General features: G+C 36.4%; 4 protein-coding genes across 6 annotated transcripts; 2 read left to right on the forward strand and 2 right to left on the reverse strand.

Moving 5' to 3' along the window:
* Nucleotides 1-4,788: 4,788 nt before the first annotated feature.
* Nucleotides 4,789-15,769, forward strand: MS3_00003984 (uncharacterized protein). Of its 2 annotated transcripts, XM_051211862.1 has the most exons (8): nt 4,789-5,138; nt 5,572-5,765; nt 5,808-5,850; nt 5,890-6,004; nt 6,042-6,340; nt 7,605-7,721; nt 9,079-9,152; nt 15,545-15,769. In XM_051211862.1, the coding sequence occupies exons 5-8, from the start codon at nt 6,309-6,311 to the stop codon at nt 15,712-15,714; spliced, it is 393 nt and encodes a 130-aa protein (XP_051071972.1). In that variant the 5' UTR covers nt 4,789-5,138; nt 5,572-5,765; nt 5,808-5,850; nt 5,890-6,004; nt 6,042-6,308; the 3' UTR covers nt 15,715-15,769. The 2 variants fall into 2 exon arrangements, with proteins under 2 accessions (XP_051071972.1, XP_051071973.1); XM_051211861.1 differs by lacking the exons at nt 5,572-5,765; nt 5,808-5,850; nt 5,890-6,004; nt 6,042-6,340 and having other exon boundaries at nt 4,803-5,138.
* A 2,901-nt stretch (nt 15,770-18,670) lies between these two features.
* MS3_00003985 (uncharacterized protein) lies at nt 18,671-25,641 on the reverse strand. Its single transcript, XM_051211863.1, has 3 exons — nt 24,793-25,641; nt 19,075-24,758; nt 18,671-18,888 (listed from the first exon to the last, which is right to left on the reverse strand). The coding sequence occupies exons 1-2, from the start codon at nt 25,283-25,285 to the stop codon at nt 24,418-24,420; spliced, it is 834 nt and encodes a 277-aa protein (XP_051071974.1). The 5' UTR covers nt 25,286-25,641; the 3' UTR covers nt 18,671-18,888; nt 19,075-24,417.
* Nucleotides 25,642-30,907: 5,266 nt separating this feature from the next.
* VPS33B (Vacuolar protein sorting-associated protein 33B) lies at nt 30,908-59,729 on the reverse strand. 2 transcript variants are annotated; one of them, XM_051211864.1, is made up of 12 exons: nt 59,663-59,729; nt 57,998-58,133; nt 57,818-57,960; nt 56,830-56,947; nt 50,824-51,063; nt 48,852-49,113; nt 47,244-47,321; nt 45,235-45,320; nt 42,582-43,111; nt 36,462-36,812; nt 34,317-34,591; nt 30,908-31,923 (listed from the first exon to the last, which is right to left on the reverse strand). In XM_051211864.1, exons 2-12 carry the CDS (start codon nt 58,061-58,063, stop codon nt 31,616-31,618), a joined length of 2,457 nt encoding a protein of 818 aa, XP_051071975.1. In that variant the 5' UTR covers nt 58,064-58,133; nt 59,663-59,729; the 3' UTR covers nt 30,908-31,615. The 2 variants fall into 2 exon arrangements, with proteins under 2 accessions (XP_051071975.1, XP_051071976.1); XM_051211865.1 differs by lacking the exon at nt 30,908-31,923 and having other exon boundaries at nt 32,182-34,591; nt 47,244-51,063; nt 57,818-57,967.
* An 11,397-nt stretch (nt 59,730-71,126) lies between these two features.
* MGST1 (Microsomal glutathione S-transferase 1) lies at nt 71,127-71,803 on the forward strand (the record flags this gene model as incomplete). Its single annotated transcript, XM_012943549.3, has 3 exons — nt 71,127-71,234; nt 71,282-71,328; nt 71,370-71,803. 3 exons carry the CDS (start codon nt 71,127-71,129, stop codon nt 71,617-71,619), a joined length of 405 nt encoding a protein of 134 aa, XP_012799003.1. The 3' UTR covers nt 71,620-71,803.
* Nucleotides 71,804-72,089: the final 286 nt, after the last annotated feature.

Raw genomic sequence — 72,089 nt, forward strand, 5'->3', positions numbered from 1 at the left:
GATGAGAAAAACGGAACCCCACTTTAAGTTTATTAGATCTTGATTTGTGAGCCTTCTTGCTATGACCGCGGAGATTATTAGTGCTGGAGGGAGCAAAAAGTTAAGACATATTAACACCCAAATCATAATTAAAGATACGAAATGCCAGTATAAGGTCACCTCGTGTCCTACGATACGACAAGGGGAAAAGATTTAGGCGTTTTAAACGCTCATCGTAAGGGAGTCTAGAAAGACCCTTCACTAATTTCGTTCCCACACGCTGGACACGCTCAAGGTAGTTAGTATCCTTTACCAGACATGGGCTAGCTGCTTGGATACAGTACTCTAAGTGTGGTCTTACATAGGTGGGATATAAAATTCGAAACGTTTCCTCGTCAAAAGATTTGAACGCTCGGCGAAGTGACCATAACGCTCGAAAACCTTTGACAGCGGCTGCTTTGCAATGCGTAGTTGTTTTTAAATCATGACTTAATACTACTCCTAAGTCTTTATGCTCTTGAACGCATGGAAGAGGTTTACCCCCAATAGTATAACGATAACTATTACCGTGACCGATGTGCAGTAGTACACTCTTCCTAGCATTGATTTCTAAGCCCCACTCTCGAGCCCATCAAACTAAATCGTCTAAGTCAGCTTGAAGATCCAGATGATCAGCCGCACTTTTTATTGTTCTCCAGATTTTTACATCATCCGCAAACAATAATGTCGACGACCTAAGTAACAGCGATAACTCATTAACGTAGAGAAGAAAGAGCAGGGGGCCTAAGATGGTGCCTTGGGGTACACCACTTTTGACCGGCTTCCAATCGGATAGCGTTTCGTTAACCCTCACTCTCTGTCTGCGGTCACATAAGAAATTTCCTATCCACTCATGTACAGTACCTATTATTCCGAAGCTCGTGAGCTTCTGCATAAGACCTACGTGTGAAACCTTGTCAAACGCTTTGCTAAAATCTATGAATATCACATCGACAGACAGACCGTTATCTAGGGCTGCTGTCCAATCCTCTCTCGCAATAAGCAGGTTAGTCAAGCATGAACGCTTGTTACGAAATCCGTGTTGCTCAGGAGCTAACAGATTGTGTAAATCTATGTGGCTTAGCAACCTAACCCGAATTATCTTTTCGAGTAACTTAACGACTATGCTAGTTAGACTGACAGGCCGGTAGTTAGATACTATCTGTCTCTGACCGTCCTTGAATATAGGACTGACTATAGCGTCCTTCCAATCTCTAGGGAGTTGAGCGAGTGAAAGGGACATGTTGAAGAGTTTCGCGAGCGGTTTGGAAATAATGTCCGCAAGAGATGACAGCAACCGTGGATGTAACCCGTCAGGGCCCGGTGTCTTACCAGGTTTGAGGTTAGTTATCAACGGAAGGGCAGTTTCCTCAGTCACCTGTACAGATTCCATGGTTGGTATCTCGATGTCAGTGGGACAAGTATTTGTTACAATAAACGTAGAGAAGACTTCTCTAAAATAGTTTGAAAAAGTCTCAGCTTTTGCTCGATCTGATTCAGCTAGTAATTCTGAATTTTCGTCTAACAGTAACGGGTGAATACCATCACTACGTTTCGTCCGTCGTTTAACATACGAAAACAATCGTTTCGGACAAGTACGGCTGTCATATACTAACTGTCGTTCGTAAGTGATACGGGATTCGGCTATGGTTTTCTTACAGATATTGCGGAATTTCTGGTACTCACGCTTAAATGGTGCATGACCTGTCAACAAGAATAAGTCCCAGAAATGTTTCCTACGCTTTAACAGCTTCCGGGTTTCCTTATTAATCCATGGAGGGCAGTGTGATAGCTTGGGTGCTGACCATGGGATAAACGGCGACGTTACGGACTCGAATGTAGCCCTAAACTTCTTCCATTCATCTTCGATCAATCCATCCGCGTCGACCGACCAATCAGTCGAGATAGCACAGTTTCTGATAGCCGGAATATTGGCTATCCAGATATTGGGACGGGGTGGAGCAGATACGAATTGTATACCATGTGTCCTGAACTTAAAGTGGATTACAACGTGATCACTGTTAACTAGTGGGGGAAGGTGCTGAGTATCAAAAACATCCTCACAGTGGTGGGTGAGGGCGACGTCCAGCAGTGACGGATCATGATTGAAATCAATATGTGTCGGTTTTGTGATACATTGTACAAGTGCACACTGAATAACGGTAGATAAAAGGTCGCTATCGAAACCACTACCTGGAGCTGTAAGCTCTATCCAGTTGATATGCGGTGCGTTGAAGTCCCCAATGATGAGACAACATTCTGCCATACTCCAAGAACAGATGTGTCTTAGGATAAAGTCGTCAGCAAGACAAAACGGACTACGGTATATTCCCCCTATAGTCACTAACCCACTTCTAGATTTAATCTTACAACATGCAACTTCACATGTGACACTGATATGAGCCTCCGATATGGTTGATTGTATACGAAAGTGATCCCTAACGTATAATATTATACCTCCCCTTTGCGACCTGAAACTCTACCACTTCTAATACAGATATGGCCTGCAATGAACGGAGAACAGTCTATATCTACTGTGAACCAAGTTTCTGTAACAACGATTATATCGGGACATAATTCTTCCACCATCAGACTTAGCTCGGACGTTTTATTTCTAAGACTACGAGCGTTCGTGTAGCATACACTTAAGGTGTTTTGGCAATCAATCGTTCTACCCATACACGCCTCGGAAGCATTGGCTTCCAAGACCTGACTACCCGAAAACCCTTAATGGTAAGGTTATTTTCGCCATTTAACTTGCGAGTCCTCAACACCATAAGAGCATTCTTCCACTTGATTCGATCCTTAAGCGGCCAGTCTGATCGAATACGGATATTTGAGTAACGAGTTTTTGGTGCGTTTCAATAATATGTCTCTTTCTCCGAAACCCCCGAGAACCAGCTTCAGGATTCTTCTTGGTTGGGTCTCGCCTCCAACCCATTTACCAAGTCGTATTACTTTTGTAATATGTACCCCTGAAACCTCTTCAGGCAGTGCATTTCTTACCACAGACTCCACTAGCTGCAGGTCATGTGCCTGTCTTCTAGCAGAGTCGTTATCTTTCGACTCCTCTAGATTCCAAATAATTAAACTAGGAAGGGGTTTAGCTTCCTTTGAAACTGTGTTAACAGCTTTCGACCGTGACGATAGATCCTGTATATTAACTACTGGTATCTTACGATTAGCTTTTATTGTAACAGAGTCCTGTGAGTGACTCACAACAGTGTTAGACGAAGCTTTACTTTGGAGCTTTGGCGGATTGGTCTGAGAGTCCACCAAGGACTTATCAAGTAAACAGTCATTAGTTTTAGCTGTTATTCGATTTTTCTTCTCAGTCACGCCAGGATGGGTTTCACTCTTACCATCAGATTTTGGTAGTGCAGTTTGTGACTCACAATGAGAGTCCATCAGTGAGTTACTAACTACCTGTGTACTGCCTACAGATTTTTTCCTTTCGTTTTGTTTCCTACGTACCGTAGTCCATTTTTCATCCCTCAGGACATTGGGACTATTTGGAACGGTGATGGTTTTTATCCAGTTCGTCGGTTTCCACTAAAGATGCATTGTTATCAATGTCAGTAACAGGTGGTATTACTCCCTTTGTTAATGTTAAAGGAGATCTCACTTTTGCGTCGGTTAGAGTCGGTTGTTTGAGTCGTCGCGTAACAGCAGATACTACACTGACACAATCGTCACTGTCAGTGCCGGTGTTGTCAGCGCATGTGTCATCGTTTTTCTTGCAGGCCAAAGCCAATAGGCCCATAGCCTCCTTAATTAGCACCTTTTTATCCGTACAGCAGAACATACAAAGCCAATGCGAGTTAGGCTTCGAGCATCTTTTGTATTCCATCGGACTTAGGTGTGTACACATTTTGTGGTACCACTTTTTACAGTCATCACATTGCATCCCCTCCTCAACGGGGAACAAACAATTTGGTTGCCCACATTTATGAGTCTTACCAACCATTGTAATTAGATTTAAAAGGTTTAAAAACACAAAATGATCACAAAGTGAACACAGGTGTTAGTCAAGGACTTAAAAATGGTATTCGGGATAAAATTTAGCAAAAAATTTCAAACTTTAACCAAAGTACTTTTAGTTAAAGTAGACCAAGAATGCTTTTTGGTGCAATAAGTACCCAAAGCAAGTATAATCACAACAAGTAATTTTATCACGAAAGTGCAGGTGCAATGTGAAGCATGGGCGTCTAGTCATAAACCCATGTTGGGATGAGCTAATCAGGCTAGCCAAAAGTAAAGATGATAATAGCTGTATGTGGATGACTTTTCCATGGTTTTTGATAGCACAGGTGTCAAATTAATGGCATCCAAGTCGCTTGAATAATTTCTTCGTGACCATGGTGTTATGAGAGTTTTTAGATAGATCCTAGCCAGTTTACGACCATAAACCAACCAAAAGTCTGCACGTAAAATGGATAAAAACAGGTGGTACTAAATGTTAGGAAATGCTAAAACTAGCCTTGACGTTGAAAAGTGTTAAGAAACGAACAGCAGGCTGATGCAAAACCACAGCCAACTATTAACTTAGGTAAAACTCAAAGAAAAAAGTAATCTACCAGACATGAATCTCAAGAAATATTCTTTGGATCGAAAATGATACTGTTGTTGAGTAAGAACACAGCAAAAGATAGAGATGCAAATCACTTTCAGTTCGTGAAGCTTTCGTTTAACATCACTAGAATTTATGCATTTCTTCACGAATGTCGAATAAACTACCGTTTTTCTCCTAGATGACTTCATGTTCTTTCCAAACTTAAAGCGCACAAGGTCGTGTGAAGGAGAGCGCGATCCAGTTTGGAGGCCAATCACTTTTATTCCTTGTATCTCAGTCTTCCGGATCGTGTCAAACTTTCTTCCAGGATTTTGGCCAATTTCTCTGTCTGCTAGGATATGAGTTCACAGAAAGGTAACACTCAGCGCACACGACCTCAGAAATATAAGAATACTAAGGCTTTTAAAAACAACTTGCATGATACGTCTAAAGAAGTCAAACGTCTCAACAATCTAACGTTCGACTTTTTGTGTCCTAGATGTACAGGTGTTGTGCAATGGAGAGTCAAATACAAAAAGTATCATCAATTAGCAAACCCTAGAGTTTGGTAAGTTGGCTAACATTTTTATATATAAACGGTATATCGTTGCCTGATAACGCTGTTTATCAGAAGAAAAACTTCCAAAAAACCATCCTTTATATCATGTCTCAAATAACTCGTTAAGTTACCCTGTTCATTATTGGGTATCAGGAAATGTTTCGTAATTCGTATTTGTAAATATGCTTACATGCAAACCGATTTTTGAAATTGTAACTTCAAAAACCGTTTCCCTTATGATAAAAACACTAGTATTATTTATCATTTGCCTCAGTTATTTATTCTCACTCATATCCTCGTTCACCGTCAAGGTTCATTTATTACGTACAATTACTTCTTTTGAGTCTGAATACTTACTCTGCAGGTAATGATTTGCTTTTCGTATTTTTATCTTAAATCTGAGAAGAGTATTTTTCACTTTGTTGCAAATGCTTTTCTACAGAACTTTATTCAGCCAACTGTTAAAAACGTTCATCAGATAGGATGTATCTGATAAAATTAGAACAGCTCAAAGCTTAGAAAGCTCATGACTCATTCAGATAGAATATCACTAATCAAAGTACGATGAAGTTTACATCTTACATACTGTCTTGTTTAAATGGTTCTCCAAATTCATCAAATGGAAAGATTAAGCAGGTACAGTTTAATTATAAATAATCGGTTGCTTCGGTTTTTTAGTGGATTGATATCTAGTTCTAGTGCGAAAGTTTTGTTTATAGTAGTAAGGTCAGTTATTTTCCCTAACTAGTTTTATTTCCAGTTTTGATGTACTCTATGCAGTTAGATTCTCTCATATAAAATGGGATCTCTTAAGGCGTTATTTGGAATAGTTGGTGGTTCTTCAGATGAAAAATGCAGTTTTAAGTTACTTTCTGGTAAATTTGATTACTTTCATAGTAGCAACTTATTAAGTGCGTCTCTCAAAACACAGCATTCTTTTAGGTCATTGACCTGATAAGACTCGTCAGGATATTTGAGGCACTGCCAATGAACCTATGAGTCAGGAGTTTCCGAAAAATCATGCTGTCTTGAGAAGTGTATAGTGATGGTTTATGAAGAGGAATTTGAGAATTTATGAGGAAAGCCATTCAGAAAATTTACTGTGATTAATAGTGTGAAATTTGGTTTGACAATAAATTGTTTTGCACTGCTATAAGGCTTCATGAACAATAAAAGCAGATGGTGCCCTCAGATAAAAAATATGGATATAGGTAAGTGCCTGTAACTACGCTTATTTCTTAGCAGGGGATTTATTAATACACCGATAACCCACATACGAAACCTGTCAACATTTCTAGTGTTCCGTGCCTGTTGACCTCAGGTATACCAATAGTAGAAGACTAAGCGCATATGTATCGTATGTTTTGCATTTCGTATCAGTACAACTAAAGGGAATACGTGGATCCAAAGATAATGTTATCTATAATTGTGAAGAACCAAAGGAAAATACCCTAAAACTACCCCTGTTTGTGGGTATCGACAACAATATCAGCTACCTCATTTGATGAAAACTCATAATTTCTTGAACCAATTTACCCATTTATTGGATGTTCTACCTGACTCGGTGAATTATCAATAAACTAGCATTTTTTCTAGAGCATGTGCAAAACATTTCTGAATGCATTCGAGTACTTTGCCGCAGTTGTTTCACACCAGTTAGGTGATATGTAGGGGGCTGTTTTACTATTTGATACAATGACAGAAATCTTATCTACTTTGCAAATAAACTAAGTAATCGTGCCAAGATTTTGTCAGCAGGCGAATCACCGAAATTTATGTGATTGAAATATGAATGGACTGTTATTTCCGCTTCGCTACTGTTTTTGAATTGGACACTGACGACTGCCGAGAAATGCATACCAGTCATTTTTTGAGCTGTTACACAAGATGGGTGGCTCATTGATTACAACTTGGCTTTCGACTTTCAGGCTGCAAAGAAAATTCTAACCCTCTTATTTCGGTTCAGATAGTCGAATAGAATCACTGGCCCCTAAGCAAAGGATACAACTTGAAGTAAAGACCATAAAACTACATACTTAGTTACGCAACTACTTGCTGTATTTACCGTCTTCCTCAGTCTAAACCACCTTGTACATTCTAGGTTGGTAAAATAATATTTTGGCAATCGGTCAATTCATGATGATTGTGTTACTTTTGGGAGCGTTTCCACAAAACAACTGAATAGAAATAAGAGAACGAATTAGTTCTAACGAGGGTTAACCAATGTTACTTTATGTGATGGTATAGATTTTTGATGTGGATGATTGTCGTATTTTATAAAATTAAATTTTAACTACACCGAAACTAACTTCGCCAAACTTCTCTGTTTGAAACCTATTGTTTGGATTGTTAATAGTCTTATTGTTGTTTTCAATAATGTAATTGCTTGATTAAATAACTGAAGAAAGCCGTCTTTATTCACCAAAAATTGGGAATTAGTTTCACTGTATCGTTATTTCTTTTCTATCCTGATAGTGTGAAGTGTAACGGTAAGACTGTAAAGCAAGCCTACCATACAATCTGTACAGATTGTTCAAGTGCTTTGAAAATCTGCTCTAAGTGTGGAAAATCGGATGGATCGATTACCTTCGGGTAAGTAGTTCCCTTAATTAAGCATAGTATTTATGATCACTGGTGGTTGAAAGTGATATGAATGTCCTCTGTAAGGAACAGTTCACCAAAATAATACTCTTATTACGGTTAACAAGTCCTCCTTACAGCGCTAAGCATAAGGTATCAAAAAAAGTGGTAAAAATTAGAAATAACACTGACTGCTGAACACGCTCAGCATCTTTAAAGTATTCATTTACCATGATCATTTGCATGGGCCCTAATGTACTTGTATCTTGTTTTAAAAGACATGCAAAGAAAAAGTTTTTGACTATACTGAATAACTTATAATTGATACAAAAATGATAGGTAAATTCCAATTGTCTGCATACAACCATATTCGTTTTAGTTCGAAGGCTCAAAAATAACCTCAATAGCACCATCCAAGGTCACTAGTGACACAGCAGTTGCTTTTAAAATTCCGAGAAAGTACAGGAAAAGATTGCAGAAGTACACAAGTGATTTATAGGAATTGATAAATCTCGAAATTTAGTACTCACCAATGCCTCTTGACAAAATAAATTAAGTAGGGAGTTTTTCTTAATGTCAGCAAAGTATAAGAAGACTAGGAGAAATAATAAATAAAGCTAACAATAGTAAATGTAAGTCTTTATAAAAGAGCCGTCTGGCTCTAGGACCTCTATCTCTTTTGTATCCAGGTCTCGAACATAACATTTTGACAGTTAAGGGGGTCGACAGTCAGAATATTAAGAAGAAGCTATTGTTTCATGTATGCTGGAAACGTATTAATTTCAAAGCAATCATAACAGGAAGAACTTTGTACATACAATAAAATCATACACGCATTTTACATGTGCTTTTAGTGAGAGGTGGCAAGTCATGTTATGCAGAACGTTTTAACCGTTACTGATAATAATTTGATAATTTCATATTGTTTTGCTTGTTCAGTGTGCGGACTTGAATCGATGTGTCTGGTTGTACGTTGCTTATGATGGACTGGCTTACAGAACTTGATGTTTCATCGCAGCAAGCTTGTTTGACAAGGTCTTAGAACAGGAGAAGTGTAGTCTAGAAAAGTGCATCGAACACACCTTCAAAACTAAGCAATAAATTGTTATGTAAGACAGATTCAGCGTTATAACTATTTTTCGCACGTTGTTTTAGTTACTGTTGATATTAGTGTAAATTCGATGTTTGTGTCAGGAGACAATGTCTTCGATGTCGGCAATACTTTAGTTATTTCGTATATGTGGCATAACATTCCTTAAGAGAGATTTATTAAAAATTAATGAGCTGTTAGTATAACCAATCAGCAAGGAACGTCAATTACAATACGGCATAATCTGCAATAGGTAACTTATCCCTTTCCCTTTTTTAGTGCTACAGAAAATCAAGAAGATATTAACCAACAATTTATTGATGCTTTGAAAAATGTTCGTGAGAGAGAACGCCGTAAGTTATTTTTTAGATGTACCAGGACGTTCTTATTTGGGCGTTGGGTTTTATATGTGCTGCTCGTTACTAAATTCTTGCGAAAACGGTAATCGTAACAAAGCTTCCCAGTTAGTTCGTAAAAATGGGAAAACTGGAGCTAAAAAAATACCTATCACTATCGTATTACATTCCAGTCACCTTTTTAGTTTCCTACAACCTGCTTTTGGACCATGTGTTTTGTTTATAATAAAGTACAAGTAACAGATATTTATTCTCTAGAACCGGAAAAAGTGATTCCGGTGATTTTTGCGAACGATATACAATATCTTTACACTATATTCTCAAGAGTATCTAAACACGTGAATAGTCACTAGAACCATTTCCAAACAGCCTGAACGGAACATCGAAATAGGCTCCCAACTCTTATTGAAATCCGAAAAGCTATAGCTAGTCTGAGACAAGAAAGAGCAGCTGATCCAGATGAATTATCTCCAGAAGTCTTTAGGCATGGTGGTACAGTTTAAGCGATTAGGTTGACTAGTATTTCAGTTAAAATCTGGGAACTGGACGTAATCCCATCCAACTAGTTGCAATCACTGATCGTCCTAATGTATAAAAAAGGATCAAAATCATCTTGTGATAACCATAGAGGGATTAGCTTGACTAATATGGCATCTAAAATACTGGCCTCAATAATTATCGGACGTTTAACAAAGACTCATGAACTGTAAATACGCGAAAACCAGGTTGGCTTCAGACCTGGTAGTGGCTGCATCGACTACATATTCACTATTCGTCCGACAGTGATGGTTTTTCTTGACTTAAAAGCAGCGTTTGACTCTGTTGGCTGGAAGATTCTATGGCAGTCTGTCATTGGAAGACATACCTCAGAAGTAAATAAACCTCGTGAAGGCCCTTTACTCGAACACTACCAGTCGAGTCAGTGCTTATGGCGAAGTGTGTCATCTAATTTCGCAACCTCCAGCGGTATCTGGCAAGGCTTCTATTATTTCCATTTTCGGTCACTTTCATCATAGACCTACTGCTGGAAATAACGTTGTCGTCGACTGAATTTTCGGGAATTGATCTCCTACCAGAAGGTCCACTTATTGACTTAGGATACGCAGATGACGTAGTCCTGTTTGGTGAATACGCTGATAAAATGCAGAACCTTTTGATAGCATTGGGAAACAATGTCAGGGTGTTTAGGGTGCGTTTCTCCTCTTCTAAATGCAAATTCTTGCTTCAGGACTGGCCTGTGTCAACACCTGAACTAAGGATAGGGAGTGAAGTAGTCGAATGCGTCGACAACTTCACTTATCTTGGAAGTTTGATCAACCCTAATGGGTTGGTGTCTGACGAAGTTTCTATACGGACTCGAAAAAATCGTTTGGCTTTTGCCAACTTACGTCACCTATGGCGAAGGCGAGATATCCGTCTATCAATTAAGAGACGAGTATACTACGCAGCAGTCTGTTCTGTTTTACTTAGCAGCTGCGAAACAATGTCACTAAGGGTAAAGGATACTCGTAAGTTACTAGTAGTTCATTACATGTCTTGGAAATATTGCTTGCATCTGCTGGGATTACCAGGTAAGTAATGGTCAGGTTAGACTCAGGGTATTAGGGAATGATGGTAAGTCAGTTAGTTAGGTTGTAAATCATCATCGACTGAGATGATTGGGCCACGTGTTACGTATGCCTGAACACTGATTACCACGACGCGTGTTGGAGGTGGTAGGAAGGAAGTTAGGAGCGGCCAAACCAGATTTTATTTATTTTTTTATTTGAACACATATATATTGGCACAGGAGTGCGCTAAATATATATGCGCCACACAAAACAATGAGAATTTAAGAAGAAAAAGAAAAAAAGTGGGGAACGTACAAAAAAAAACAATAACGAAGAGATTGGTGTAAGGTAGTGTAATAATAATAGTAATAGTAGGGGAACAGAAGGGTACAATCAGAAGAAATCTTTCAGTTAAGGAAGATACAACCACGTTTTATGGAGAAAGTAAAAGAAGGTTACAGCATGATCGCCACTGGCTTCTATTCTGAGCCATATCTGATAACGTCTCTAGCCACTGTGTTGTACCATCTCTCGGACCCCAACCAGGGAGTCGTGAAGGACCGACAGAAGCCAGTCCTTTGCAACTTTCTTTCATACCACGACACCATGTCATGCACTGACCACCTCTCCGCTTCTTCCAACCAGTCCCAGAGTCGGCAAATAATGCACGACGTGGAATTCTCTGGGACGACATTCGGAGAACATGTCCAAGCCACCGAAGTCAGTGTTTCGAGATGGTGACATCGATTGCATTATCATCTCTGTGCCCGAACACACGATGCCGAACCTCTGCATTACTAACATGGTGTTGCCACTGGATGTCAGCAATCCTTCGGAGACAGCGATGATCGAACACAGAGAGTCGTCTAACGTCCTCAACTCGGAGAGACCAGGTTTCACAAGCATAGAGCAAAACTGCTCTCACCGACGCGTTGTAGATCCGACCTTTTACAGCCAGACTAACATCACGAAGGCGCCAAAGATGGCCCAGATTGGCATAAGCCGCTCTGGCTTTCACTATACGTGCATTGATCTCATCACTCACACCCCCACCAGCACTTATGCAGCTACCCAGATACACGAACTTCTCGACTACTATCTGCTCACCATCCAGGGTGAGCACAGGATTGGAATCCTGCCAGTCTTGTAGAAGTACTTTGCACTTCGAAGGTGCAAAGCACATACCATACCTACGGACACTGATTGCCAACTGATTAAGTGCGGATTGCATGCCTTGGGCATTATCGCAGTGACACAATACCATCCGCATACTCAAGGTCGAGAAGTCTTTCTCCAGGCAATAGATCCACACCACCATTACTTACATCCGTCAGAGCTGTTTTCAGAATGTCATCGATGGCAAAGTTGAAGAGGAATGGTGAGATTGGGCAACCCTGTCTAACCCCACTGCTCGAATGGAACAATGGAGAGGTGGTTGTATGCCCTCACTCTGCCTGAGGTGTTTGTATATAGGGCCTTTAGGATGTTAATAAACTTCTCAGGCACACCCTTCTTCAATAGACAATCCCAGAGAACAGTCCTGTCCAAAGAATCGAAAGCAGCCCTGATGTCAAGAAACATTACGATTGTTGGCCTTTGAAAAGTATGGCGGTGTTCTAACATTTGGCGGAGGGTGAACATATGATCAATACATCCTCGACCAGAACGAAACCCAGCCTGCTTCTCGCGAGTCAATCTTTCTCGGGTTTTGAACAACCTACGAAGTATGACGGAAGCCAATAGCTTGGACGCAATCGGAAGTAGACTTATCCCCCAATAGTTGTTACAGGAACGACGTGAACCCTTTCTAAAGATAGGGACAACTATCGACTCATTCCATGACGTTGGTACACTCTCTAACTCCCACACCTTTGTAAACAACGTCGTCAATTCCTTAGTCAGAAAGTCACCACCATCTTTAAAAAGAACCGGAGGTAAGTCATCTGGGCCGGGTGATTTGTAGTGCTTCAAGAGTTGGAGTTCCTTGCGAACTTCCGCCTCATTTGGTGGGTCAGTCGTCACCGGCCATGGAGTGCAGGACAGTCTGACCGATGTTGCCGGAGCAACAGGCCAGTTGAACTGCCCTTCAAAAAATTCTGCCCATCGTCCAAGACGTCGATGGATGTTAGTGATTGGCATCCCATCATCCTCGCAGATTGTTTCGCTCACACCAGACTTCTTGCTGCCAGTGGCTCGGATGAGTTGGAAGAGCTTACGGTAATTACCAGATGCAGCTGCTGCTTCCAGCTCATTAGCACGCTTCGACCACCAGGCTTCTCGGTCCTTACGCAAGCTTTGCCCAATTTTACTACGTAACAACCTTCGTTTGTGGTCAAACTCACGGTTACCCGGAGTAGACCGACGGGCTTCAATGAGTTGTAAGGAACCTGAAGAAACCCAGTGCTTATAAGCGGGACGTTTCGCGAACCCACAACTGACTGTACCCGCCATTTTCATGGCGTCATGCAATTGCAACCAATGCTCATCTATACTTTTCGGTGGAGTGGTAGCTAGCCTAGAAACTAGCTCGTTTCGATACTTACTAGCAACAGAAGTTGCAGCCAGTTTGCTAACATCAATCCGTTGGTGGCGGTCACTTCGTTGTCCACTGAAAAGTAAGGTAAGATTGGCGCAGACCAAGGCATGGTCAGAGTCCAGATAGGTACTCTAAAAGGAGCGGCAGTCTTGTACACAACCACGCCAGCGGTAGCTGATCACGATGTGACCAATCTGAGTCCAGGCTTGAGATGCAGAGGGAGGACGCCAGGTGGCACATCGGCGATGACTGTGCCGAAAGTTAGTGCTAGCCAGAAACAGGTTGTAGTCTGTGCACAGTTGCAGTAGACGGTCCCCGTTATCTGTCCTGCGACTAACAAGTCCCCATCGGCCACCTAAACGACTCTCTTCTGTGCCTAGACGTCCGACCTGAGCATTCAAGTCTCCGGCTAGTACTACAATATCTATCGAACGCACTTTCTGGAGAAGAACAGATAACTGGTGGTAAAACTCATCCTTGATTGCATCCGGGCTGCAATCTGTCGGGGCATAGGCGGAGATGACGAAAAGACATCGTTTCTCACGCCGATTTCTTCTCACTTTGATGGAACTCTCTAATCTAACAGCACATAACCGACTGTTAATGGGGATCCAATCGATTAGTGCTGCCTCAGCTCTAGCGCTTAGTGCGACACCAACGCCAGCAAGACCAGACGAAGATGCCACAGGGTCCCCGGATAAGCGCACGTAAAACAAGCTTTCTGAAGCGACAGATGGAGATCGAATTTGTAGTACTTCGCCAGAGTCTTGAATACGGGTCTCGGATAGACAACAAACATCAATATTAAGACTTTCCAAAGACATAGCCAGCCCTATCTGTTGTCCGACCTGCATGAATGTGCGAACGTTGAAGGCAGCCAGTTTGAATGGTGCACGTGGTTTCAGAAAAACTGCTTCAGTACTCATATTCAGTGGTAACATACAATTTTCAATCGGACAGTGACTCGAGAACGTTTAGATACAGTCGAATTTCCACCATAGACGAGCTGCTGTATAAGTCGAAAAAAAAGTATAGACAGAGTAGGAGTAAAAGAGGGTGAATAATGACGTAGCAAATAATAATAATAATGATAATAATAATAATAGCAATAATAATAATTGAATCATTTGAATGTTCGTCGAAGCAAGAGAATTAGTTTCCATGATCATAGACAGTTCAGTTCATTAGTTGCGTGTGGGCTACGATACTGACCGGGTGCCCAGACCGAAGCAGGTGGTTATCTTAGGGGGCCACTCCCCGAGCCTTTGACCTGAAGGTCTAACCCACAAGGCAGTGGAGCATCGTAAGGAGGTGCAGTCCCATGGTAGCCGCTGACCAACGATTGGTTCATACGCCATTTGTTCCCGCAGGATACTGGTGTCCATGTGCACCATAGATTTGGAATCCGGTTAAGGCGCCGGACATTCGCTTTTCGTCCTCTCATTTTCGTAAACAACACCCCCGTCACGAGAAGGCAGTGAGTAGGACTTCCCTGGCAGAGGCTGTATACGCGCGGCCGTGTGAGAGTATTTTGAGAGGGAGGACGAACCCACCCCGCTCTCGGCCATACCAGGGCATTTGGGGGCCAAACCAGAACGTGATATCAGTCCATAAAGTCACTAACTTCTGGTCTGAGCCATGTTGTTAGATGCAGAGTACTTGGTTTGGGTCCATGCGATTATCGTAATCAGTGGTTGGAGACTGGGTGATATAGCTCAGAATGGATCACTATGGCGCAAGTGTATACACTCTTCGTTTTCCCTTAAAACGTGAGATTAATGAGGTATGGGAACTTGGACCGATGCATATACGTGCGTCGTCCTACGCTGTAGATGACTGACTGACACTAGCAAATACATCTGCAACCATGTGGAAATCCCCGGATTAAAACTTCATCATGGAGCTGACGATAATTACTGGGTTTTGTGACTGACGTCATTTGTTACCTGCAACATAGTGGGTTTTTTAAGTAATCGAGGTAACATAAATTATTATACATTTCATTATGTGCAGATTATAACAACAATTATTGCAGTCTATATTTTCTATCTCTAGTATTTTAATTTGCCTGAAGATATTTTAGAAGCTCATCCAACCAATAAATCAGATCCACCACTTTAAAAATTTTAGGACAAATAATCCTACTTTTGGATAGGTGTGTCCCTCCCAACGAAATATGTCACAGATTTAATCTAATGACTGTTGAAATGCTTATCCGTCTGACGATTGTTCTTTACTAGTTACAGTATTTTCAACAGAATTAGGAGTAATTTATATTTTTGAAACATGTGAACTTTCTCTAGGTGCTCTTCTCCGTTTGACGCAGTCCAATAAAAAACCAATTGAGTCAGGTAATATTAACGCTGACGAAGAATTTCATCTAAACAGTCTGAATAAGTTAATTGTGAAGGAACTATCGGATATCAAATTTGATGAGGACAAATATGAATCAGATGATTATAAATACAGTTAGCGGGATTGCATTAAAATATACTTGTAAATTTCATAAAGCAGATTATTTCCAAACCATCTTTCTTTTTTTGAATGGTATTATAAGAAAACTGAGGTACTATACACATAGCTCACTTTATGTAACCAACAGATTTTATAAGTCTGTTATAAAATTGAAAACATTCGACTCAACAGTTTGGTGCCATCGTAGAAGGGTCTACCTAATGCGTGAAATACCTGAAGGCTATAAGTTGCGTTTAAAATATATCGTGCCTCTAGTTATAAATAATTGTCACTTGGCATTAGAACTGCCTTTTACTTGGCGCAGTAAACTGAGTATATGGACTAAGGAATACCCACCAAAAATCTATGGAAATTACGAATGCATTATACAAAAACATTTTTGACGTCACACTTTTCTTCCATAGCACCAAGCTGCGTGGTCAGCACAAGTGTAGACATGGTCTTTTCGGGATCAATAGCATCCACTCAGTTGAAAGTCAGTGCCCACAGTTATAACACTTCCAACATTTTATCCATTAGCTCGATTCTTGAGATCCAAACCTGTTTGCATTCTCCCTTAATAGTATTGACTTGTCATAGGAAAGATATTCATTCTCCAAGCTGTAGTTCTGTTGTGCAGTTTTCATTATTTCTGGACAATGTCAAAACAAGCTTTATGAGAAGTGACTTATTACAATCTTTTCACGAGGGGACTAACGGCTCGTGCCGTTGACATACTTGACAGCACAGTCTGCATTTTCCAGATGGTCCTTCCCTATGGTTTGATTATTGATTGTATAGCTCTTCATAATTTAATTGGTTTGGATTGGGTCTGTGTTAGGGTATTTACTGATTTCTAGAAATCTTCCGACTCCGAAAATAAAGAGCATTAGAAGGCATCACCACGTACCGCCAGTCTTTTCCACCATCTCAAGAGTTTAACTAGTCAACAGCATTCTCACAAAAAAACACTTATACACAGGTTACGTTTGCACTAGTATCAATTTCAACAAGAGTTGCGTATTTACCCGTGCCTAACATGCATATTTACGATTTTCTCTGCTGAAGAGAGAAATCTCGAGTTGTAGATCCTTTACGTTCTATGAAAGTGACAATATATTCGTATCTCTTAACAGTTGCTTTTGTGCAATTCACATAATCATATGATGATTATCTCCAGCCAGTGCTCTTCTTAAAAAACACCGTAGTTTGGAATCAATGAGACTAGATTTGCCAGGAACCTAGTTTCCTAGAGACTTAAAACCTCAGAGTGAGCCGGAAATAACCAAGCGGCGCCAATATCATTTGGATTTATGTTAGGTTCTTGCTGAGGTGAAAATGAACTCATTTGGTTCAACATAAGACTATATTCATCAGTTTGATCCCACCGGCAGTCGCCTAACAAAACTCAATGAAGAATGACTACTTCATAGCACTACGTGACAATACACAGGGTTTAAATGATTAAGGTTGTTTCAACTTTTGGATCATCACAGAGCTAAATACGAAATATTGTAATAAGTGATCAAGCAAGACGGGTATAAAGGTATGCAGTACGAACTTTCACTGTACAGAGTCATGTTAAAATAACTGCAAAATATTCAGTTAAAAAATGATGAGTAAAGACAAAGTATTTTCCCAAAGCGCGAACATACTGTGACGACGTATGTTCAGAGGAAACAACAAAGTGATAATTTGTTTAGTACGAGTCATAAAATAGTTTGATTATTCTTATTGTTTAGGAATGAAATATTATGTCGTACAATAAATATTACTGCAAGGAGTCGAAAATATGAATCGACCCCACAACCATACATCATTAAACTTGAGTTCAAAAAAATCACAGATTATCCGGAAGTCTGTACATGAAAAACAACTGTATACATAGAAGACTAAAAAGAGTTCCCTCGAGCACTACACGATTTACCTCACTGGGAAAGCATTAAAAGATTGAAAACATGTAGGCGCAGGAAATGACCAGTAAATTCAATGAAGTGTTTGGAAAGAATAATCGGCAATAAACAGTATATTAGTGTCAAGCATTTAGATTTCTGTAAAAAGGACCAGATAAGTCGATTTCGTTTTGTACAATTTTATGCTAAGGGGACAGTTCAGGAACAATGAAACTAATTTGACAAAATAAACTGAGACAACTCAATAGGTTGTGGAAACAGTGAATGTACAAGATGCGCTGTAAGCGCACGAAAACTACTATAGTTAACAAGACATGAGTTTAAGGCTTAATTGTGTGGTTGCAAAAGTAGTAATGTTAAATCCCTACTTTGAACTCATTGTATTTAGCAAGACAGAGGAAAAGACGAGATCTTGGAACGAGAACAGTAAGACTGGCTGAAAATTGGTGCTAGTATGGAAAACATGTCAGGACTGCTGCTGTGGTCGTCCTAAAGATACCACTGTACGTGCAGGAGTAGGCAATCTTAAGATAGGTATTGTTTGTTGACGACACAAAATGTAATCCGGCATAATATTACTTTGTTGAATTATCCTGCGACGTTGATCTCGCGTGCACATAATGATAGGTTGGTGGTTTGAGTTTCCGAATGAATTGGATAAATGTAGACGATCTAAAGTGGGATATTCATTAGTACGCCATATCATTTCACGATCTTCTTGTGCAGGATCAACGAACAATGCGGAACCCATACCTGGATCCGATAATATGAAACTACGATCGAATTCTTGTTTTATAAAACAATCTTCCTCTTCTACTTCACCTTCGTCATTATCGTCATCAATATCATCTTCATTAGGATTGACAAATGATTTGGAATGTTTTCGCCTGCCGGATGTATATTTTGGTACTATAATGTACGGGTCATTTCGCAATTCACATTTGGAGCCTGTGGATACAGATAAGGGTGTTTCATCAATCGTATATGGAGGTGGGGGCAATTCATGAGCAGTATATCGTGATGCAGAGGTTGGACGAGTATAACCTCGAGGAGCCTTTATATAAGTTGGTTTTGAGTTGGAAGAATTAGATGAGGTTACCATAAAAGGAGATGTACTTTTAACTTGTACATTATTTTCTCCGTCATTATCTGGAGTAGGATAGGGTTTATTCGAATCATTAACATTATCGGCAACCGAAGCCTGCTGAGAAATTGGCAGTTCATCAAGTTCAGAGAAGTAGCCGGGCGTTTGTGAAGTTGTTGAAGAGCTACGAGGACCTCTATTAAACACAAAAGACCATAAATAATGATAAAACAATAAGATTATTTTTTCGCATGTAACAACGCAATAACAGGGGTATCAAGCTAACTGGATATTAGAGTCAAGAAAGGTCGCCACATTTTCGATGTGCGCAAAAATAATATTTCGACATAATCAAGTTGATTTATGAGAAAAATAAACTTACCGGTATCTGACCTTGGCATGTGTCATAATATGAGACTTTAAATTTGTTGATTGAGCAAAGCGTTTATGACAGTTCTCAAAGGGGCATATGTAAGGACGATCACCAGTATGTATACGTACATGTGTACGTAAATTGAAATCCAATGAAAAACGCTTGCCACAACCCTGAAAATTTCAATTTACAACCAAAATAAGGAGATAAAGGTAATTTTATCACGAACACAAAATTTTATGCGATTATCATAAAAAATTTTTAGAAGGTAACTTGAGTAAAAAATACGGACAATTTACCTTTAGTCTTGTTTATCATAGTCTCACCTTGACCGATGTCGTAGAGACAATGCTCTTTTCACTTAGTGTAAAAGTATGAGACATTCAACTAAAGGTTTATTTTGTTGATGTTCGTTTGTCGATAGTTATAAGTGAAACAACAGTTAGTCACAACTTAGGACTTGGACGTATATTCGTCGGTTCAAATTGCCATACCCTATTAGAACAGAGAGATCACGTTATCAGGCTAGACTCCAGAATGGCAGAGGTAGTGGCAATAGAGAAGAATAGGTATCGAAGATACCACTCGAAAAAAAAACATAGATTAGTGAAACAAAAAAGTGATGATGAATTTAGAATCTCAGGATTTGGGTAAAGGCAAAGAATAGATGCACCTGAGCCACTGCAAATGATTTCCAACCACGTCATTAAAAGTCTGTAACCACCAGTTATGATAAAAACGCGGACCCCAATCAGGTAATCTGTATCCAATAGCATGGTTGAGTCTAGTTGTCAATGAGTGTCGGTGATATACTTTCTCATGAATTATTTAGTCGGACAGAAGCAGGTAGACCGCAGTATAAATGACAACTGACAAATATGAGTCACGACAGTCGAGAAACAATAATATACCAATATTTGCCGAATAAGTTACGCTTTGGTGAAAAGTGATATCACGGCACATTTATTTAATTCAGTAACCGGATGGCGATTAAAGCTCGTAGGTATAACACGATTTTCGTAACATTGAGGTGTGAAGTACTCTCATAGGATTGACGGTTTTCTTTGCACTCACTCTATGGTGATCTGTTGGAACGTGTTTAGTACTACCTCGATTTTAGTCTATCGGGTATACAACACTTTGGTGTGAATTTTGCTTTGGACAATGTGAAACTTTGAGTCTAAAAAGGTGAACGGATCTAACAACTCCGAGGTTGATCATTATTTCTGAAGAACTTCCCGCTCTTGTTGGGAACATTACTGAGGTTTTGTAACCCGTTTAATAAGAACACTGAAATGTTTTTTTTGCCACAGCTTTCTGTTTTCTATTTATTTCCAATAGTTATTTAGTTGTGTGATGGCTTATTGTTCTAAGTATAGCTTGTTTCAAATAAATATTGCCTTGAGAGAATCCAAAAACTACCTTTATGATACCAAAACTCACCTCAAAGTTGCATTGGAAAGGCTTTTCACCAGTATGAACTAGTTGATGTCTTTTTAATTTGCTAGATTCAACAAATGCTTTTCCGCACTCAGCACAAACATGTACCCGTGGACCGTGTGTATGCAAATGCTTGCGCATAGCAGAATTGTCACGAAAAAGCTTTCCACAACCTTTATGTGGGCACGGCACCGTACGAAGCATATTGCTAGAGTTCGAGGATCCGTACACAACAGGTGGATTAATGTCATTAGATCCAGAGGATTCCAAACATCCTGGAGCAGGGGCTATAGTGGGTAGTTGGTTGTTCTGACATGCCACTGTTTGATGTTTTGCATTTGGACTGAGAACTGTCAAAACTGATCCACTAGGTGCAAACGTATCATTTTTAATGACATTGGCAACATTAAATCGAGGACTTGCGACAAACAATGTCTCAGATTCATCCATACTAGGTCGGATAATCGATTGTGGTAAACGCTTGAAAGTTACACGAGAATGTCCTTGGAATGACTGTGAACCACCGAAACGATAAGCTGAAAAATAAAAGGTAGGGACGGGCCGCCAATATATATATATATATATATATATATATGAATATTCCTAGAACGGATATATGAGAATGAAATACAGAGTCAAGAATACTGAACTACTTTAATTCCATTGCGATTCGGTCTGAACAGCACAAATATTTACTTAGCCGTAGTCCATGGAAATAGTGTTAAAGCGCGCTAGTTTATAATGCTAAACTCCACAATAGCACACACATAGAATTATTAAGTTTCAAATCAAAGAAACCAAAACAAATGCAACATTAATGGCAGTGTGACTAAACGAACAGAATGTTGATCCAAAAGGATGAATGAAATGGAAGGATTTAAAGTAAATAGCAATAAAACTCGACATTTAAGAGTGAGTTTATTCATTTGTACACAAAATCCTGGCACAAGTGAGCACCAAAAATAAAATGGGTGACACAAATACAGGAGTAACATTGTGAAAAAGAGGAAAGATAGGGAATAAAAATGGTGTATAATAGGAGACGATTCAGTTAACAAAACAACCGTGACTTTCAGTTAAAGTGGTTCCTCTTATGAATGATGTAAGAAGAAACTAGGGTCGGACCATCAATGGCTTCTGTACTGTATCACGTTTGACAACATATTAAGCCACTGAGTTGGACCAGCTACGCAGTCATGGTTGAACAACAGATGCCAGTCCTATGTAGTTTTTTATACATGGTACTACATCGTAAATTGACCACCTTTAGAACCCATCTTCAAAGTTGGTAAGTAATGCGCGATATGGAAGTTTCTAGGATGACATTGGTTGGTGGCGGATTTGCCTCAACTGTCATGTCACCACCAGCACTCTTATACAACTGCCCACATAGGCAAACTTCTCGACTACCTTTAATAGCTAACCACATAGTGCCTGCGCATGCTTTCGACATTATTTCAGAAGTCCTTTGCATTTAGATGGGATGTGCACCCCATATATATAGTTCCCAACTAAAAAATACGATTATATCGACTCTATTTAGGAAGTCTGGACTTCTGATAGATAGTCAGTGACCCTAAGGGTTGGTGCCATGTTCTGTTTCACTAACCGCCAATCTTCTAATCCGCTCAATCCACGTCTGGATAGGACTGAAACATACATCGACTGCCCTTACCAATGTAAGCTTACAGCCTGATAAACTGACTTATCATATTTACCTTGTACCCTATGTCCTACCGCAGCATTGCACACGCAGTTCTTCTACACTATGAGTAATGTTTTGAGGACACCTACGACCAAAGACTTGCTTTTCAAATGTCTTCTTTATCTATAGGTTATACTTAACAGAGTTAATTGTTAAGCGGCATACTTGACTATGCCACAAATGACGTAAGTTGAAGAAGCTTGTTGTGCCCTGATTTCATTAGATAGAAACCCACAAGCGTTGATGAGACTCCCAAGATAAGCAAATTGATCAACGCGCTTAAATACTTTACTACTAATCACTAGTTTAGGGATTGATATAGACCAGTTTAGGAGTAAAATTTTGCATGTATGAGGGGAACGCATCTCAAACATGATTCTAATGTGAGATCAGTCAAATACTGTCTCAAGGTCAAGAAATACTATTATTACAGGACGTTGCCAAGTGTCTCCGTTAAAAAACCTGACGAATGGTGAATATCTGGTCGACACATCCACGTCTAGGTTTATAATCAGTCTAGTTATACCGAGTTTGCTCTTCGTTAGTCCTAATTAAACGCTGGATGATTATTGAGGCTAATTTTTGAAACGATGTATATCAGTCTGGCTGACTTATGTGGGTATTACAAGATCTCCATGTTTTTTAGGGGGATGTGAAGCCCCTAAATACAACTTGGGGGATCAATACTCGTTACATTAATTTATATAGTATGAATTATACTTATGGACTTTTAATGGATTTCTCACCGATTGGCGTTCACCGATAATTAACCAGTTCCTGAACGATAATCACTATAACCGATACATAACTGTTTACTTAAGGTGTATTTTGAATTTCACTACTCTTGATCAACAAGGCTTCGATACAGATATTCACATTTTTACTCTACTTAGCGAAGAAGCGGAGAGGGGATTGGTAGTCTCGTTCACCATACTGAAGTTGTGAAATGCTAGCTTAGTGCACGACCATTTCAACTCTCATAATTTCGAACTATCAGCTAGACCATTTGGATAAAACTCCACCTAACTGACTCTAGTTAATATATTATCCGACTATTATTTTGAGAGATCGTCGGGCTTAACTCACTAGGTTATACTCGACTTTGGTACTTTTTATCGTCAGATTGATGAGTGGTCCAGACTGTCCGTTATATTGGACGTAGAGCCTGACAAAATATACGTAGCACACTAGCTCTTACAATGAGTGTTCCAGGAAGTCAAACGAACATTTACCTGAAAAATGAGATTATAAACACACGACATGGTTCAGATCACTAGTCAACCTCATTGACTGATGCAATGTTTTAGTTTGTCCACCTATAGTTTCCTTTCAACTTACTCTTACACCCGTCAGTACTGCATGTCAAGATAAGGGGTGGTTTGGGGTACGTAACACATCTTAATGGGCACAAACTAGTCATGAGGGATAGAAAGGAATCTTCATCAAGTACCTCTGTATTGCAAACCCAGTATATAAGAACGTGGACTTCTCAAGCACCAAAAAACGTAATTAGCAGCCTCTAATTCAACAAAGGCGTCTCCATGTGAGAGATAATCTACAAATTTAAAATAAACTCTCACTTTTAGGAGTACACAATGGTGACACTCAAAGTTGGAAGTGGGGATTACTGCCGAATGTTATTAAACGTAGTCGACTCAGGTGATGGTTTGCTGTATGATCTGGCTATAGAGGTGCTCCACAAAAGAAACTTTGGCAGATGATATGAACTTTGGCGCACCTATCGGATACTTAAACAAAGTCTTAACTAACGGAATTGAAAATCAGAAATAAGGCTAATCAAGTATTGGTATGTCCATATCCCGAAATCAGATGGTGCTAGAATTTTATCTGTGCATACAGGACAAAAAGTGAAATCAGACTTATTTTTCGGGCTTGTTGCTTGCGAGCTCCAGCTAAGTTAAAGGTGATTACGAAAGCTTATAATTTAAGACAACATTAGTCAGGCAATTCAAACATTGATAAGTGTAATCGCAGTTCTTGTCACATCAGCTTAGATAACCAGGGATAAAGTACTACTTGCATAAGCAAGACGTTAACATTTGTCTAGTCTCCGAAGTACAATAAGTGAACCGACACCGTTATATGAGCATTTTACATCGTCTAAGGATGAGTCATTCGGAAATCACGAGACCATAATTACAGATGCATAAAATCCTCAGTATACTAAGATTTCAGCGACAAATGTTTTAAAGGTTACCTACTACAACACTCACGAAAAACCTAAAGGAGTTAATAATTTCGCAACAAGTTTTATCTAGCGTAATGAATAGGAAGATGCGTAATAACGAGGGACGCCAAGATACATACACAAATCGACAAACAATTATTAAAATTTTACTTTGAGGAAGCAATCGAGTCCCAATTGTTCCACTGGCACCCAAAGGGAAATGGCGCCGATAACGTGGTTGTCCATGCAAGATATGAATTTGTTTGTGACCAGCAGATGAAGAGTACCGGCGATTAAACAAAAAGCTTTTCCCATTAAAACTTTCAACTGCGTTGCCATATACGACGTACGGCAGGTTTCCTGTATACAAATATTAAATATGTAGACTACTTACCCAAGTCAGTTTCAGGGTCAACTTTTATTGATTGATGGGTGTATGGAAGTTTAGAACGTGAGTACTTTATATTTTGCGCCCCATCGTCCGGATCCGAAGGCTCACGATTGTCTGGTTCCTGCTTAGTTAAGTTAATGTGTCGATTTTTCGTCTTTTTCCGCTTTAAATTGACACGTTCATTAGAAGAGTCGTTAGATTCATCCGCCGTAGCTATAGTGGAATCACATACAGGTACACTTTCCGGGCTGTTACTTGTATCATTTCCAATAACTTCTTCCCTTACACCGAGAAGGTCATTAGGATCCATTAAAAATAGGTCGCCGTAAGGATCACGACCAACAACACCAGGACATCCGTTGTCGAAGCCGATCTCAGTCAATTCACCCGATAGTGTTTCAGGTACAGAATCAAATACATCACTCTTCAGAAGACTCTCTTCGTCTTCAAAATACTCCTGCTTAACAGCCGAGTCATTCAATAAAACCTCAGACATCGCAATCCCTCAATACGAAAACTATCATAAGGAATCCGTCGAATCCAAAACGAACGCGGAGCTATCGGTCGTTGCACACGAGATGTTTAAAACAAAACCCCGTTTGAACCTAAATTACCTCTAACCACCTTCAAATTCTAAGCTACCTGCCTCAACAAGCGCACTTGTAGTTTCACATTTAACGAAACACTTCCACATCTGTAGTTTAAAATGGAATATTTATAATTTTCTCTCTGAAATATAAACCAAACGAATTCAAAGGGTTTTCATGCTTGTGTATTAGTGGATATACTCAAGATCGTCTCCTCAATTAGATAACCAGTTTTCAAATTCCGTTAACTTAAATTTGTTCTAAATATCTAACAACTTCAGTCCCTCATTCAATTACCTTTCCAGTTGATTTTTCTTTGACTACGCCATATTTAACTTGTTGGAGTCAAACTGTCTAAAGCTCGGACTATGAACAGTCAAACTACTCCAGTAGCTGTTTTAGGACTTCTGTCGGTCCCAAGCCTACACTGAGGAGGAGGGTTGGGCTTGGGGTCAGCAACCCCACCCCGTAGAAAACAACCTTGCTAAAAAAGCTAACCAGAATAAAGAAATTCAGCCATTTAAACTCTGTCTTCCGAGTTAAACGATCTTCAGTAGGAAGAATTATGACGCGTCGTGGTGAAAGCCAACGTTCTTCTGCATTCACTAGGCCGATGTCCCACATAACGATCAGAGCATCAAATAATATAGGTACATGGAATTTCCGGACAATGTAGGAGACCGGGGTGACCAATCAAGTAGCTGTTGAAATAAGGAGACACAACATCGTGGTAGTTGGATCCAGTGAAACCCACTGAACTCAAGCTGAACAGAAAATGATAAATTCTGGGGAAATGTTGCTGTACTCCAGTTACGAAGAGGAATATTCTCTATACACTCAGGTAGTTACTCTGATGCTGTTCAAACAAGCACAAAATACACTTATAGGATGCAAATCTCACGGATCCAGGATCATCAAAGCATCCTTTAAGATAAAGAAGAAGGGAATCATAATGAATGTTATCGAATGTTATGCACCCACCAATGTTAGGAACAACGACAATGAAGATAAGTTCTGTGAGAGGCTGTAATCAGTCATAACGTAGAAAGCACATCACCACTCTAATGAACGTTAAAGTCGGAATGGACAGCACCGGGTATATAGATATCATGGAACGATATAGGCTAGGCGAGAGAAAGGAAAATGGGGATAGATTTACAAATCTATGTGCACTCAACAAACTGGTTATACACTGGATATCGAACCAGCACACACAGACCTCCCTTTAGATGTCACTCCACCAACGATCGAAAAGATTAGGATAGCTACCAGACAAACCTCACAATGCACCAACTTAAGCACCAAAGTCAGACATATACGTTACTGCAAAGATGATGCATAAACTATTGGGGAAGACGTCGGAGGAAGAACAAGTACCTACAGAGAAGGAAAGGATACTTGAGCAATTGTGAGAACTACAGAAGCATCACAATACTATTGGTACCAGGAAAGGTTTTCAACAGTGTTGCTGTATCAAATGAAAGATTCGGTAGACACCCAACCTTGAACTCAACGGGTTGAATTCAGCAAGGATTGGTCGTACACAGACCAAAACACGACACTACAGATCATTGTTGAACAATCGACTGAATGGAACTCGTCACTGTACATCAACTTACTTGACTATGACAGGGAGTTTGACGGTGTGAATATAAGATCCTCATTGAAACTTCTTCGACACTATGGTGTCCTTGAGAAGATCATCAATATCATACGGAATTCATTCGATGGAATACACTTCAAAGTGGTGCATAAACTACTACTGACGGATGAATTCCAAGTGAGGATCAGAGCTAGACAAGGCTGTCCACACCCTTTTTTTCTTCTGGTGGTCGACTGAATTATCAAGACTTCGACATCTGACGGGAAGCACGGAATGCAATAGACAGCCTATATGCAACTAGATGATTCGGACTCGGCAGATGACCTGGCGCTTCTATCTCATGTGCACGAACAAATGCAGTTGACGACAACTGGTGTAGCAGCAGCCTCTGCACCAGGAGGCCTTAACATACACAAGTGAAAAAGCAAAATCCTCAAATGTAAGACGGAGAAGACCAACCCCATCACATGTAGCAGAAATAAGTTTTCAAAATCGATAGCTCTGTAAATCTTCGATATTTGATGCTGACTGCATTACTTTTACCTGATTTACCTGGCTGAAGGCGCTCGTTCATGCTTCCGCACTAGATCACGAGTGGATACCCTGTGCTCATCTTCTCCTACAACCGCTAACCAGCTAAGATCTGTCACTTTTTGATATATCGATATTCTATCAAATATATCTTCGAACGGCTTCACTTCTGACTTCTGGATTGACTGGGTTGGCACATTTCGATTATAAAAGGTGCTACTAGTTGAGATGTCAAACTTCGAATAATTGCGGCATCATTACACACCTGATGGAGAAACGCTGGAGGAGGTGTAAACTTTAACGTACCTAGACGGCAACATCGAAGAACCTTATGCTGAGAACTCTATGTTGTACCAACACATAATATTGAATAGAGCCATTAATAATAGTAAAAGCGTGGAGGACCTGATGCAAACGTTAAGATGAGGATTGGCAAGGAAAGGAAAGTATTCCTACAGATGAACAACGTATGGAACTCAAACACAACTGTGAACTAATATCAAAGTAGACTGTATAAACCCATTGAGACATTAAATAAGAAAAATTAGTTCAGTGAGGAGTTCCTTTCTTCAGTGGACTCGTTTTCAAAGCTGTAAAATTGCAAATATATACTTATTATACAGGATGATAATAATTTAAGGGTGACAGAGAACATTCTTCTTAGCAACATTGCGAATAGCATTCTCTAGCCTATCATTGTTTGCCAATAATCTTAAAGGTAAATTATTGCATCTGACCAACTCAGTGTGCATTTACCAATTTACCTACTTGTGTGGAGCTAGGTGTATGGGTCGTTCGATGCGTACTTCATTCAAAAGGACTCAAAAACATTATCCAGCGTGGCTAAAAAGAGGATAAAACGGCTCAATAAGAAGTTCAATAATCCAACACCTTGTGAGCACACGTCACACAATTAAGACAAACTCTGCGTTCACAGTCATCTACAAGGTAAGTAGACGTTTTTCAAAGACAATTGGAACGCATCTTCGTTGCATTGCTTAGGCGATAGCCATACATCTGAAAAAACCAGAATTGTGTGTCCAAAAGCGATTGATACAACCTCTTGTTTTACCATGGTCATAATGTCTTGTAATTTTTACTTCCTTTCTTCACACTCTTCTTCCTTTACAGGCATCTACTTCACCTTCTACCCCTAACGTGTTCATTTCTGTTTCTATGATCATCCTGATTAGGTTTAATCTCAATTTCAACACTTTATCTTATCACGCTAAGCCATCGTTTCCCAATGAGTATTTAAGCCATTAACAATCAAACGATTAAACTTTCCTTGTTGAAAAAAATTTTTAATACCTTTGTTTATTTTACCTCACCGTCAACTTATCTAACAGAAGTTTATTGTCAGTATTATTATAATTATTATCATCCTGTAAATTAAGTATATATTTGCGATTGTACACCTTTGAAAATGAATTCGCTGAAAATAGAACTCTTAGCCGAACTAATCTTTCTTATTAAATACCGAAGTCACAATCCCCAATACGAACATCAGGACAGTTTTACTGTACGGAGCTGAAACTTGGAGAACTACAAACAATTGTCTACGTAATATACTCAGTGTCCGTTGGCCGGATACCATCAGCAAAAGCCTACTAGGAGAGACGATAAACCAGGTTCCAGCTCAAGGGGAAATTAAGGAAAGGCGCTAGAAGTGGATAGGACATACTTTATGGAAATCATCAAACTGCACAGCTAGGCATGTTTTAACTTGAAATCGTGAAGGGAAACGGAAAAGAGGAAGACCGAAGAACATACTGAGTCGATAATTGGAAGCAGATATGAATGGCAACTAAAGACAATTGTCCAGGACAGAGTTGGATGGAGAATAGTGGTGAACAGTCTATTCTCCTTCACGACGGGTAACACGCAAAAGTGAATGAGTGAATCATTTACGAAATCAGACTAACATGATTATAAATTATTGCATGCATTTGATTAGTCTTTGGATCTTTACAGCCTTTCAGAAATAACTCTTCAATTTGATGTATTTACATATTAGTATATATCGTCACTGTCAACATACTTAAGAAAGTAATTACTTCCATTATGACTTCGGTTTGTATTTAATAAATTCATGTAAACTGTCAGCAATGAATAAAATAATCTCAATCAAAGAAATGTTTTCAGAACATTTGTAACTCTTTCAGTTGTAGTATCTTAACCGTAATTATGTATTCTTACTAATTTAATTGATAAAACTTTTATATTTGAAGGTAAAGATGCATTTGTCACTGCATTCATTTATCACTTTATATATCTCAACTGAACTTACAGCCCAAATTTCAAAGAGTAATTCACGAAACTGTAACTAAATCCGACTGAGACATTATTGAAACTTTGATTTCAGAAAAATATTTCTCAATAACCTCATATTATTTAAATGAGTATATAAATTCAGACTGTTAGTCCATCAGGCTTTTCATATAAGAGCTTAGTCGTAAATAGAACATCCATTGGCATTATATGATATTTAGCTCCGTGCAATATTATATTTTACTATTCCAAGATATATGATAAAATTGATGAATTGTCTTCAGTCGAAAACAGGATGTTCAATGTTGTCAAATATTCTTCACTTTGTATGTCGAACAAAGTAGGTTGATCATGCTCATCAATAAACTTAATCTTTTACATAAACTTGTACTTGATTAATGAGTTGCATGACAAAAGGGAGTTCATATCAAACAACCCTATCAGAAACAAACTTGGATGAAATATAAGTTGGAGATATTAACAAAGCAAGACTTTTGAAGTTATAAGTGATGTGAATAGACTGGGAAAATGTATGAAGTTCCTAATGTGATACTTGATCTTTGTAACTGGTATGACTTTTTGACAAAGTTAGTGTACTTCACCGCACATTTTAAAAGTAGATATCAATTTGCTTCATTCTTTTCTAGTACGGTATAATATTTTTGTGTTTATTGAATGGATTGCCTGAGACAGAATTCGATGGAGAATGCCGGTAGGCAGCCTATACACCTTCACGAGGGGTAACAGATGTAGGTAACTCATAAGTATCTGTTAACTCAACGCACAGCTATTTCGTCGACTGAAAATCAATTAGTTTGACTGATTGATGTAGTTGCTATCTTTAAGTCTGTGTTTAGTGATGAAGCTGGTGTTATTACTGTAAATATGCGTTATCAACTGAAACATATTATTACATATTGTGGGACGCGTGATCCACAATTAAAAGTTCAAATTCAGTCGATCTTGAGTGAATTTCATAGTAAGTTATGAGAAGATTTGCTGTATGAAACGTCCCCACGATTCATCAATATGAATGGGTTTCAGAATATCAAATGACTTTGAAATCAAGTCCTTATATATTCTTAGTAAGAAACCCTTGAATTAGTTGACATTACAAATAATCTGTTTTAATTTTCTTGTAATGATATGGTGACTTCGACCAACAAGCATTTTTATCATGACAATTCAACATCAGTTGTAATGAATTTATATCTAATAAAGTAAAGCTAAAAGTTAAAATCGAGAAATATCAGGCATTTCTAAACTCCACTTAAATCATTACAGAATCTGACGGGTTAGTGGAACTCATTTGAAGGAAGAACAGTATGTCATGAACATCTAAATGTGCAATTACTAACACATACGCTATAGAATCTAAACCTGATAAATTAACGAAAAAAAGGTGTTATCTGAATGAAATGAATAGAGTATTTAACAAGACTGCGTTACAGAAAAATATAATTTAGTGAAAGAATGAAAATTACTAAAAAGCAAAAATTATTTATGAAAAACCAAACAAAAATAGTATGGGAAATATTGTAAAAAGAAATAATAAAAATGCATTCATTGAATAACACTGATAACAGAAAGGAGTGAGCTTTTATTGTAGAAAAACGTTAGTTTTATACAAAATCGCATATTTAACAAAAAAAAAAATAGTTTTTATACAAGAAACCTATAGGACAAAAATATATTCCTTATTTGATTAGAACAAATAACAATAAAACTGAAAACGTTCAAGTTTAGGTAAACATAAAGAACCTGAGAGTGGAGATTCCGACATCAAAAATTTGAAGAGACAATTGAAAGAATGTCGGTCAAGAAATTTTAAAATCTATAGAGAGTTCACATTCATTACTGCTTTTCCAGCTTGCTGTAATAAGTCTCGTGATGTAAGAATACACGATGTAGCAATAAGCAGATTCCATCTTCTCCGTTTAGCAACAAATCTAAGAGCTGCAACTTCACCATATGTACAACCGCCAGGAAATGCTACGACAATAGGTTGATCAGTGCTTATGAGAGGTAAAGGATGTGGAGCTGGGGCATTTGGACGGTTCTTCTTAAAAAATATATCATGCTGATATCCTGCAGCTGTTAATGTTGGATCACAGAGATTAACGAGACCCAGATTTGAAGCAACTTATGGGATAAAAAGAGAAAATACTTTAACTTGATTTACAAAAATCTACTTATTTGCGGTCTCTAGAAAATAATAATATTTCAACAGTTGAAGGTTTGACTATGTATTAGAATAATAATAATATATAAAATAACGGGATTATAAATCCATTATTATGATTAGTGTGCAAAATACATGTATCATGGAATTAGAAAATCACGTATTGTAGAAGGTAATTAATGAGTAAACTAATTCAGTTTAAGAAATTGTATTCACTTAACGAGTATTTTTGCAATGATAATAATAAACCAACTAAACTAAAATAACTATGAGAAGTGAAAGTTTACGTTAATAGTTGTTTCACAGATATTTCAGTCGATTATCATATTATGTAAGTGAAGTAAAAACTTCAATACAGTAGAATTAGTCTCTGTGAAATAGTCTTTGAATTAAAAAGATTAATAGGTGTTTGATTTCTAGTTGAACCCTTTGTTATGAAATGAAATAGAGAAAATCGTAAGAAGAATGATGTGAAAATTTCGGGAAAAGTTATATATAATATGACGTATGCAACTTATGCTGACAGATATAAGTACTATGTAGCAGCAATCTGAAGTGGGATGCCTGGCAGCGGAAGATTGAATTGTAGAGAACAGGAATGTAAAACGAGAGCAATTGTAATAACAACAGAATTGAAAGAATCATGAAGAATGTAAAGGACAACTGAAGAAGGATGTGCAAATAACGTATTTAATGTATGGTTTTCATATTTCATGAAAGCACTTTGTAATGAGGTACTACTGAAAATTAAAAGAAACCTACTTGTATACTATTTTAACAAGTTATAAGTAACTTCACAATATACTCACTTATAAAACCAAATCAAGTAAAGAATCACTAGAGATTTAATAAACAGTTACATGCTGTTTTTATTTCATTTCAAATACATAAAAATTATAACTTCTTATAAAATAAGTAAACAGATGAAAAATGATTAAAATATTCTTTGTTTTTTCACAGATGAAGTTACGAGTCAAGTTAGATCACCACTGGAAACCTGGAAGCATTGGACGACCGTATTGTCCTAGTGAGCAACTGCAATTCTGTACACAGGATATGAACCCAGGACCTTCGGTTTCGTGGGCGTACACTTTACCTTTAGATCGCTGAGATCACATCTAACGGTGTTAATATCTAACTTCTATCGATTCATGATCTTGCACAACCCATTATCGACTAGTGAATTAAGCCGTAAAAATACTACGATTTCCATAAATACCCGTACTAATAATAATCTTCTTCTCAAAAGTGACTAGCTTCAAGATGGATTTCCTGGAATTCTAGAGAGAAACCGTGACCACTGAAGTCCAATCTGTATCGGGTGTGAGACAGTTATCCATCTCAAACAAGGGATGAAGGGTTATGCAAGATCATGGATTGATTGAAGTTAGACAATAACACCAATGGATGCCAGCTCAGTGGTCTAGAGGTGAAATGTTCGTTCAAGAAACCGATGTTCTGGGTCCGAGTCCTGCGTGCGGGATCGTGGGTGCGTACTGCTGAGGAGTCCTATACTACTAAAGACAATGGGATACAAATTAGTCTTTCTGTGTGGAGAGGGGGAGAGTAAAAAGCAATGGTTAGCATAGAATAATAATACTAACTTTATATTTATGTCAAGCTATCGTTAGCCATAAATAGTTAAATATAAAACCAATAGAAGCTAACTGATTGAACTGATGAAAGAATTTTAGTGTGATATACATGATATTGTATATCTCTATACAGAGTTTTCTAGTTGATAGTAATAGGCAATAGAACTGTTTATAAACGCAAGGCAAAAAATGTTTCATACAAATTCAATTTGCTTTATTGATCTGATTCAATACAATGATATAGTAAGAATGGATTTGTACTGATGATGATACATGAATTACTGACTAATGCAATTGTCACTTCATAAATCTTGTGCTACTGACTAGCAGAAATGTGAAATGACATCGTCTAACCTATGACTGTGAAGATTTATTGTTTAGTAAAAATAAAACTCTCAACATACATATTACATAAACATTGGTACAAGAGGGCACCAAATGCATATGGGTCACACAGTTATCATATATTTTTGTGAGGACTGTTACACTACCCGGGCGCCCAAACCGAAAATAACAATGAAAAATAATTGTAAAATTTATTTTGATTGCCCTAACCGCAAAATAAAGTGTTTCAATTAAATTATTCAAACTGCCATAACAGTACAAATCAAAGGTTGATGTAGAAAGTTTGTTTTTATTTTAGTTATCACTTGACAGTTTTAAAATATTGATTTCTAATCTAATTAGTTAAGAATATAAGGCTTACAAAATATCAAGGAACTTCCTCTTTGTAATTGACACTATAAGGAGAAACATACCTTCAGATGGAAGACCCATTCGTTTAAGTGCTTCGATTAATTGTGGCTGGGCAATTAGTTCAAAGTCTGAATGATTTTGCTCAGCAGAAGAAGAGTTTGATTTAACAGATTGAAATTTAGAATCTAGAAGACCAGCTGACCAAACAGACTCTAAAAGCCGAACAACTAAGGGACAATGCTGACCAGAATAAACATATGTAGGTGAAATAACCGTACGATCAACATGTCGATTGGCCTGATTCCAATTGCTCAACTGTAACAAATGATGTAGATAACTGAGAGGAAAAAAAGTATTAAAAAATATTTATTTGATTAAATTATGAATGTACCGTAGACTAATTTATTAAAAAGGGCAATAATACCTTGGTTTACTAATTAGATAGGAAGATTTGCAAAAATTTCATCGTATAGCCAAAATTAGTTACGTAATTTAGTTGCATAAACAGTAGTAAATTCAGAAGAAAAAAATCTTATGTATCAAGTGAGACTAAGTTGTGATTGGTTACTAAGTGAAGACATATATCCGGCTGTAATAAACACAAAGATCATTTTTATACATCATAAGGTTGATTTCTACACGGGTTTCACTGTGTTGGTTACTTGTAAATTGTGTTAATAAACTATTGTCTACTTTAATGTGGTTCTCAATAGTTGGTTGGATATTGAATTTCTGAGTCACGCATCTCGTAAAATACTGAAACCGATGGAGTTGCTGAGTTCTCTGAACTAATTAGTTTAATTGTTGGTCTAGTCCCTTGATCAGTATTATACCATATTATCTAGTGTCCTAGTGATAGGATCACAAGAGAAAACAATGGTTTATTCTGTTGCAAGCTCTTCACAATCTTCATCAAAATATTTCAGTTGATAATTTCCATGTGAAGGCTTGTATGCTTCCACAGAAGTGGGACACCATAATAATTAGCTACAGCAAAGTCATCTTACAAGTTTATTTAGATTTTGTTGTAAAGGTGATGTACATCTAAACAACACAAAAAGACTGAGTATTTAGTCTTTATAAAAACGATTACAGTATTGGTGTTTCCGATTGCCCTACGGTAAATGCTATTGCTTACGAACGATTGAAGATCTTTCTGATACGACGAAAAATATAGGTACAGACCGGTGGTCTGTCAAATAACAACACCTCAAAGTTAGTAATCCGTACGCTAATAGAGATAGAGAAGACAAGATTTACCAGATATATTCCGCACAGAAGTCAAAAATTGAACAGGAACAACTCTATTTTTACAGTAACAATCAATCACCCTGGGGCACAACAAAAATTGTAAATTAAAAGTGATAACAACCAAGTAGGTGACAACAAATGGTACAGCAGAAATGAACTAGGAAAATGTCATTAACACTATTCTTCAGACAAAGAACTAGGATGTAATAACTAAAAACCGGGTAACCTGATCTATTTTCAACAGACAGAAAAAAAAATTAAAACTTGAATAAGTTAAAATGAGAACATGAGAAAGCAGAAAATGTAAATAGTATGTAAACTATGGTAAGTGCAATAAAAAATAAATACATCTGTACTATGACTGACTTGTTAGAAAGGAAGGTCAGTCAAGATTGCTATTTAACCGAAATTGGTCTATGGTTTGAAGTATTTTAAAACTGAACAATTTGGACAAAACTCAGATTAGAATATCAGAACTGTTCTATACTTAAATTTGATGTTGTTATTTAGCTTTTAATGTCACATTGAGATAGGATAACATTAAAAATCTTTAGTTTAGTCAACTTATTATTAGATTTACTAGGATGAAAGTCAATTAGGAACCATTTACGGTTCTAAGCTCAATACAAAATGATGAACAACTGAATACGAAAAGCGTTTGTTCCCTTCCCTACACGCAAATGCTTAATGAGATAACCTTTTGGTTCAACTAAGCCAGAGATACTCACTGAGGACACTGGGTGATGGAAACGATACACTGCTAATTAACAGAAGTTGAAGAGTGTGAGGGGAATGTCCGAATAGTGACTGATCCCTCTAAAGTTGTCATGACTCATCATTTGTTTTCTGAGTGAGGACAGATGAATAACAATATCATATTACTACTTATTCATCAGATACGGCAAATATTGAACCAATCCAACCCATTTAGAGCATTGAAATTTAAAAAATCTTACTTGTAACGAGATTTTTGTCGTTGTGTTAATTTTAGCTTGGCAACAGTATGAGTTAGTGCATGACTGGACTTTTTTGTTAGGTTATTTGTTTGCGCCACAGACATGCTTGATTGTGGGTCAGTTGGATGATTGTTTGTAACAGATGTTTTTGCAGATGATATTGCCGGGAGTTTAGAACGGGGATATAATAACCCAAGTGAGGATAACGCTTCAAGCATAGGGAAGGTGATTTGACCAGCAGCATGTATTATGGCGCGACTCATTACCTCGTATAATTCATCACCTAAGCCATCATGTAAAACACAATTCAATGCAACCAGACGGAGCCCATCAATTAGATGATCACCATGGCTAAAAAATGTCACATAAAAATCAGTAAGCCTGAAGCAAAGGGATATATATATTGATATTGTGAACATTAGATAATTAGAAACAATCTTATAAGGCAGATCAACTGAGTCTAGAAGTAGATGACATTAGAAAATAAACAAAAAAGTGCATTCGCAATGGATGACTATAAAGAATAATGCGAATCGCATCTAAGCCTAAGAGTGAAAACTTCAGAAGTGATTTAAGATAATTAAGTATATTATTATGATACGAAAAATTGATAAAGAGAAAAATATATTAATCGAGGTTATATTGTACACTTGCTGATTTGCTTCTATGGAGTGGTTGGGATAATTGAAGATTGTGTAAAGGATAATAATCGGTTGGTTAAAATACACAAAAGATTGATCCGAAAAATCTTCAGACGGCTGAAAGTAAAGTCAAATCAGAGACAAGTCAACTTTTGAAAGAACTAAAGTCAGTCATCGACAACTTTTTATGGTTCCTTTTATATCCCAAACTATACACTACATCACATTTCTGTATTTTACCCAAAATTCATAAATCAGACATCCTACTAAAACCTATAGTGGACTTTACAAGCACGGCTGTGTATTATCTAAATATCTGAGCAGCATATTAAAGCCACTTTAATACAACTTACATAATGTAATTAAAGATTCCTATGATTTTAAGTCAGGAATATCGGAATCAATTATCGAAAAAATGAAACCATGGTAAGCTATGGTTTTGCATTCTAATACATGAGAACTCCTATTGATATATGACTAAACTTTATTAGCGGTTTACCAGAGAATGTTAATAATTTATCTGCCAGATGTCCTTTAAGCATAAGTCTAACCATGAAATCCCTACAACCGTACTTAAATTCGACCTTATTTACATTCTATGGGACATTATAAAAGTAAACAAACGGGGTGGCAATGAGGTCCCCCCGTGTCCACGATTGTAGCTAACTTGTTTACGTCACATATGGAATCAGATATCTTCGCCAATGACATTAAATCACAAAATTGGCTCAGATATATGGATGATACTTTTGTTGTCATTAAAAACTTTCCTACGAACTTTTTCTAAACTGATCAATACACTTTCGTCCTACATTAAATTTGCTTACGAGGATGAATATGAACAGAGATATTCGTTGGTGTAGGATTTTAGATGGAAGCGGAACTCCTGAGAGTTTATGAAAAAGTGACTTCCTGAAATTTCATAATACAAGACAGTCATGGAAATTTGAGTGATTTTTATATAAAATATGTACGTGAAAGAAAGCGTCACCCTCAGAGACCAACAACTTTTCAAGCTACACGAGAGTTTATTTCGAGGTAACGTTCATCTGAGCGATCGGAACTTTCAGGTCAGTTTAAACTTGATTGTCTCTATTAAATAGGTGATTTTGAGACGTTAACTACACATATCATTGAGCTTGGAGGTGTATTGTCAAGTGGACGGTTGTCTGGAATGCTACTTCTTTTCAACAGTAGATCAAAAAATGTAACTCATTGATTTTCCGATGTCGTAGGTATTGTTGGCACGTACAAGTGCAAAAAGAAGGATGTCTCTTTACGAGATGACGGCATTAGATGCCTCCATGAAGGAAATGCCAGTAGCATTTAAATTTCTGGCCACAGAAATTTTTGAGCTGATTAGAAAGTTCTCAATCTTCTTTCGAGACAGTGTTTTGGTAAGAATACTTGTGGAATCTTTTAGTATTGACGACAGTACTACCATAGACAATGCGTTATCTACGAACTTTCTAAAAACACATCATGCATTTTCGAATACATATAATACGCAATGTTCTTTGGCGGGTACGTTTACTGTGTTTAACTAACAACTTACTCATGGAATATCTCACGTGAGATATTTCGAGCGTCTAGAAAAGTCGTGTTCCAAAGAAGTCCAAAATTATTGGAAATAAGAAGCCGTATCAATGCGAAAGCATATCAGTTACTGAAATGCATGCAGAAGTTTGTCAAATAATAAGATTATTAGATGTTCGAAATGCACCACATTCAGTCATTTCGTCTATTACGCGAAGACCGCTGACGTAATTAAAATAGTCGTTTTTGAATAGAGTAAAACTATGAAACGTGATGAATCCAACGCACTCTTTGGACAGGAAAACTGTTATAACCTGTGATCTGCGTGCCCTGTATATTGGATAACGCAACGATACCGCCAATCAGAGAGCCGCACAAGATATAACAATTGGCGACGGGGTAGAAAAAAAATCCTGAACCCTCATTTTCAAAGTCAGCCTGTAATTGAACGAAATTCAGTCTAGTTATTTCGAGCAATCAGCATCTAGGTTTGTCATCGGTGTCCCTAGAAGACATTGGTTGTTAATTCATCATACAGTATATCTCATTATCGTGCTGATTCAGAAAATGGCTATCTCTCCCGATTAATTACAGTTGATATTTGAGCGACAACGGCAGCGTTTCAAAAATAGCCAGTTGAATATTTTGGACAATTTACGCACATGGCTGCTAAATCATCCATGTTTTGGAGATGTAACAGAAGCTGATAAACTAATTTCTGATTTGCATACCGAGCTGGAAAATGACTGTAGAACGTATGAATGTGTCGATAAAAGCCTCTATGAATCCTTGACAAGCAGTAATGTAAGCGAAGCAGTCATTCATGATCCGCCCAGTGATCCAGAAATGTCCATTTCAGAGACATGCCATGTCATGGATTCAAATCCCATTGCCCCAGAAACACCATGTACAAACACTGACTTGTCCAGCTCACAGAAAGTCGACGTCTTGCTAAATGCTCATGAAATTATTGCAGTACCCGCCCACAAAGAGACCGAAAATGAATCAAGCAGCATAATGAAGACAGTTGCATCAAACGGAGCTCATCATTCCAGAACAAAAGTTTCTGACGAATCTGCTTATTGGGGTCCTCTAGTTGTTTTACCAGATATGAGTTATCTTAATGACTCACATACTTTTGATCAAATTTCTTACAAAAATGAGGAATATTTGTCGGATGCACCAAACGACGGTCAAGAACCTAATAAAATGTTGATAGATACTGATTATTCTAGTGATCGACTATCTACTAATGAGATTTTCAAGAAATTCGATGACAATGTTTCAGAAGAATCAAACTTTCATGACCTCATATCAAGCGTCGTTGATCCTCACCATTTAATCACTTTTAGTAAATTCTCTGTTGAATGTGACAACTGTGTTTCAAATAAAGTCAGATTAATTGTAGCTTGGGAATATGAGGATCCAACACTGCTTCGTGGGGGAGGATAAACCCGACAAGTTTAAAATCCGGATCTTCAAAAAGGGGAGGTGTTATATCCCGATAAGAATAATGAATGATAATTCTTGGGATCGATTTATGGACCAATACTATGAGTATATTTTTATCGTATAATTGTCATGTAACTAAACTGTTCATATTCATGTCCCTCTCATTATGAGTTTTATTTTGACCTATGAACTATTATTATAGGATTTACCATTCTTGAGTTATGACCTATCTATTGATTACTATCTCCCTCATTCACAGCCACTTTTGGCCAAATATTGTACAAATGTTATTTTCTATTTTATGGTACGTTGTGGTCGGTTTGATTGGTATATAAACAGAGTATGTTTGAAATAAATGATTCATATTGCAGAGGCTGAGGTTTGGTGTTCTGGACTCAACTGGCTGGGCTAGACACGGAATCGAGACCAATCAGGACTTTAGGCTGCTCGTACGTGTTTTGTGCGTCACTGGTTCGATCGATAATTCGCTGTTCTCTGATTGGCGGTATCGTTGCGTTATCCAATATACAGGGCACGCAGATCACAAGTTATAACAAAAACGATGTCTATATCCACAATCCATTTTCAGTGGCATTACAACACACTATTCTGCTATTTAGTATCACTACGTGAGTCTCTACGATTACTTTCATTATATGTTCTATTACTTTGATAATAAGCATACATCGTTGATAGTTAACATTTTCATTATTGAATAGTTAGCCCAGTAACATAGATGTTAAATACCATTGTCTTAACTGATTACTAATCACTGTTAGATACTTTGAGAATTGATTTTTCCAAATAGATGAGCCGACTGTTAATACAACTCAAACCACCCAATAAAAAGAGGCACTATCCACGAGACTTAACCAATCGAATTGCGAAAAAGGGTAGGTACTAGTGAAACAGTAACTATATATATGTCTTGAAAGTAGAAATAAGCTTAGATTACAAAATACGTTGAAGGAATACACTATTTACATTAGTTATAAAAACAGTGCTTTAGTGTCCATATGCATTAAACTTCCAACAATCGTATCACGCTCCATGTATTTCGACTTGGACACACGAAAAACGTAGCTCAAAGTCAAAAGATTTATATGAACTAATTCAAAATCAACATATACGATGTAGTGGAAAGGTAACGATAATATTTTTTTGAACGATACGGGTCCGATTACTGAACCTGAACTTTAATTTTCATTACAGTTGGAATGATTTAGTATGCAGTTGATTTATAAAGGCTGTACATAACTCGGTATGGTTAGCTTATGGTGTACTTGGACTTTGGGGGTTAATTTCGAACCAACTACAGTCATTCATAAACTTTAATTCGAACTGAGATATTATCTCAAGTCAGAAAAAACGAATTCCAACGACCAAAGTAAATAAAATATTATGATTGACTGAATATATAAAGGTGACTGAATGAAACTATTGTAAACAATTTATCCCTTCATCGCAATATTATAAACTGGATGTGCTGTTAGCATCAACTGGAACTACTCAACATGAGCACTCAAATAGATATAAGTTTAATCTCTACCTCGCCCCAACCCCACTGCTGGGGATGTTGAACCATCATGGGACCACCTATTACCGAGTCGTTAGCTATTTTTATTTCGCAAATCTGAGTCTATTTTCGTACAGTCAAAACTACCTCTAGGATTAATCTTTCATTCTATTGCCTTTAAAGATGCCATTTTTTTACTGGTCCGTGCCTCATTCAGTGTGTTAAATGTTTACCCTAATTCTAAAGTCTTTTATGCGTATACATTGTTTACTGAAGAGAATTTTCTTTGATCTATGTCAATAAATTTCGGAGTAACTGGAGTTAAAAAAAAGTGGTTGTGAAATTCAAGTTTCAAAACGAAGTTTAAAGTTATTGTCATTCACACAAGATAAATCACTCATATAGGCTTATCTAACCATTTATTATCCACATATTAGGAATGATTTATCAAACAAGCTACAGACAATAAATTAACAAAAATCGTTGAAGATTTAGCATGACTATGGTTCAAGTTATAAATGATCAACACAGTATCTTGAGTTATTATTTATAGCTATTTATATCTAACATATGATTCAGGGAATAACACCGGTCGATACAACGGAATTATTTATACCAAACAAAAAATCAACCACTAAGTGAAGCTTATTATCATGGAACTTCGGAATAATCCATTAAACCGTTCATTCCCCCATACATTGTGTATATCATACGTTAAACACCTTTTCTTAACTATTGAACAAATTTGATAAAGTCAGAGGTCATTTGGATTCCCCTGGGAACACCACCAATAAATAGATTCAGTATCCTGTTAGTTTTGACCTATGTAGGTTTATTTCTAAACAACATTTCTTTTCAAAACCGAACTGTAAGAAATTAGCTGAATAATACAAACTATTGTAAAAGTAATAACAAATGTTGGTAAAATTAAGTTTTTGACGAAGAACTTTGAACAATTTACAGATTTCAACTCACTGTGTAGTCAACCATTCGATAGCTAAACGCATAGGGAAGGAATTTAAAACATCTGCTAAATTACCACATGAACCACCAATTGAAACTGGAGTAAATTTTCGGTTACGATCAGGAGCATTAGAGTCACCATCATCATTTTCATCATCAATAGAGGGAATTCCAACTTGACCAATTGCAAGAGATCCCCCGCTACCGGATTGTAATAATAAACTTTGTGCTGTACGTAGATCTTCCACACGTTCTTTAATTGTCATTGCACATAATACTTGTTCTAAACATGCTAACAGAAATGACAATTCACGTCTTTTAGCTAAAAATGAACCTAGACGTGTACTAATATTCCGCAAATTACAGGTGTTATTAATAGTACTAGTAGTCTGAATTGAGTTTGAACTAGAATGCTGTTTATGCTGAACAACAGATTTTTGACTAACCAATTGCATTTCTAAATCACCACGTGAATCTTGAAGTTTACCACGCCAATCCAGAAGTAATGAATGAACACGAGATATATGGACATCTCTAATATCCTTCAAAAAACGAAATGAATAAAAAGTTATTTTCAGATGAATATTAACGACATTTAACTCAGATAGAATCATTATCAGAAAAGTCTACACAAATATATCATACTGATTCAATTATATCACTGGGGCGATATAAGTATAACTATAGTCAGTCATTTGAGTCAACTGTTTTTTTTATGTTACGTAAATAGATAGTGAGTTTCAGTGAAGACGTTCGAAACTTAATAAATTAGTATGAAGTGATTTAAGCATGGAAAATTTATTTGTATGAAATGACTAGGATTTTTATTTCATTTATATGGGACCAGTAGATAAATAATATATAGTGGTTATTTACTGGTACAAAATCTGTCTTGTAGGAAAAATGATATTTCTGTACAAAGTTGTTGCTCGCTAATTGTATTTTGTAAATACAAAGTATTCTAAAGTGATCCAAAGTGTACTAAACTGATGTCAACAACATTATTTATACGGATACTTTATTATAATTGGGTTAGTCAGCAGAATGATGCACAGAAAGGTGGTAATTACTATAATTATACCTTATTATTCATAAACTCAACTTTTTCCTTAGTACAGACAGCAATAAGAGAAGAAGGTATCACACTAAGTGCAGTCGTCACATACAACTAAGTAGTCCAAACAAGTAAATAAGGTCGATTTTTGTTAGCATAATTCAAATTGGTAATGTGAGGTGTAAAAATTTGTAGCTTCATAGATCCTTAACTACACAATGTTTGAACATGAATGATAAATGTATAGGCACGAAGTTCTGTCAGAAGCACACTTCATAAAATTAAAAACTAGGAACGACATATAAGGAAGCATATAGCAAACTAACTGCCCAGAGATAATCGTTACATTATTCATGAAATACTGATAAATTAAGGTATGGATGGATCATTGAAACACATATTTTAACAATAAGCAAAATGAAATAAAATTGCTATCTAGGAACTTAGATTATGAGTGATTAGACGAAATACACGAAATCACACAACTTAAACATTGAACACAATCACTGGTGAGTTACTCTTTTACTTGTAATGCTCTTAATTTTACAAGTCACTGTTGCCCTCTAGGACGTTGAAAAAAATACATTGACGTTAGGTACCAGTGAGTACACCATTATTAGCGAATGAAGTGGTTTTACGGTACATTTTCTATATTTTGGAGGTCATTTTCATCGTGAACTATTGATGATTCAGTGACCCTATGTGATTGAACCAGATACAAAACATAAAGGACCTCAGCTTGGTCGTCCTGCAATGTATGTGTAATGAAGAACCTGGAACTAGAACGAAATAGTTGTCTAGTGCTTCATACTTTTCAAAAGATTTACCATTAACACTAATTTGTGAAGAAAACTACCTTCAAACTAAACAAAACACCATACACAATCATTTAATAAGAAAATACTCATGGATTTTTTTATTGAATCATGTATCTTCTTTTTTTGCTTATACTCTATTATCTTTTTTTGGAATTGTTGTTAGCTGTATTGGAAATATTTCCAAGGTTATACTTTGGTCCTCTTAATCAGTAAGAGATGGAAAAGTTTAAGATTAGAGACCATATTCTTTACTTTACAATAATAAATTATAAAGTCATTCAACGATCACAGAATGAGACTAAACGTTTTTTGATATCGCTATATTTCAGTAATTTTTTCTTGTTTAAAGCTGTATATTAGTTTTCATAAGCTTTAAATCCTCACAAAAACCTACACGAATATTACAAAACAGTTTTTATCATGAATCAACATAAACTGGCGAAACCAGATAGCTGTTTAATTTTAGGTTTATGGGTCTACAGTAATGTATATCTGAGATTAGAAAGAAATCTAAATTACATGGTCTTTAGATCTGGCGGTGAACATTCCAACTTTAGATTACAACGAGAATCCGTTTCGAAATTCAGTCAATTCACGATATAGTGCAATTATCATGCCAAATAAAAAAGGTGTCAAGGACTGTGATGAACATTAAATAAATCAACTCAGTCTTCTTATTAGCACAAATCCGCATTTATTAGAGTTGATTAAATGTTCCATTACGAATTTCAAATAAACATCATGTAATACACAATCTTAATATAATAATAATGAAATTGTGTACAAAAATTACTTTGTAGTAGTGTAGTTTTGTGCTATCAAGAATTTGTTTCTGTGGGGTCGATTCATCAGCACATTCTGGAGGTAATTCAACTTGACCTAAAATTCGAATAAAAAAGGTCAGAGATAAACACAACATTGCTGTGATTAGGTTTTAATCGATATAAAACGTAGCAAAATGAGAATTCAGGTACGAAGGAAATAATAGTAGTTAAAAAGCGGTCTCAGTGTGTTAAAGAACTATATAGAATATTTAGAATTATTTGTTGTCTACTATGGAGAATTAACCCTTACTTCGTTCGAACTAAACACTTTTATTATCAATGGATTATGAGATGCGAAACCAATCATGTGACTAGCATATTACTAATGAGCCAGTGAGTCGAAATCCACTAATAAGAATATTCCTACACTCATAAAATTTAAATAGACAACAATTCGTCAGTATTACTAGTTAGCCATACAGATCACAGTACCTTTACAGAGCTTTATTAATTCTATTTTTTATGCATATAAATCAAACCCATGAGGTTTGCTTAAGACTATTTTAAGAACTTAGTATTAAAGGCCACTTTAATGAACAGGTTGAAAGTGGGATTCCATAATACAGCGTATCATTCTTGTGGATTAAAACGTATCCATAGATATCAAACAAATAAGTATTATTTGTGGTAATGATTTACCGAATGAGGCAAAAATTGTGTGAATTAACAACTTCAACTTAATCCGCCTTAATAGACAGAACACCAAATAATGTACTAATTTTCCATTTATTGACAAGTTTGGGACAAGAGTTAACTCTCTTTAGTTTATTTGGATTATATAAGTAAAATTCCAGTTGTTATCTTTATAAAATTAATGATACAAGTACATAACGCATCCAGGAGAATAAAACATCATAGAACATTAACTAACTGTGATGCATTAACAGTTCAGGTTGATTAGAAGATCAACAGGTATAAAATCAATATTTAAAGTTTAAATAGAAAAGGAAACCAATGGAAGCAATAAGTATGACCAAGGAATCCTATTAGTTTTTTTGAGATATGGCAATAGTTCAGGATAACCTGATTAATTAATATACAAACAAGCTAGAAGGAAAACATCCGAATGGATAACTATCAAAAATTTCACATCACATTTATTTTTCTAACAGGGGAAAAAGTGAACTATTACGAAAATTATTATTAGGTACGTTTGGCTAGGCTATATCAAAGTCGAATGAAGGTGAGGAGTGAAGGTATTTGAATTCAAATATGATAACTTGATGTTTAGTTCAAACCAAAAACTAAACAAGTAAGTTTGGAAGGTTATAAAAGCCCTAGTTTTATCAATATAAATGCAGCTAAACTAATGAAACAACAACATTTCACTACGATTTCTCGTGCTAGCACAAACAGCGAATGCACAAGGATATAGAATAATCCATAAGAATCAACAAAGATTGATAAGTGATAGCAGTAATACATGGGAGCAGAGCAAACAACTGCAAAATACTTCACGTTCTGACCATAATGGATAAAATAATTAACACCTATTATTCTTCAGGTTGTCTTTAAAAATTGGAACGTTCGGCCATAAGGGAATCCAAAGTATTGAATAAGAAATTTAAGGCACCAACTTACGTAAACAAATAGAAAACTGAAAATGTTTATGATCAACAATATGTTCAAATAACAAATGAATCCCACTGATGAGTGAACAAAGCATATTTAACTAGGAAATTTGGATAGGTTTACTACGAAATAAGCTAAGATTCAATAATCTGGGAATATTTCGAGCGACATTCTTTTTGGAAACATGGGTAACAATCCCGATGGGATAGTCGAGCCAAGCTAAATATTTTGTAAGCTGCAGTTATAAATACGTACACAAGAATACAACGTACAGCTGTGCACATCATAGTTAAACTGTAAAGGTTCTATGATAAAAGATTAGATATTTCAAATGGTGAAACCTAATAGTGAAGAAGAAATATTTAAATAAGTAGTAAGCAAAAATAAAAACTGCACGTTAATATACCTAATTCTATCCCAACAACTTCGTGAATCAGAGCTTCAAATGTCATTGGAACCAAAAGGGGAGTTACGTAATCCAGATCTGTGGGATCAAATAGAAATAAAATCTACAATCAGTTAATCTTCGTAACAAGAAAGATTTGTGCATGAACTGTGGATTGAACTATCAGAAGAATAGAGTAATAATATTTTACACTACGTAAATGGCAATATATATTCTCAATGTCAGATTATTTGAAGAAAACTGAGGTTAAATTTATTTTATTCAATTCTTAAAAGTGTGTTTAGTATAATAATGATGTGATCCCTTTATAACCTATTTTTTCACTGATTATTGAAAAAAGCAAAAAAGTTATGTCCCATAGTAACAATCAAACATGTTTTACCAATAACATCGTTAATGTACAAAAGTTAATATTCAATAATCCACTGAATTTTGCGCCAAATTGTGAAGACAACTCCCATGATTTACAATATAACTCATATAGATTTTCAGTAGCAAAGCAGCAGTTCATCGACTAAAGCTTCCAAACTCCAACGCAATAGTTCAAACCATCACCCCATTCACTTTTCGATTTAATCCGCTAAAAAAGTGAGATTTCAAACTAGAATAGAAACTAATACCTACTACCAATCAGATGGATAATACTAAGGCTTGAAGTGTTGGATATTAGGATATAGTATTATTGCAAACACTAAAAAATGTTGTGATACATATTGATAAAATGGCTAAACTTACACATGACGGAATGGAAGCTGCAGATGAGAATACCAGCCATTACCTTGAATCAAAATTACATGGTTAGTATTATAGTACTGAAAAATCAAGCTCAAGGCCTTAAAGCATGAGCTGGTTAGGTTGCATTTATTTACTTACTATTACTTTTTCAGTCGTTTTGATAGAAATTTATTTTTAAAGTATAATTTTGTCTCTATTGTTTACAATGAAAACAACCGTTCCAAGTCTAAAGCAAGTTGTATTTTATGAAACCATTAGTTTTAGCTGGGAGAGCTTATTAGGCATTCGTAAACCTCAAAGTTTTTATATTATGAAATGACATAATCTGTAAAACCACTACAAACCAAAAAGCAAAGACACTGAAACTTTTCAACAGTAAAAAAATACAGAGAACAAGAATAACGATGAAATGAGTAAATAAGGAGCACAGACAAAATGCAATACGGCTTCAGGAAATAAAAGCAAAAAATCATATTTTCATACTACTGATTCTTAACATCACTATGATCTCAATTGAGAACTCAAGTCATAGAATTCAGGATAGTAGTCAGTAACCTTATGAATCAGTGTTGTTTTGATTTAGCTATCATGAGATGTCGCTATTGTAAAAAACAATTAGCAATGGGTAGAATCCTTTAAAGTTGTAAGTAATCGTATCCTCATGGTATTTCCTGTCAATCAGATCATCGTCTTCTTGAAAGAGAAAAAGAACACCCATTATACATACTGTTTGAATACTGGCTTTAAAACACCGTTTAGTAATTTATTTCAAAAAAAGGTTCACACTGATTAGACTCTATGGCAGTGTAAATAATGATTAATTTTCCGTATTATTTTTAAAAGAATCACAAAAGGGAATGTATGAGAACTAACCACGACTGAATACAAGAACCAAAGGTGGTGGACGTGCAAAAGTAGTTGACAATGACGTAGATGATGATTGTGAGCCCAGAATTTTTAATGAGCTGGTAGGAGTTAAGACACTTTCATCAGAAACAGATACATTACTTCGATAATTTGACTGGGTACCATTAACAGTTGAAACCTTCCTATCCAAACTGACCAGGCCTGACTGAATACAGTATAAACGAATACCAGCAGCAACCACATGGGATGCCTCTCCGAAAGCATGAATCTAGTGGTTAGTGAAGACAAGCACTAAGATTAATAAAACATGTCTACATTTACTGTTGAACAACTGCTATGATAAATATGTATCATTACCAAGGTTTGATTTGATAATTTCGAATAAATTGAGCATGCTATGATAAATGTTTAGTTGAAAACAAGAGGGAACAGTGACTTGACGATGGTAAGGGTGTAGTAAGCCTATTCCACTACTGTATTATCTATCTGTTAATTGTAAGTTAGACACTTGATCCACCATGTAATTTTATGTGAGTCTGATTGACCACATGTCAATTTTTAATCTATTCTCTCATTGGTTGTAATACACAGACAATCAATAATTTATCCATACTTGATTAACACATAGAAATATATATGGGTTTTTAACACTCACACTCACATACATACACTCTTGTTTTCCCTGTGTGCTTGCTTCGTGTACACTTGCGAATTTTACCAATCCTTAACAACAAACTATCTCTATAATTGATGTTCGGGCTTTTGAATAATCTCGAGTAAATCCATAATTCTACTAGGAGATTTAGCCTGCATTAAATACTCAGCTAACGGGTTACTATTTATTAGAGTCAGATATAGAGGATACTAGCCTCTACAAAGGATTACAAGAATGGAATCAATTTATGATATAGAATCGAGGATATGTAGTAATCAGATGTTTACTACTTAGAGTAAGGAAAGGAAGTACATTGACACTACTGCGACATATTTTAAGTCATGCTCTCCTACCTATGACCTATAACTGTGGATCAACAATAAAGCTCATTTTAACCTAGGCTATCACTAATAGTCTAGTTACTTATTAAAAGGGTTTTACAAATACATTACGTTATAAATTTACAATAAAAACTCAATTTTTAATCTTCAAAAAGCTGTGATTTATAATATATTGATAAAATTTACGTGTTAACTTAAACCAAAACTTAGCAGAGTGAAAAATTCTACCTACACATTTAAATGTCAGAAGTGAATATTCTACCAGATATGAATTCAATATTACTGAAATAAGAGTGATAAAATGATAAACTTTTAAAATCAGTAATCGAAACAAAATTTCGGTTACAATAATGTTCATAGACACTTTATGATGTAGAAGGGTGAGATGAAACAAAATTTAGAAAGTAATGTAGATAAATTCAAAAATAATTCGACTACTAAATCATTGTTTATGTAGTTAACAACTAAAGAATCCTATTAGGATGATGCACTACTTATTTTCAGGAATCTGAAAAACCACATTACACCAGTCAAACAGGGAATTAAAAAATGAGATGATAAAAACTAAGTCTAAAAATTGTGTGATTGCTTTGAAACGACTATGGACAATAATATCTCCAAAAGAGTTAATTAAGCCATAGTGTAACATTATATCATATGAAATAACAAAAGAAGCCCCGAAAAAGTCAAAAACCATTAGAAATACAGACAACGTTAATAAAACAAAGCATGACGATCTGATGAAATGACAAATAAGTTTAATCACAAAAGCGGCATCAATAGACTAACATAAAAATCATACAAGCATACTAGTCTCTGGTTTTGCACAATTAATTTGTTTGTGAGCTGCTTAAAAGGTCCGTTTGTACAATCATATTATATAAATGCTTATTATAGCTAAAACACTACGATGACAAGTTTTTTTATTTTACCTAGGAGTAATCTATCATCAATGTTTTTGTAAATAATATTATAGACTTACTCGACAACCCATGGGAGCTAAATCACTTTCACTCGTTAATTTAAGCAAACGTCCCAACTCCATGCCCATATAATGAGGCCAACAATAATCTTTGTATAAATAGTAGTCTGAAAATAGCGTCGGCAAATTCAATGTTAACAAATCTGTATCTAATTGAATCCAACTGAGTGATAAACTTGTGGTACATAAATGTCGACCAAGAAAACCTCGAGATTCCAAAAGATAGGTCACTGCTACAGTCTAAAAAATGAAAAAAGTTTGTTAAAATCAAAACGGGATATTTAAATTAGAATATATGGAATGGTAGTATCGTATGCTTAATTTCCACCAACTTTAGGTTAGAATTAAACTCGAAGTTTAGACTAAGAGTTTACTTAAATTATAATGTGACTACACATAGACATTCATTTAGTAGACTATATTTTCTTAGTAATAATCACCTAACATTTACGAGCATTAAATAATATTAAATAGCATATTAATTTTATTGAGATTGGTTGCTAGTGGATAGTTTAAAGCACCTAGAGCATGTGAACCATGTAAACGCCATACATGATTACTTCATTTTGTTTCCTTATCGTTAGTAGCATACATTTAGTTGATACATCGGGAGCAAAACATGATAAAACGGAAATAACAAGGGAAGTAAATACTTTTTCCTTGATCAAACGTGCGAGGTAGATTTGATTTGCTGTGTATAAGTTTATTGCATGTTTGGTACTCGATTAGGTTTTTTTTCTTTTTTAATAACTCATTTTCTTCCATTAGAGAGCAATAACGTACTTGTAAAATCTCAGCAAATAAATTTGAAGCAAATACAACGTTTCGCCCGGCAATCTAGTTCAAGCTTTTTCAAGCAAATATAATCAAATATCAGAATTATCGAATATAAATAAATACATGGTTCTCTGGTTAACTGTCTACTGAATTTATTTATTCATTTATTTAAACACATAAACATTGGTACAAGGAGGCACCAAATACATATGCGCCACGTAAATCATTCGATTTGTGTGAGGGCTGGGATACTGCCCGGGTGCCCAGACCGAAGCAGGTCATCCAAACAACGTTACCAATGTCTAAAGTTGGCATTCTCTTCAATGTGTAAGAGACATGTGATATGAAACGAAGTGTGTTAGGATAACAGATTTATGTATTTGTAAGTAGTGTGAGAAGAAATTTTATTCACTATATATTGCCTTTGATCGGTGAAAATATACAAGTCTTATATATGATATGAATCAAATATGTCATAGCATGTATAAAATGAAGATAAATAAACAGAATAAAGGGATGAATTAAAGAGGAAGAATGTATTTGTAAATGAATGTTTGTGTTATTATCATTGTTCCAGTTAATTGTTTAACATATTCAAATAAGACAACTGATTAGAAGCGTTGAATGTAATTGCTGTTATTCAGATGATAAGATAGATAAAATGGAATAAGGAGTTCAGGTTTACTCATTAATTATTAGTTACCATGGTACAGCTAATTTTATTCCATCTCTCCTATTAATACTGTTTGGATTTGCCCATATGTGTAGGATTTGCTGACTTATAACCTAAAAATATCCCTGAATATGTTGGCTATCGGAATACACTAATTTTTAAACAATCGTTATTTTTTCTTTCAACCAAACAGTCTAGAGAAGGTTATTTGCGTTCAAAAGATTCCAACTCCTTATGAATTTGATTTTGTCAGAAACGCTGTTGACTTGCCTAAACATTTCTTTTAAACAATCTCATTTTATAATGATAAAAGTGTCATCCACGTATCTCAACCAGACTTTTAGTGGAATGGGGCACATTGAGGTTGCATTTGTTTTCAATGAATGCATGGATAAGTTAGAAACAATTGGAGAAACGGGTGATCCCAAAGCTATACCCTTTGTTTGTCCGTACAGATCTCATCCAAAATTGAAAACAGTTGAATGTAAACATAGATCCAGCACTTTAATATTATCTGAGGGACCTAATGGACATCGTTAAGCTGTGTCAGAATCTAAGAGATTATGTACAATATCTAGAGCTTTTTTAATAGGAACGTTGGTGAGCAAAGAGCATACACCAAAACATGCCATTAATTCATCTTCTGTGCGGATAGTAGTGATGTCTCCCAATTGTTCAATTTATTTTTTTATTTAGCGATCAGTCTCAGTTTAATGTTTCGTTCAACTCTTTGGAATATGATTTTCACCCCGATAATTCCTTACACGAGGAATGAATAATATGGTTAATAACTCATTCTTAAGGTATTTGGGTATTAGCCACACGAAGTATGAAGGGTGATGATACTACTCAGCTGCCCAAACCGAAGTAGGTGGAATAGGGTTTAAACTTGCGACTTTGTGGCTGAAAGCTGAAACTTTTATCCACTGTTAAGTTTTGATAACTTAGTTAAAACTCTCATCCAGTAGTAGATATCTACGTGACTGTCAAATATGAAACTACCAGTTTAATGGATAAGCAGACTTAAATTGATAATCAGCTATCAATCATGATGAAGTGTATGAAACTGAAGTCTAATTATATAAAATTAACGATTATACCTAACTCCGCCTGGAGTCCCTCCGAGGGCTACTGCCGGTCCCAAGCCCGGAGAAAGGAGGAGGGTTGGGCATGAGGTTAGCGTCCCCATCCCGTAGAAAACTAACTCGCTAAAAAAACGCTAACCAGAAAAAAATTATTCAAACCTTCTAAACTCTGCCCTGGGAGTCAGAAGGTCTTCTTTTAGAAGAACTATGACGCCTCATGATGAAAGCCGAATTCCTTCGGAATTCATGCGGCCGACGCCCCTTCTGACAGCCAGAGCAACCATTTATTTAGGTACATGGAATGTTCGTACAATGTGGGACACTGGGAGAGTCTTCCAAATTGCTGCAGAAATGAGGAGATACAACCTAGAGGTGCTTGGAATCAGTGAAACACATTGGACACAAGTTGGACAACAACGACTAGCTTCAGGGGAGCTTCTGCTATACTCCGATGATGAAGAAAATGCCCCACATACACAAGGAGTTGCATCGATGCTGTCCAAACAAGCACTAAATGCACTAATAGGATGGGAATCTCATGGACCAAGGATCATCAAAGCCTCCTTCAAAACAAAGAAAGAGGGCATTTCAATGAACATCATCCAATGCTATGCGCCTACCAACGACTACAATGAAGAAGCTAAAGATCAATTCTACAATAGGCTGCAGTCAATCATCGAGAAGTGCCCAACAAAGGACCTGATCATTCTGATGAGAGATTTAATTCCAAGGTTGGAACAGACAACACTGGATATGAAGACATCATGGGACGACACGAACTGGGCGAAAGGAACGAAAATGGTGAGAGATTTGCAAACCTATGTGCCTTCAATAAGCTGGTCATAGGCGGCACCATATTCCCACATAAACGCATACACAAAACCAAATGGACTTCACCGGATCACACCACGCAAAACCAAATCGACCATATTTGCATCAACAAAACGTTCAGGAGGACTATAGAGGACGTGAGAACCAAGAGAGAAGCTGATATAGCATCAGATCATCACTTGCTGATCACCAAGATGAAATTGAAACTCAAGAAGCACTGGACAATGGGGCGGACAACATTACAAAGGTTCAATACGGCCTTTCTTCAGGATACTAACAAACTCAACAAATTCAAGATAGTCCAGAGCAACAAGTTCCAGGCCTTTCATGATCTACTCAATGGAGAAGGAACTACTGTGGAGAGCAACTGGAAGAGGATCAAAGAGGCAATCAGTTCAACATGTCATGAGGTCCTGGGTCACAAGAAGCACCATCACAAGGAATGGATCACTGTCGATACACTGGATAAGATTCAAGAAAGGAGGAACAAGAAAGCAGCAATCAATACCAGTCGAACAAGAGCAGAAAAAGTCAAGGCAAAAGCTGAACACACAGAAGTAAACAAACAAGTGAAGAGGAGCATCAGAACCGACAAACGTAAATATGTGGAAGATTTAGCAACGACGGCGGAAAAGGCTGCAATAGAAGGAAACATGAGACAATTGTATGACACGACAAAGAAACTCTCTGGAAATCGCCGCAAACCAGAACGACCAGTGAAAAGCAAGGAAGGCAAGGTAATCACCAACATTGAAGAGCAACAAAACAGGTGGGTAGAACACTTCAAAGAACTCTTGAATCGACCAGCTCCACTGAACCCACCCAACATCGAAGCAGCACCCACGGACCTCCCAATCAATGTTGGCCCACCAACAATTGAAGAAATCAGCATGGCCATCAGACAAATCAAGAGTGGCAAAGCAGCAGGACCGGACAACATCCCAGCAAAGGCACTAAAAGCAGACGTATCGGCAACTGCAAGGATACTCCACATTCTCTTCAGCAAGATTTGGGATGAGGAACAAGTAACAGCAGACTGGAAAGAAGGACTTCGTGACCAACAGGCAGGATTCAGTAAGGATAGATCGTGTACAGACCAAATCGCAACTCTACGGATCATTGTGGAACAATCAATTGAATGGAATTCGTCACTCTACATCAACTTCATTGACTACGAAAAGGCATTTGATAGCGTGGACAGAACAACATTATGGAAACTTCTTCGACACTACGGCGTGCCTCAGAAGATAGTCAATATCATACAGAACTCATATGATGGATTACACTGCAAAATTGTGCATGGAGGACAGTTGACAAAGTCGTTCAAAGTGAAGACCGGTGTTAGGCAAGGTTGCTTACTCTCACCCTTTCTCTTTCTCCTGGTGATCGACTGGATCATGAAGACGTCAACGTCTGAAGGGAAGCGCGGGATACAATGGACATCTAAGATGCAGTTGGATGATCTAGACTTCGCAGACGATCTGGCCCTTCTATCCCAAACGCAACAACAAATGCAGGAGAAGACGAACAGTGTGGCAGCAGCCTCAGCAGCAGTAGGTCTCAATATACACAAAGGGAAAAGCAAGACTCTCCGATACAACATAACATGCACCAATCCAATCACAATTGACGGGGAAGATTTGGAAGATGTAAAAACCTTTACATATTTGGGCAGCATCATTGATGAACAGGGTGGATCTAATGCAGATGTGAAGGCGCGGATCGGCAAAGCAAGAGCAGCATATTTACAACTGAAGAACACATGGAACTCAAAGCAACTGTCAACCAACACCAAGGTCAGGATTTTCAATACAAATGTCAAGACAGTTCTACTGTATGTGGCAGAAACCTGGAGAACTACGAAAGCCATCATCCAGAAAATACAGGTGTTTATTAACAGTTGTCTATGCAAAATACTTCAGATCCGTTGGCCGGACACTATTAGCAACAAACTACTGTGGGAGAGAAAAAACCAGATCCCAGCGGAGGAAGAAATCAGGAAGAAGCGCTGGAAGTGGATAGGACACACATTGAGGAAAGCACCCAACTGCGTCACAAGACAAGCCCTCACATGGAATCCTCAAGACCAAAGGAAAAGAGGAAGACCAAAGAACACATTACGCCGAGAAATGGAGATATACATGAGAAAAATGAACAAGAATTGGATGGAACTAGAAAAGAAGGCCCAGGACAGAGTGGGTTGGAGAATGCTGGTCGGCGGCCTATGCTCCATTGGGAGTAACAGGCGTAAGTAAGTAAGTAAGTAAGTAACGATTATATCTACAGTTATGTTTGTCGATCGTAGCATGAAAGTAAAACATTGTGGTGTGGCGGAAATCCATTCCTTTAGCCTAAAATAACAAATTTTCGGGATATGGATGATGATTAGACTTTCCCTATATTCTTCACTTAAAAATTTTGTTGATTGTTTAAATAACCTTTCTAGATTGTAAATTAAAAGGAATGCGAAGCGAAAGTGTCGTATTTTCACATAAATTGCCAAATATATGACGAGTACTCGCCTACTTAACCCAGAAATCACACTAACAAATACTTGAGAGAAGAGTCCTTAGAAAATCAAGCAGAAAAGTGTGTAATATATCAATGCTCTGAGCAATTAACCACAAAAACGTTAGATACCTCTTTGGGGACAAATATTATCAATCTCGTTCGTTTGATATTATTCGATTGATCCACTTCACAATGTTTAATTACCGATAAGCATGAGCTAAACTCTGGTGGGACCATATAAGCAATCCTAAATCGGATAAAAAAATCCCATATTAGTGAAACTGTAAGACAAAAGCATATAGAACTCGTTTAAATTTTAGTCCCTAAGATGCCTTAAGTATACGAAGATAAGTACCTGAGATATTCTATGCACCTGTGAATTACCAAGACTTGATGTTGAGAGCTGTGTTAATCTGCAAACGCATAGAATAATCATTATGACTGATGGAAATAAACTTGGTACTGAAGTAGTAATTTGATACGTAGTTCATGGACAGGACGATGTGAAAAAGAGTCTTTGTCTTCACTTTAGCTGGCTTAATGTGATGAGCAATTAGACTACGAGTAAACTTTGAAGTTTTAACACCAAGATAGAATATTTAATTGACTGAATGAACTTTGGGAGCACATTGGTCCCCAGAGCGGGCCGAAGTAGTGTTATGTTCAAAATTAGTCAGAGGTTGATGCGTAGTTACAACTCCATCAAAGGTTAGTTGGCAGTTTAATACGATGGAATTTATCAGCAAATTTGGTTGGCGGATTTCCCGGAAATAAAAATGTAGATGAGGACAAAAGGTTATAGCGAGTCATTGGAGAAAGCTTACTGCTAAACTTGCTAGCATTCAAGATAAATTATCTAGTCACAAATCCGATCGACAAAGACTTAAGTGTCTCGAGATCCTGTTCTTCAGCATCGGAAATGAGGGCCTTTCGTTTTTAGTCATATCCTAAATCAGTCAATAATGTACAACGCAGGGCATGCCATAAATATGTATCAACTCAATTGGATACGCCATTTGCTTGCTTAAACAATCGTGGTAATACAGCTGGTTCAAAATACTACAGGAAAGCTATGTTATCCAACAAAACAAATACACCTTGAAGAAAACTAACTTACCTCTCATAGTCCGCCTTCGGAGGACTTTCAGCAATTTTGAACACCTTGGTGACCGACAACTGTCTTAAAATGGACATGCTGGCCACACGGTCGATTGCTTTCAACAGCTGAGCATCCACAAGAAGAATCTTCTGCCCTGGCAACTACAATCTAATCATCATGAGTTGAAAGTTACTTTACCAGAGAGAAGACCCTTCCAAACTCTCTGAGAACGGACTGACGTAAGCGTTCAGTTGTGAATGACATTTAAGCGAGGTTTAGTTGCTAGCAGGTTCGGGTTTAACATGAGAGCATTTCGCAGTTTTAGAGCGAGAATCTGAGAGAAAACATGAAAGTGTCAGTCAACAATCTATTTATTAACGAAAGCAACTGGAAAATATAAACATGTGTATGCGTAACACAATATGCTTTTAAAGTCACCTAATCTGATTTGGAGGGAAAATATTATCCGAGAGTTTATATGCACCCAAAGTGTATTGTATAATCTCTATAAAACGATGTGCACATCATCATAACATATAACACGTCAAATCTTGCCTATAAAACCAAATTTAGAGTCCAGATTATGATAGTCCTGTATCTGAGCCATATAAACGTTGATGTTGAAGGATTGCTGAAAGTATACACATGGGAATCTGTACAATCGTTAATTTGAGACAATTTCGTAATTAAAAGTGGGAGTGGAGAAAGTTTTAGAATAGATTCATTTGCAGAACTTTTGATGATAAAACATCTTTGGGAGGTTCAGTGACACAGTTTGAACCTTTGAAGCTTATTGTAATACTCCGCATTAAATGGTCAGTTAGTTATTTTTCGAAGTATACAAACACCAAGAGTCGCCACACCACTATACTACATGCAATATAACGCTCAGTCTTTAGTAGGCTTGCGTATAGCCTGAAGGCATCTTGTGTTTGGGGGAGTGTTAGGAGTAGTAAGTGAGGTCAACTGGAGCAGAAAACATGATAAAAACGGGCCGACGACTCACTAGGCACACAGAATTCATTTGCATTTAATAACAAAAGCATTTGACAACAATCAGAAATAACACGAGTGCGACAATCTGTTAGTCGAAACGAGTTGATGTGGTGAAATTAAATTACGATGACGACCTTGAACAACTTATCATCCAATCATGAGACACTGAGCAGTTACAAAACAATAAGCAAAGCAAAGTAATGAAATATTAGTGGAATGACAGCTTTGATCGTAATAACTAACCCTCGCAAGTCATATTATCCCTTTGGGTAAAGAAAAGAGATTAAGTCTACATGTATACGTACACACTAAGAGCTGACTTATTATCGAGAGTTTGGGTTATTACCTTATAGATTTTTCATCACCAACCGACATCATTTATGAAGCAAAAGTGGTTAGTTAGTAAGAGTTAAACTGGAGTTCCGAATTGGGTTAACGTACTCGTATCGGTTTTCAACAAAAACTGACGTCAGATATAACACCATACTGTACCACTTTCCTGTTTGCAAACTTGTGAGATTTAGAGCATGATAGAGAAAGGGAGAACACTATCTAGCTTTACTAAACGCTCGTGATTAGACGGTGAATTAGATTAGGTATGCTGAAGGTCTGACTTAGAAGCAACATATCACTTGATTTAGCTAATGCACCATCTAGAATTCACTTTGTTATTGTATAATAGATACTCTCAGTGATTATAAACGTTCTAATAACCAATTGGTAATATTTAAATATTACCAGTATTCATTAGCCAATAATGACATATACGTTACCCATCACTAAGCATTAAACTTTAAGAAAAATAATTGAGGTATTATATGAATTTCGATCGGTTAACTCAAGACTGTCGTTATCCTATGCTTTTACCGTCGATGTCGACATCTTCGAACGTGTTACGCGAACTACATTCGAACTCGGAGGAATTTACTCGGCCTTCAATAGTAGTGTGTCTAAACAACAAAAAGATTCAGATTTGTGTAGTAAGGACAGAAGGCCTACAAACTATGTTGCTTTATTCCAGTATGTTTCTGTGAGTGTGTAGTCTTCTCCTGAGAGAGTCAACGTTAGGTGCGGACACCACTGCTTCAAGTAACAGGTTTCAAGTGTTTAATACTCAGTGTGAAAACCTGTATGCTTTGTTCTTTCTTGGCTTTTCTATTCGCCTGTTATGTCCTATGAGATGTCCCGATCTAGTGGGAAGAAAAAGGGAGAATATGTTGGGCCTGAAATGATTTCTTAGCATTCTATACATCAAGATTAAATCTCTCTTTAGTCTGCAAAAGGACAGAGTAAAGTGGTCCAGCTTTTCAAGCCGCTCTTTGTATTGTAAACTTAGGAGTTCTGAGATTGCACGGGTGGCTGCCCTCTGCATATTTTCCAGGATATCCGTTTCACCTGTTAAACAGGGGATTGCAGCCTGAGAGCAGTTCTCAAGCTTAGTTCTCACTGAGGTTGTGTATACTGTAGTGAACATGATAGAATCTAGCTTGATGAATGTCCGTTTTAAAGCCCAGAGCGTTCATGAAGTCGTCTCTACCCTGCACTCCGACTTCAATTCAGCGTCAAACGCAAAAGTTGCATTCCATTTTCTTACTTTTCAATTCTTCGGAGTGGCTGTGAGCCACTCATTTACCTTATTTTGTCTCTTGATCACATTCTCTACAGTGCTCAGACTTGGCTCCCCTATAGTTTGTATTGCGTTGATATGTGAATCCAGAACTGAGCCCGCATATTCATATGCCTCAGTGCTGTCCATAGGTAGTTTCTTCATCTCAATGCGCTTCTTCCTTTTCCTTGTGAAAATGCCTACATCCATATGCTTATCTGCTTCCCTGGTGGGGTCCACCTCTATGGTCTCATTTAAGTCTAGAGCTGGGCTCATGATAATGCTCCCAACTTTACAGTAGATCTACCAGCATTTACCTCGTTCAAGAGGATTTCATGTCAATTTTATGGATAACTTTAAATTGCGATTGTTACAGAACAACTCATGAAGCATGTGTCTCCCCACCGTGTAATTTAGGTTATGGAAGAGCAAAGCAAATATTGTATGATTTGTCTATGAAAGAGAATCTAATAGATCGCGTGTCTATATCAAACTTACCCGAACGCAAACTTATGTTATTTTAAGTCAACAACCTGACTAGCTGTACAATGGAGCCCCTCAAGATAAGTAAAGCGCTGATACGGACAAGTTATGTGCCTGATTTGAATTCTTAAGCTAATTCACATTCGACAGTATCGCATATACTTTTGAACTTATAGGAGAGGTGAGGAGGGAACCTCACAAAATTATGATTGTTGATAGGGAACTGGAATTTAGAGAGTTGACTCTCATTATTGAAGACAGTCAGATTAGCTGGAAATCAATATGCAGTAATAGAAAATCATAAAGTGACGAATGATAGAAACAATCATGAAAATCGCTTTGCCAGTAGTACTATTCTCAGCTTGGTTATCCGAAAATCAAGATTGTAACTTATGCCTTTCGTAAGGCTGGTTATGAGGGTATCAAATAACACAAAGTTGCCAGAGCCTGGGCTTGCTAAAAGAGGCATGGAGTTAAAAAGGCGTGAATTCTGCTATGTACGTGTTGAAGATCATCACATAATGTGAACATGCAGCTCGAGATTCGATTACGATATTGAAGACTGAAAAGTTAAATATTATTCGTTTCTTCATACCATTGTGAATAAGAATTGTCCAGGGGACTTGTTTGAGGAGTGGAATTTATTATAAATTGTGATAATTAAGAGTCTGGATTATAGTTCGAACTGAGAATCCCAGAAATAACGTAATTTATCTAAGAAGTATTAAATGAGCACAAATGAATGTTTTGTATTCGGAATTCGAAATCCAGTAATCATCAGGTACAAAGGAATCATGAGTTCATACAAACTCCATATAAAAATATCGTGGTATTATCCCGGTTACACTATTTTACCAAAGTGAAAGCTTGGAGACTTTGATTTTTCTGGATAGTGGTTGGGATAATTCTTTCATATCCAAAGAGGAAACTGATCAGTAAGAGATTGAATGTAAATGTTCATAGTTAATCAGAACGGCAGTGGGTAACACCACCTCAAAAAACGTTCGTAAGTTTTCTTTAGACAGTAAAAGATCAGTGGGGATTAGTAAAGCTTATACTATCAGCTCGCCACTGATCAGTGATGAGGATACCCTCACTAATCAGCAGTTAAGATAGTAGAGTCATCAAAAGAATATAACACTTTCAAGGTTAGAGAGCAGAGCTGCAAACGTTCTGGTTGGTTGCAATGTTCCAGAAACACTGTGAATTTTGGAATAAATTATGTGAGTGATTATTTGGTCAAATTACATTACTAAAGTCTTTTTATTATTTTTTCTTACCATCCAAGCATGATTGGCACTAATTACCAACCACTAAGTTCTATGTCACGTAATTTCGAATTTGATAGTCTAAAATAGAACAGCTTTAATTTCATTCTAACCAGCTAATTGATTCAGGATTGAAATAAATTTAATCTAACTATTCTCAACTTATCATTAAAGAAGTAAAAAAGTGGCGTTTGACATATATAAGCTTGAAATTGCATGTTCTATTGTTCAGAAATAGTGGTTTGTTTAATATGTAGCGTGGCGTCGAGTTGAGGTTAACTATGAACATCGCTACAAAGAAACACGTGCCAAATAAATCAAAAGGCGAGGGTTGAACGTAACCAAATAAATCCATAAAATCCCCGAGAAGCCAAATATCAGAAGGTAGTTAATGGACCAAATCGAGATATATTTTCTGGCGATCTCGTGGCATCGAAAGGATACCGAGATCGTGCCAGGACACAAGCTTGTTTACAGAACGTAACCGAATTCGCGCGAAGTCACAATCAAAAGTATGAGTATAAGAATGGAAGCACAATATAGCTGTCATTAGCACAGTCAAACAAAAGCACATTGAAACAAACACTAGTACAGTTGGTTATAATAATAATTGTTTTTTATTAAACCAGTCGTGTTCTCGTGATAAATGTGAGTCACTACAAATATATACTTTCTTTATGTGCGATTTTTGTTAATCTAAGTCTAAAAGTCTCGTGTTAATATAGTAATTTTGTGGATATACAACTGCTTGGCTGATACTGATATTATTTAATTATTAAACTTAGGATCTTTCATAGTATAACTGGTAAGATTTATTCGTGTTAAAATAATCGTACTTCATAAGACCATTAATCTACTTTGAAATCGACAACTCTTTACTGCATAGTTGTTGTCATATTTTTTGTATTAGTCATTAATAAGTAAGTTACACTTAATCATTTCTGAATTTTAAAATTATAGCATTATAATCTTCATGTATGTTTCAGACATTGGTTTTGTAATCGATGGCGGAGTGGTAGTTCAGTGGTTAAATTGCTTATTTATCATACACATAATTTCATATTCGATCACGGCTTCACTTAATTTGACTGGACCAATCCGGTGGTATCAGCGATCCTCATATTTAAAGCATGGCTAAAGGACAATTACAGGAATTTGTATGTGGCGAATTAGTTAGTAAATAAATAGTTCTATAATTAATAAAACTACTAATAATATGTTGGTTTCAATATAAAATTACATTGATCATCATTTCATGGGTAAGTAGGATTTTATCTGAACATCTAGAAACATACATTCATGAAACCTTCAACTATCAACAATAATTTCTACTTCATTGAAATGTATAGTGTTAGGATAGTCGGAAAAATATACCAATAATTATCGTGTTAAGTCTATGGTGGCCTTGGACCTTAAATGTACACTCCCTATTGGTCGATATTTGTTTCACTTGTTAAATATTGTGTAAATGTTGTTTTCTATTTTATGGTACGATGTGGTTTGTTTGTTTGGTATATAAATAGGGTATGTCTGCAATACAATGATTCACAACTCAGAGGCTGTGACTTGCGTTCTAGACTCAACTGGCTGGGCTAGACAGGGAAGCACGGCCAATCAGGACACTAGGTCATTCACTGCGTGTTTTCCGTGTCACTGTAATCGATCGATAAATACGCTGCTCCATATAACCTGTAGTCCACCCGTTACAACACATAGTTACTTGAACTAATAACACTGAAATTTGAAAATTGTGGAATAACTTACTCTTTAGTGATCTATATTTTAAGAAGTGAAATGTCCAATTATTTATCAATAATGTCATGTTAACTATGAGATCAGTCATTCATAAGTTTCTATATTTACATGGTTAAGAATGCTAAAGAAATATCCCACTAAAATAAAGATGTGCTGTTTTTATCATTATAAATCAAAAATCACTCAAATGCATTAATAAGGTTACATCTAATCAAAATAAGAATAAAATATCAACATGTAATTTTGTAAGCGAAAATGAATAGTGTCTAGATGGGTTCGAGTCCCAAAGTGAACATCAGCTCTAAGATACAGATACATCCTGCTGACGAGTCCCAACTAGGAAGAAATACGCGCCCTGGGTTCCACTGCTTGCCACTATCCATCTTTGCTCATAATGCTTGTGGATTAAGGCCATATCGAAGTAATATGCACAGCAGGCACATATACCAATAAGTGACTGATCAATTGCAGTCCTAAATATTAATGAAAAGATTCAAGTAAAACAATACCAAGTGAATGAAATTTTTGCAGAATAAAATGAATAACAGAAATCATTTAAAATGGATTCAACAATACAAGAACCACAGAAATTTTCTTTTGATCGATTGTAGTTGTTATACTATCTTAAGGAATACCAAAAAATTGTTTAAAGTGAATTTTAAAAAATAATAATTTTAATCGTTTAAAGATCCGCGTCATATTAAAAGACTAGTATTTTTGAACGAAGAATATTCTTATCGATAAATTCTCTTCAGGTTCTACAATTCATATATCTAAATTAATAATCGGAAAAATGGTCAGGTTAAGAGCATAGTATATCGTTTAAAGCATGTGAATTTAGGATTGTGATATTATTATTTTTTAACTCCGCCTGAAGTATCTCCGGGGCCTACTGCCGGTCCCAAGCCCGGATAAAGTAGAAGGGTTGGGCATGGGGTTATCGTCCCCATCCCGTAGAAAACTAACTCGCTAAAAAAACGCTAACCAGAAAATTAATAATATTATTTTTATTATTCGTATTATTGGTTAAACATCGTTAATCTCCCCTATACATGATTCATTCACTTCGCATTCATTCCTCCGTATTACGTCTTATTTATTTGATCGAATTGTAATTGCACTATTATTTCTCTCACCCTATTTGACCCATATTTATTCTGATCATGGATCTTAAAATTTCACTTAACATATACGCAGATTCTAGTTAACATTCTATATGTCATATGTGACTGGAACCCAGTGCCATTCGTTTCAAACATTGATTGGATGACCTATTCAGTATACAGTAAAACAAAGAACCATATACCTATTTATATTCGATAATTTTGTTGTTTGATTATATTTTCCTTGAAAAAGCTTGAACCAGATTACCAGGAGAAACGTTGGATTTACTTCAAATTCTTTCGTTGAGATTTAACAAATACATATTCTTCCTCTTTAATGAGTCACATCAACATTAACAATTTTATTGTATTTTGTTTATCACAATCCTAAATTCACATGCTTTAAACGATATACTATGCTCTTAACCTGACCATTTTTCCGATTATTAATTTAGATATATGAATTGTAGAACCTGAAGAGAATTTATCGAAAAGAATATTCTTCGTTCAAATACCAGTCTTTTAAAAATAATTTTGAAAGATAACTGAATTTTAATACAATTTATTATAAAGTATAATAAGTAAATTCAATTACCCAATACTTTAGCTTTAATAACAAGTATGAAGTTTACTGGTGAAACTATTTCAAAGTATTCAGATGTAAATCAATTTATGAAATCCTTTATTGAAAGTAATTACAATTAAATTAATAATTGAGAGAAATCATCATAAATTATCACTTACTAATGTACATTTTTATGTGTGTGCTTTTCGATGCATATGTGTCTTCTTACCTATTCATCTTCATTGTTCCTTTGACCTACATGTAAAGTAAGTCAACAAGTAACACGTTACTTGATATACCGTTCAGTTTGACTACCGACTTGATCCTGAACGGTTTAGCTTCAGAACACGTATGCATGAAATAAATCCGTTTTGCGTTGTTAATAGTACTTTCTGTAAAAAGGATTCAATTTAGGTATTATAGACGTGATTGATCTGAGATATGTGAACACGGGATCAAACCACTGGAATTAGACAACCAACAGTTCTCAGAATTACTGAGAATAACCTTACAGAACCACTTCATACGAAGTCTGAGTATTTTAATTCTCTTTCTTTCACACATGTATCATCAAAATGAAAAAAATGATAGATATTATCTCTATTGTTTGTTTTTTGGTTTTTCTTGGGTTCTTCAAATAAAATTCAGTTTATGAGAATTCGGACACAGATTGAACTGTAAAGTAAATACTTCTCTTGGATTAGTTATGCATCACACAAACAGATACAGTAAGAAAAGGTTATTCTTGTAGTATGGATCGATTCAAATGAGTTGGTTGAAAGAAAGTAGTGAATTTCTCATGCATGTGCATAGTAAGGATTAAAGGTGGAAATCAAATATTCGAAAATGAATGTTTCATAAGGAGATACGATAGATGAAACGATGTGATGAGTATTTGTAATGCGAATCTTCAGACTTCGAGAAACTAGTTTATCTAACCTTCAACCTCAATATGAACTCTCCATTATTATTACTGCTTACTAGTATTGTGATGTTAAGGTGAATTTAAAACTAAATTGTTTATGTAGTTTCTTTTATCTAATTAAAAATTTAGTAGTGAAGATTTTCAAATATAAAATTACTTGGTGACACAACCCTGTGTGTCTTTTATATGTCGGAAATTTTTTTATCTTATTCATGGTCAACTGTTTCATTAGCCCTAAAAGAGTCCTAATAAGTTTAAGATTTGTTTAAGTGGTTTAATAATTGGATTTAGTGTGGCATAACTCTCAGTTTTCGCATATTCGATATTATGTTTTTTGATATTTGGATTGGTATTACAAATGTTCGTCTTAGAAAAATTAACCAGAACCAAAAATCTTTCAGTGTTCAATGATTCAAAGCTTCTCAAACAATCAACTTTTGGATAATTGAAGGAGAATATAAGATATAAAATAAGAAAACAGTTCATGAAAAATCCAACAGCCTAATTCGTTTTGAGCCTGATCTGTGAAAAATTAACTTTTCTAGAGAATTGTCTCCGTCATGGAGATAGTATGTCGAATTCACTCATAAACTGTCGTTATTTTTAGTCTAAATATCTGCTTTAATTTATATGTGAAACGTTTTACATGGAAATATCTTTCAGGAATTCAGCAATAAAGTTTAGATTATTGGTGTTCGGTACCATGAACTACTTTTTAGGTTAGTCAGTTTATTACTTTTTGAGGTGCTAAGGCATCAAGAGTTATTAGACTTGTACAGATAATTAAGTTGGAATTAATTTATAGATGATGTTTGCTATTATTCATACCTTTCTCAATTTGATTCTGTTTGTTCAATTCATGTTCTTGACTGTTAATTGACTGTTGTTTAGATCGACTTGTTAATTTACTTCTGAAAAAAATGAATGTAAGTAGTGCAAAAATTACAAGATTCATATACTAATGGTAAAAGATCTGAGCAGCGAGGAGAAAAATACTATTTACAACTATTATAATTATGATATTATTGTTTTTATTTCTTTTAATACTACCAGCGGAAAGGTATATAAAATGTTTTCCATTTCGTTTTGTTTTATTTTAACACATTTTTAACAAAAGAGACGTTTTTCAGATAACTGTAGTGAACTTTTAGGATTAATCGACAGATCTCAGTATTTTGGGCTGAATGATTGGTTTTACCCATTGTGACCTTCGTAGTGACATATGGATAATATTGGCTTAATAAGGGCTTCAGACATTAAGCTTAGAATGAAGCAGACTGTCAACTTAAATGGCCGTAAATTCTGAAAAAGAAGAGAGGTTAGAGTTACTGACCAGAAGACATGATAGTTAGTGAAATAGCCCTATATGGACCACTGGAAGTTCATGATAATGGTTGGTGAACAACATTCCTCCCAATAAAAAAGAGTACACCATCAAACTCTGTCCTAGGCCCTCAAATGCCCTGGTACGACCGAGAGTGGAGAGAGTCCGCTCTCCCTCTCAAAATGCTCTCACATGGCCACGCGTATATAGCCTCTGCCAGGGAAGTCCTGCTCACTGCCTTCTCTTGGCGAGGGTGTTGTTTACGAAAATGAGAGGACGAAAAGCGAATGTTTGGCACTTCAACCGGATTGGTAGACACGAAGACTCCACCTAGGAGAGTTGGAAAACCCTGATTCCAAATCAATGGTGGACATGGGCTACAGTACCCTGAGGGACCAAATGGCATATGAACCAGTCGTTGTTCACCGGCTACCATTGGACTGCATCTCCTTACGATGCTGCACTGCCTTGTGGATCAGACCTTTAGTCGAAGGCTCCGAGTGTGGCCCCCTAAGAAAACCACCTGCTTCGGTTTGGGCACCCGGGCAGTATCGCAGCCCTTACACAATTCAAGTGAGATCTGTGTGGCACATATGTATCTAGTGTCCCCTCGTACCAGTATTTATGTGTTCAAATAAAATAATAAAATAAAAAAATCCTTTACAGCAGTTTCTTGTTGCTATTCATCCTTTTGATGTCTGCCTCCGATCCGAGACTCAATGTGTTCTTTGATCTTCCTCCTTTCCTTCTGCATTCAGAATTCCAAGTTAACGCTTGCATCGTGATGCATTTCGGTGATTTTCGTAATGGATGTCTTATCCACCTTCAACGTCTCTTCGTGATTTCCTCTTCAGGTGGAAGCTGGTTACATATTGTTGTTGATAATAGCTATTGTATTTATTCATTGAATTGAATCTTAAGCCAATTAGTTCTCATTGGATTGCATGAAAACTATTTACTTTATTCTTTAATCTAACTTAAGTCACTAAGATTAAACTAGAAAAAAGTGTTTTATAAGCTTCATCGATTATAAGTTCACTTGGCCATACTGATACTTCATGAATTTGTAGAATGATATTGAACTCATGATATCATATCATAAATTTTATATCTCAGTAATTCATATATAAGTTTAAAATTAAGCACGTGAGAATCATTTCGTAAAGTTAATGAATAAGAGTAGGCAACAATGAATAATATGAACTACAAAATGATATATACAAATTCTAGCGAGATCAGTTCGTCGAACTCAGATTAATACCGGTTAGATCCCAAACAAAACAAACTATAAAGTAAATTGAATAAGAAAATTGTATCAAAATGTATTTATTTGTTCTTAAGTTAATTATTTTGAATATATTCGTTTAATTGTGCTTCTGTGTAATTTTAATTTTGATCTTTCATTTCAGTTAATACTTATTTGTACACATAAACTCACTTACTTACTTGCTTACTTACTTTACTTTACTGACTAACACCTGTTACTCCCAGTAGACCATAGGCCACCGACCAGCATTCTCCAACCCACTCTGTCCTGGGCCTTCTTTTTTAGTTCCATCCAGTTCTTGTTCATTTTTCTCATGTCTATTTCCATTTTCCGGCGTAATGTGTTCTTTGACCTTCCTCTTCTCCATTGTTCTTGAGGATTCCAAGTAGGGGCTTGCATTGTAACGCAGTTGAGTGCTTTCTTCAATGTATATTCTATCCACTTCCAGCGCTTCTTCTTGATATCTTCCTCCGCTGGGATTTGGTTCGTTCTCTCCTACAGTAGGTTGTTGCTACTAGTGTCTGGCCAACGGATCCTAAGTATTTTGCAAACTGTAAACATTAAACAAATTAAATATTACAAATGAACTGACTCAATGTGTCACTCATTCTTTTTTAAATCAAAAAGTGTTTAAATTATGTAATTAATTACTGAGATTGTTGATTTTTTATAATTATTGATCTGGATAACTGTTTTGTATATAATTTTTAGTAAATGAATTTTTGACTAGTGAGTAGATCAGATTTATTCCAACATATCTCATTTAGTTATCAAATTTTTCTATATATACCTGAAAGTCCCTATTCAATTATTCTTCTTACATCAGTTGTGAGGTAGTAACTCACTGATGGCAATGGTGGATGTGTCGCTCAATTTCGTGGATTAGTTGAAGTTAGACACTAACACCGTTGGATGCCGGCTCAGTGGTATAGTTGGTTAAGCGACTGGCGCGAGACCGATACGTCCTGGGTCCGAATCCCGCGGGGCAGGGTCGTGGATGTGCACTGCTGGGGAGTCTCACAATAGGATGAAACGGCCGTCCAGTGCTCCCAGGTTTTCCATGGTAGTCTAGCTTCAACGGACTCATGATCTCAACTGTTTACATCAGTTTTGTTATTTTACTAAATTTAAGAATTAATTTAGTGAAACATTTCATTGGTTTCCAAGTAATTGTTATTATTTCAAATGTTATAGTTGTTTTATCAGTTTAAGGGTTGTGGAGATTGTAAAGTTTTTGATAAAAATCATGAGTCATTTGAAGCTAGACCATCATGGAAAACCTGGAAGCACTGGAAGGCCGTTCCGTCCTAGCATGTGACTCCTCAGCAGTGTGCATCCATGATCCCGCACCCCACGAAATTCGAACCCAGGAGCTATCAGTTTCGCGCCAGGCGCTTAACCAATTAGACCACTGAGCCGGTATCCAATGGTGTTAATGTCTAACTTCAACCAATCCACGAAATTGCACGACCATCTTACATTGTACTGAAGTAGACACCTGTTTCTACCCGACACGCCTTAGCTCTACTGGTCACGGCTTCTCACTAGAACTCCGAGAATTTTCTCACGAAGCTAGTCACTAGTGAGCACGTAGTTGTTTTAACATGGGATTCATTAGATGCTTCATTTCAGGTTTAATACTAATGACAGTAACTATTTAAGTGACGTTAAGTCCAATCTAGATTTTTTCTTAAACTATTTTCAATAAGGGTAGGGATAGTTTGCTTTATTTTAGAATGGCTTATAGTTTTTCTACAAACTAGGTTTTGTAAACAACTTTTCACTTTATAAGTGTCCAATAACCGGAACTTCATATAGCTGATTTTGTATCCTTTCTTTATTCTTTGATTGTATCATATGATACGTTTATGACTGTTGTATTTCAACTAATAAAAACAAAGATATCTGACCAACCAATCACTAACTTACTAGATGAATATATCAATATATAAAGGTAAATTTTAGGAAGAAGTGAGTCAGACAATTGGCTTAACTGGGGGAATTTATTCACTTAAAATTTGAAAATATTCAGGATATGAAAACTAGTGATATGAGAGGAGCTTTTGCTTTCTATGGAAGTATTCTAGCCTTCAAAACTCTAATTCTTGCAGGGGTTACAGTTATCAAGCGCTTGCAAAACAAGGTAAAGATATTATTTCTTAATTTATTCATAATCTAATCTTTAATTAGTCTTTCTGTAAAGACCAACCACATCCTGAGGTACAATCTATACAGAGGTAATTTTAATATTTTCTTTTAAAATAACTAACAATTCAAGATGTCATTCAAACGATTTAGAAAATTTGGTACCATTTCTATTTCTTGGTCTACTCTACTGTAGTACAGATGCACCAGCTACAGTTGGATTATGGCATTTTAGAATTTTTGCACTAGCTCGAATTTTACATACACCAGCTTATTTATTTACAGATGGGAGATTTCCTAGAGGATTGATATTTCTTATTGGTTATCTTATCAATATTTCATTAGCATTAAAATGTATTACATATTTTTCTGGAATATGGTAAACATTAATGGTTAGACGATTTACCTCAGGGAAATTTTGTATTTCGTTGCTTTTTTTATTGTTTTTTTCTTTCTTTAATAATATGTTCATGTTTATTGATTTTGTTTGTTAATTCTAAAGTTTATTTTACGTTCCTAGTTAATTATTACACTGTGGCGGATAATATAAACATATTATTATTACCATTATTATTATTATTGTCATCATTATTACTTGGTATTAATCGACTTGTAATACTCTTATTTCTTATAAGTAATGCAATAATTTTCAAAAATATTTTGGGGTTACGTAACATATTTTATTAAACACGTACAATCCAATTTATTATTTGGCGAAAAATTATATTAATCATTGCAGAAAACATCCGTGATGATGTTTTAACTGCAGTTGAATCGACAACTGCATCTCTGTGCTAATGGGATGTGACAACTCGAACTGATGTACGTACGTACGTACGAAGTTCTACGTTGT

Source organism: Schistosoma haematobium, chromosome ZW (assembly GCF_000699445.3).
Source record: "Schistosoma haematobium chromosome ZW, whole genome shotgun sequence".
In the NCBI taxonomy this organism is placed as follows: Eukaryota; Metazoa; Platyhelminthes; class Trematoda; order Strigeidida; family Schistosomatidae; genus Schistosoma; species Schistosoma haematobium.

Excerpts from the sequence above, each read along its gene's own strand:
- MS3_00003984 (XM_051211861.1), top strand. The coding sequence starts at position 4,930 with ATGAGTTCACAGAAAGGTAACACTCAGCGCACACGACCTCAGAAATAT. Across the intron at positions 5,139-7,604 it reads TTAGCAAACCCTAGAGTTTG|TGTGAAGTGTAACGGTAAGA; the intron begins GTAAGTTGGCTA and ends CTATCCTGATAG. Across the intron at positions 7,722-9,078 it reads GATGGATCGATTACCTTCGG|TGCTACAGAAAATCAAGAAG; the intron begins GTAAGTAGTTCC and ends TCCCTTTTTTAG.
- MS3_00003985 (XM_051211863.1), bottom strand. The coding sequence starts at position 25,285 with ATGTCTGAGGTTTTATTGAATGACTCGGCTGTTAAGCAGGAGTATTTT. Across the intron at positions 24,759-24,792 it reads TGACCCTGAAACTGACTTGG|GAAACCTGCCGTACGTCGTA; the intron begins GTAAGTAGTCTA and ends ATTTGTATACAG.
- VPS33B (XM_051211864.1), bottom strand. The coding sequence starts at position 58,063 with ATGTCATTCACAACTGAACGCTTACGTCAGTCCGTTCTCAGAGAGTTT. Across the intron at positions 51,064-56,829 it reads TAATATTTGTCCCCAAAGAG|ACTGTAGCAGTGACCTATCT; the intron begins GTATCTAACGTT and ends TTCATTTTTTAG. Across the intron at positions 36,813-42,581 it reads ATCGAATGGTTGACTACACA|CCATGGTGATCATCTAATTG; the intron begins GTGAGTTGAAAT and ends GACATTTTTTAG.